The 72,089-nt window shown below is 47.1% G+C and overlaps 1 protein-coding gene across 1 annotated transcript; it reads left to right on the top strand.

Moving 5' to 3' along the window:
- Window positions 1–25,050: 25,050 nt before the first annotated feature.
- Window positions 25,051–43,482, top strand: LOC135006995 (keratin, type II cytoskeletal 8). The gene is made up of 9 exons (XM_063952077.1): window positions 25,051–25,496; window positions 30,975–31,183; window positions 35,985–36,045; window positions 36,137–36,232; window positions 39,901–40,065; window positions 41,087–41,212; window positions 41,840–42,060; window positions 42,484–42,539; window positions 42,695–43,482. Exons 1-9 carry the CDS (start codon window positions 25,131–25,133, stop codon window positions 42,925–42,927), a joined length of 1,533 nt encoding a protein of 510 aa, XP_063808147.1. The 5' UTR covers window positions 25,051–25,130; the 3' UTR covers window positions 42,928–43,482.
- The last annotated feature ends 28,607 nt before the right edge of the window (window positions 43,483–72,089 follow it).

Genomic DNA, 72,089 nt, shown 5'->3' with positions numbered 1-72,089 from the left:
GCTCTATAATGCTAATAAGCCTTTTTGCAGGAGATACCTGCAATATATTCTCATTAGGCTATTGTTTAACCAAAACTTAATATCATGTGGAATCTGCAATAGACTCCTGGGTAACAATCTGAATAACTCAAGACTTAAGCTTGAAAGACTCCAGAATCAAATTTCAAAATGACACAAACATTAGTGACGCACAGTATTTACCAACTCCATTTTTCCCCACTGGGAGAGTTCCCAAGGAAGGATGTGGGAGTCCTTGAGGGCGGGGCCTGGTGCATTGTGTTCTCTGAGAATTGTGTCATTGTGTACCCCCCCCCCCCCAACCCGCCACACATCCTACCCATTTCACTAGGGTGTGGTTGAGATGCAGGAGGTGGACTTTGTCTGTGGGAACTCCCCAAAACTGGGGAGTTCCAGGGTGTTAAAGGAGGGAGGGCAAGTATGATTTAGAATTCTAATTCTTCCACAATAACATGTAGCCTGAATACTCCTGGACACTAATTGTAACTGATCATTTATGTTGCTTATTAGAATTTTTATTCATAATCCGTTAGTAAAAGTGGCAGTGTGTATTCAAGATGCACATACTGTAGAAGTCAATGATTCCTTCCTATATTTACAACCGTTCTTGCGTTCTTCACTATACACTGAACAAATCCATACCTCCAGGCTTGGCAATGTGTATATGCCAAATCACCTCAGTGACTGCAAGACTCACAAATCAAGTTACAGTAAAAATAATAACAAAGACGAGTTCACAAAAGCTGGAGACAGCACCATATTATTTATAATCCTTACGTTAACTGATTGGAAATAGGTGGACTTATGCTGGTATAGTATGCACAGTTATTTCTGAATACTCAATGTACTGTATCCACCCAATGCCATGTTCCTGCATACCTGACGTGCCTCACCATTGTGTACAAGCAGGGTGACTCAATTACAGCAAGTCAGCAAATTTGGAGTGTGTACAATACATTCCTTAGGTTGCATTCTACAGACACACATTAGTAACATTTAGACAGTAAGATGTTTTTGAAAGGGATTTAATTTATTTTGAATCACTCAACACATACAGAGCAATATAACCTGTATGCATAGTTGCCTACCCTCCCGCTTTCTGCAGAAGACTCCCTGAAATAGTAGCAATCTCCCTGACTCCCTGAACAGACCAGCAATCTCTCTGAATGCACCTTACCCCCATTATGCAGCTGTTACATTCTTGGGGGGGGAAAGAAATCAGAGATATATACATTCAAATGGGCTCATCAGTGCCATTTCCCATCATTGGTTATAGCAACAAGAACAGGATGATAGCGTCTGTCATCTACCATCATGCCCGATATTATTCCAATGAATTGTGATTGCTTCACTGTCAGACATCTAGGTCGTTTTAGGACCACACACACTGTGATATTGCCTGCCAGCACTAAATGAGATTGCACATTTGGGCTTCAGTACTGTTCCCTCTTTCCTCCAAGGTGAGCTGCTGGTGGCTGTATGGATCATCTTACCTAATCTACAGTAACTGGGCATCACTAGCTGCCTGCCAGTGTCAAAGACTGCGGCATAGGCCCTGACCGCCACACTCCTTCTTCCACACTAATAAAGGGGGGTACACACGGAGAGATCCGTGCTTAAAATCTAAGCAATCTTGCTAGATTGCTTAGATTTTAAGCACGGATCTGCCGTGTGTATGCCCCCCAGCGATAGCGATGCGCGGCCCTGCGCATCGCTATCGCCGATGCTAGATTGAGCTGCATGCAGGCTCAATCTAGCGGGTCGCTCACTTCACCGTTGTGTGAAGTGAGCGGCCCCCCGTCGGCTTTCCCCCTCGCTCAGCACATCGCGCTGTGGTGAGCGGGGTGAGAGATGTGTGCTGAGCGGTCTGTGTTAAGATCGCTCAGCACACATCTCTCCCGTGAGTACCCCCCTTAAGACCTAACACTGCCTAACAGCACTAATCGAGGCTGCAGCTTTGGCTGTAATAAACTTCCTCCTCCCTGCTGATTTGGGCACTAATGCTTTTAAAGGTGACAATGGGGTCTATATACTAAGCCTTGGAGAGTAATATAGTGAAGAGAGATTAACTACCAATCAGCTCCTGTAATTTTTCAAACACAGCCTGCAACATGGTAATTAAAAGCTCATTGGCTGGTACTTTATCTCATTCCACTTTATCTCTTTCAAGGCTAAGTACTTTATCTCTTACTCTCTCTGCACATTACATCTGCCCCACCTGCAGTACAACATGGTATTGCCCTATTGCTAACTTTTTTGGTTTGCTAACAAAACTGAATAACCCCAATATTTATTAATATTATTAGGGTCTTATTCATACCTGGATGCAGCCGCGTGTCTGTACACAGCGGCTGCAACCAGAGAGTTTGTGCTCGTGCACAGGCTGTCATGATGCGATTGCATTCCGGAATATGTGACTGCATAATGATTGACATCAGGGGGCGGCGCTGCAGAGTTTTGTGGGCTTGGTCCAGACAACGCAGGCGTGTCCGGACTGTTTTCAGGGTGGCTGCGTGACGTCACACGCAGCTGCTCTGAGGAAAAATATGTCACCGGACCACCTGCCAGCGCAGTCAGGCTGCTCAGACAGGGGTCATCCTCTAATCGATGCGTTCGCAACTGAATTGCGAACGCATCACAGGGCGGCACAACACACATGCTGGGCGGCCTAGCCCTGTGCTGGGCGGCCCCCAACATGTGAGTAGATGACGCAGCTCTTGCTGCGGATGCAAGAACCTGCATCCATCTCTGAATAGCCCCTTGAGCCAGTTGCATAAATACACTGCTGCCACTGCAAGGTGTGTGGCCATCTACAGTTTTCAACTATATAAAGTGTTAGTTATTATGTAGGAGACCTGCATAGTGGTCAGTTATGAGCTTACAGTATTTGTGAAAATATCAACCATTTTATTAGATAGATAGATAGATAGATAGATAGATAGATAGATAGATAGATAGATAGATCCAACAAATAAATTATACAAATTAAGGTTACGCTCTATTAAAAGACTATCATAAATAACTATGGTCTTAAATTGGGTTTAATTTTTTAATTTTTTTTTATATGAATGGGATGAATTAGCTGTTCAGAGTATTAATAACTATGGGGATGGGGCCACACAGTAATAACTTGCATGTGGCCCCACAGTAATAATTGGAATGGGGACCACAGTAATAATTGGCATAGGGACCTGTGTTTCTCTAGCCATATCCTGGTTACAGTCATTTCTCTTTAGGTTGTGTCTATAATTCCCTTCGTGATCAGGACCAGGAAGTGACAGCACGAGAGGGCAGTAGATAACTTCCGCCCTTACAGCACCTAAAAGTTTTATCCTTTCTCCATTTGTCTGAGGTTATTTTGTTTTATCTCTGCACCATTGTCCCCTTGCGAGCTCGCTTCGTTCGCCACGCTTCGGGCTCGATGTCTCTCTCCGCTCCGCTTCGCTCACCACAGGTTATTATACGAAATAGTTTGTGACATGGACCCAGAGGCTTATGGGAAAGGTCCTTTCCACGAAGGGTAACTAGACGCTACCTTTCTTTATCAGGCTTAGAAACAGCAATGTGAGAGCTAATCTGCTTCATACTCTAAAACTGTCAATAACCCAATTGTATGCCACAAAGATTAATATACTAACAATTTTCTGCTGTGTAGCACAGGAGAGATAAATAACATACAGCACTGGCATTAAAATATAAATCAAGACATGAAAGGTTTATTTTTGGAGTAATTCACTCCCTACTGTAAATTATATTTATATGTCATATTAGAGGTTATTACGCCCACCTCCAAGACTTCTCCTGCACCAGTACTCACCTGCGCAATTTCCTGCCACACCTGACCACTCTTCAATCTATAAACGCTCTCTGAATCCCACCTTACTAGAGCCCACTTTACTCCCACCTATACAGCATTAGCAGTATATGCATTAGCATAACGGAGAAGCCACTACTCAGAATCGCCCCCGTAATGAGTCTGACTAGTAACAGCAAGTATACAGCATCCTTTATAATATTGTGACGGATAATTATTAGATAAGTTACAAAACAGAGAATTCTTGCTGTGATCAATAGATGTGTTAGCCACTATTGGCCAGTAGTAATTCTGGTCATCTGTTTATGATAATACTTTTTAAGAATTTCATATACTGTGTTTAATAGTCTTAAAATTCTGTGCCAGAAGTGACTATATCATCAGGCCCGGAAACAGGGGGGTACAAAAGGCACACCCATACTGTGCCTGGAGGTAAACGTACTGCCAGGCCGGCGCCACACAACTAGCCCCCTCCAAAACAAGCAATAAAGCTGACCAGGGTAACCCACCACCCCGGTGACCCCCTCCTCGACAACACGTCACCTGTTGCGTAAGGCACATGTATCATAGTAATGAGTTACGCCACGGTCATGGTGTCATTACATGCAACACTGTGCCAGCACCGGCTCTTCTGTCCTCCTTCCTGCCTACCTGCTGCCGCACCATCAAAGAGAAGAAGGTAGAACAACAAGCTTGCGGTGCAACCTGGCTGCAAGCAGAAGAAGCAAGCAAGCAAGCAGCAGCAGCAGCAATAATGTCTTTCTCTGCTTAGCTATATGTTTATACAATTTCTCTAACGTCCTAGTGGATGCTGGGGACTCCGTCAGGACCATGGGGAATAGCGGCTCCGCAGGAGACAGGGCACAAAAAGTAAGCTTTTAGGATCACATGGTGTGTACTGGCTCCTCCCCCTATGACCCTCCTCCAAGCCTCAGTTAGGTTTTTGTGCCCGTCCGAGCAGGGTGCAATCTAGGTGGCTCTCTTAAAGAGTTGCTTAGAAAAAGTTTTTAGGTTCTTTATTTTCAGTGAGTCCTGCTGGCAACAGGCTCACTGCATCGAGGGACTTAGGGGAGAGAAGTGAACTCACCTGCGTGCAGGATGGATTGGCTTCTTAGGCTACTGGACACCATTAGCTCCAGAGGGAGTCGGAACACAGGTCTCGCCCTGGGGTTCGTCCCGGAGCCGCGCCGCCGACCCCCCTTGCAGATGCTTAAGATTGAAGAGGTCCGGAACCAGGCGGCAGAAGACTTTCAGTCTTCATCAGGTAGCGCACAGCACTGCAGCTGTGCGCCATTGTTGTCAGCACACTTCACACAGCGGTCACGGAGGGTGCAGGGCGCGGGGGGGGGCGCCCTGGGCAGCAATGTATAATACCTGTATGGCGAAAAATACATCACATATAGCCCTTGAGGCTATATGGATGTATTTAACCCCTGCCAGATATCACAGACTCCGGAGAAGAAGCCCGCCGAAAAGGGGGCGGGGCCTATTCTCCTCAGCACACAGCGCCATTTTCCCTCACAGAAATGCTGGTGGGAAGGCTCACAGGCTCTCCCCTGCACTGCACTACAGAAACAGGGTTAAAACAGAGAGGGGGGGGCACTGATTTGGCGATATGAATATATATTAAAATGCTATAAGGGAGGAACACTTATATAAAGGTTGTCCCTGTATAATTATAGCGTTTTGGTGTGTGCTGGCAAACTCTCCCTCTGTCTCCCCAAAGGGCTAGTGGGTCCTGTCCTCTATCAGAGCATTCCCTATGTGTGTGCTGTATGTCGGTACGTGTGTGTCGACATGTATGAGGAAAATGTTGGTGAGGAGGCGGAGCAAATTGCCTGTAATGGTGATGTCACTCTCTAGGGAGTCGACACCGGAATGGATGGCTTATTTATGGAATTACGTGATAATGTCAACACGCTGCAAGCCGGTTGACGACATGAGACGGCCGGCGAACAAATTAGTACCTGTCCAGGCGTCTCAAACACCGTCAGGGGCTGTAAAACGCCCATTTACCTCAGTCGGTCGACACAGACCCAGACACGGACACTGATTTCAGTGTCGACGGTGAAGAAACAAACGTATTTTCCTTTAGGGCCACACGTTAAGGGCAATGAAGGAGGTGTTACATATTTCTGATACTACAAGTACCACAAAAAAGGGTATTATGTGGGATGTGAAAAAACTACCTGTAGTTTTTCCTGAATCAGATAAATTAAATGAAGTGTGTGATGATGCGTGGGTTTCCCCCGATAGAAAATTATTGGCGGTATACCCTTTCCCGCCAGAAGTTAGGGCGCGTTGGGAAACACCCCTTAGGGTGGATAAGGCAATCACATGCTTATCAGAACAAGTGGCGGTACCATCTACAGATAGGGCCGTACTTAAGGAGCCAGCTGATAGGAGGCTGGAAAATATCCTAAAAAGTATACACACACATGTTGGTGTTATACTGCGACCAGCGATCGCCTCAGCCTGGATGTGCAGAGCTGAGGTGGCTTGGTCGGATTCCCTGACTAAAAATATTGATACCCTTGACAGGGACAGTATTTTATTGACTATAGAGCATTTAAAGGATGCATTTCTATATATGCGAGATGCGCAGAGGGATATTTGCACTCTGGCATCAAGAGTAAATGCGATGTCCATATCTGCAAGAAGATGTTTATGGACACGACAGTGGTCAGGTGATGCAGATTCCAAACGGCACAAAGATGTATTGCCGTATAAAGGGGAGGAATTATTTGGGGTCGGTCCATGGGACCTGGTGGCCACGGCAACTGCTGGAAAATCCACCGTTTTTTACCCTAAGTCACATCTCTGCAGAAAAAGACACCGTCTTTTCAGCCTCAGTCCTTTCGTCCCTATAAGAGTCATATCTGCCCAGGGATAGAGGAAAGGGAAGAAGACTGCAGCAGGCAGCCCATTCCCAGGAACAGAAGCCCTCCACCGCTTCTACCAAGTTCTCAGCATGACGCTGGGACCGTACAGGACCCCTGGATCCTACAAGTAGTATCCAAGGGGTACAGATTGGAATGTCGAGACGTTTCCCCCTCGCAGGTTCCTGTAGTCTGCTGTACCAATGTCTCCCTCCGACAGGGAGGCAGTATTGAAAACAATTCACAAGCTGTATTCCCAGCAGGTGATAATAAAATTACCCCTCCTACAACAAGGAAAGGGGTATTATTCCACACTATATGGTGGTACTGAAGCCAGAAGGCTAGGTGAGACCTATTCTAAATCTGAAATATTTGAACACTTACAAAGGTTCAAATCCAGATGCAGTCACTCAGAGCAGTGATAGCGAATCGGGAAGAAGGGGACTATATGGTGTCCCGGGACATCAGGGATGCTTACCTCCATGTCCCAAAATTTGCCTTTCTCACCAAGGGTACCTCAGGTTCGTGGTACAGAACAGTCACTATCAGTTTCAGACGATGCCGTTGGATTGTCCAAGGCACCCCGGGTCCTTACCAAGGTAATGACCGAAATGAGGATTCGTCTTCAAAGAAAATGGACGACCTCCTGATAAGAACAAGGTCCAGAGAACAGTTGGAGGTCGGAGTAGCACTATCTCAAGTAGTTCTACGACAGCACGGGTGGATTCTAAATATTCCAAAACCGCAGTTGTTCCGACGACACGTCTGCTGGTCCTAGGGATGATTCTGGACATAGTCCAGAAAAAGGTGTTTCTCCCAGAGGAGAAAGCCAGGGAGTTATCCGAGCTAATCGGGATCCTCCTAAAACCAGGAAAAGTGTCAGTGTATCATTGCACAAGAGTCCTGGTAAAAATGGTGGCTTATTACGAAGCGATTCCATTCGGCAGATTTCACGCAAGAACTCTTCAGTGGGATCTGCTGGACAAATGGTCCGGATCGCATCTTCAGATGCATCAGCGGATAACCCTATATCCAAGGACAAGGGTGTCTCTCCTGTGGTGATTACAGAGTGCTCATCTTCTAGAGGGCCGCAGATTTGGCATTCAGGATTGGATGCTGGTGACCACGGAGGCCAGCCTGAGAGGCTGGGGAGCAGTCACACAGGGAAAAAATTTCCAGGGAGTGTGATCAAGTCTGGAGAATTCTCTCCACATAAATATACTGGAGCTAAGAGCAAATTTATAATGCTCTAAGCTTAGCAAGACCTCTGCTTCAAGGTCAGCCGGTATTGATCCAGTGGGATAACATCACGGCAGTCGCCCACGTAAACAGAAAGGGCGGCACAAGAAGCAGGAGGGCAGTGGCAAAACTGCAAGGATTTTTCGCTAGGCGGAAAATCATGTGATAGCACTGTCAGCAGTGTTCATTCCGGGAGTGGACGACTGGGAAGCAGACTTCCTCAGCAGGCACGACCTCCACCCGGGAGAGTGGGAACTTCATCGGGAAGTTTTCCGCATGATTGTGAACCGTTGGGAAAGACCAAAGGTGGACATAATGGCGTCCCGCCCGAACAAAAAACGGGACAGGTATTGCGCCAGGTCACGAGACCTTCAGGCGATAGCTGTGGACGTCCTGGTAACACCGTGGGTGTAACAGTCGGTGTATGTGTTCCCTCCTCTGCTTCTCATATCCAAGGTATTGAGAATTATAAGACGTAGAGGAGTAAGAACTATACTCGTGGCTCCGGATTGGCCAAGAGGGACTTGGTACCCGGAACTTCAAGAGATGCTCACAGAGGACTAATGGCCTCGGGAGCTAAGAAGGGACTTGCTTCAGCAAGTACCATGTCTGTTCCAAGACTTACCGCGGCTGCGTTTGACGGCATGGCGGTTGAACGCCGGATCCTAAGGGAAAAGGCATTTCGGAAGAGGTCATACCTACCCTGGTCAAAGCCAGGAAGGAGGTGACCGCACAACGTTATCACCACATGTGGTGAAAATATGTTGCGTGGGTGAGGCCAGGAAGGCCCCACGAAGAAATTTCAACTAGGTCGATTTCTGCACTTCCTGCAAACAGGAGTGTCTATGAGCCTCAAATTGGGGTCCATTAAGGTTCAAGTTTCGGCCCTGTAGATTTTCTTCCAGAAAGAATTGGCTTCGGTTCCTGAAGTCCAGACGTTTGTCAAGGGAGTATTGCATATACAGCCCCTTTTGTGCCTCCAGTGGCACCGTGGGATCTCAACGTAGTGTTGGGATTCCTCAAATCATATTGGTTTGAACCGCTCAAATCTGTGGATTTGAAATATCTCACATGGAAAGTGACCATGCTGTTGGCCCTGGCCTCGGCCAGGCGATTGTCAGAATTGGCGGCTTTGTCTTACAAAAGCCCATATTTAATTTTCCATTCGGACAGGGCAGAACTGCGGACTTGTCCCCAGTTTCTTCCTAAGGTGGTGTCAGCGTTTCACTTGAAACAACCTATTGTGGTGCCTGCGGCTACTAGGGACTTGGAGGACTCCAAGTTGCTAGACGTTGTCAGGGCCCTGGAAATATATATATATATATATATATATATATAATTCCAGGACGGCTGGAGTCAGAAAGTCTGACTTGCTGTTTATATTGTATGCACCCAAAAAGCTGGGTGCTCCTGCTTCTAAGCAGACTATTGCTCGTTGGATTTGTAGTACAATTCAGCTTGCACATTCTGTGGCAGGCCTGCCACAGCCAAAATCTGTAAATGCCCATTCCACAAGGAAGGTGGGCTCATCTTGGGCGGCTGCCCGAGGGGTCTCGGCTTTACAACTTTGCCGAGCAGCTACGTGGTCAGGGGGGAACACGTTTGTAAAATTCTACAAATTTGATACCCTGGCTGAGGAGGACCTGGAGTTTCTCTCATTCGGTGCTGCAGAGTCATCCGCACTCTTCCGCCCGTTTGGGAGCTTTGGTATAATCCCCATGGTCCTGACGGAGTCCCCAGCATCCACTAGGACGTTAGAGAAAATAAGATTTTACTTACCGATAAATCTATTTCTCGTAGTCCATAGTGGATGCTGGGCGCCCATCCCAAGTGCGGATTGTCTGCATTACTTGTACATAATTATTGTTACAAAAATCGGGTTGTTATTGTTGTGGGCCATCTTTTCAGAGGCTCCTTCGTTGTTATCATACTGTTAACTGGGTTCAAATCACAGGTTGTACGGTGTGATTGGTGTGGCTGGTATGAGTCTTACCCGGGATTCAAGATCCTTCCTTATTGTGTACGCTCGTCCGGGCACAGTACCTAACTGAGGCTTGGAGGAGGGTCATAGGGGGAGGAGCCAGTACACACCATGTGATCCTAAAAGCTTACTTTTTGTGCCCTGTCTCCTGCGGAGCCGCTATTCCCCATGGTCCTGACGGAGTCCCCAGCATCCACTACGGACTACGAGAAATAGATTTATCGGTAAGTAAAATCTTATTTTTCCTGGGATGAAGTTCAAGAGGAGGAGACCTAAGTGTATCAAGCCACAAGATTTCTGTTGCCGGACCTGTATACCCTAACCGCACCTCAAAGCAGAATCTATTGATCATCAACTTATTAATGCAGGTTGAGTATCCCATATCCAAAATGCTTGGGACCAGAAGTATTTTGGATATCAAATTTTTCCATATTTTGGAATAATTGCATCCCATAATGAAATATCATGGTGATGAGACCCAGGTCTAATCACAGAATGCATTTATGTTTCATATACACCTTATACACACAGCCTGAAGGTCATTTTAGCCAATATGTTTAATAACTTTGTGCATTAAACAAAGTTTGTGTACATACACAATTCATTTATGTTTCATATACACCTTATATCATAGTTGTCTACCCTCCCTCATTCTGCAGAAGACGCCCTGAAATAGTAGTAATCTCCCTGACTCCCTGAATAGTCCATCAATCTCCCTGATTGCACCTTACCCCCATTATGTAGCTGTTACATTCTTGGGGTGGAGGGGGGGGGGGGGGGGGGGGAGAATTAGAGATACATACATTCAAATGGGCTCATCAGTGCCATTTCCCTGCATTTGTTATAAGGCACAATAATCCCTATGGCTTCATGCATTTTAAATAAGGTTTCTCGTGGCCACTTACAGTATATGGAACCTCTTGTAAAACACAATACACAAACAAATTCTGCAAAATATCAGTGTTTTTTCCTCGACAAGTAGATCTTACAAACTTTGGGACTTATTCACATTTGGATGTAAGATTTTTATGACACGCCTCTCAGATGTAGCAGTACACGTCCGCACTAATAGGTTCGTCTTTCACAATCTTCCTGAAATGCTTTTTGAAAAATAGGCATGTATGCCTTATATACACAGCCTGAAGGTCATTTAATACAATATTTGGAATAATTTTGTGTATTAAACAAAGTTTGTGTACATTGAGCCATCAGAAAACAAAGGTTTCACTATTTCAGTCCCATTCCAAAAATTCTGTATTTCTGAATATTCCGTATTTCGGAATGTTTGGATATAGGATACTCAACCTGTATACCCAAAAATACCCATTAGCAATACAGCCAAATAATAAGTCTATGAGGTGTCAGTAAAGCTACTATTTCATGCAAAGGATCCTGGCAGAGTGACAAAGGGACTTCAGAAGGCTGAGAAAGACAGATCTAACTGAGCTTCAGTTTTGGTAATAAACAAGTAGTGGGTATGGGTAGCTGGGTCGACACAATTTAGGTCAACAGTCATTAGGTCGACCACTGAAGGTCGACATGGGCATTAGGTCGACATGTACTAGGTCGACAGGTAAAAAGGTCGACATGAGTTTTTGGACTTTTTTTGGTGTTGTTTTCTTCGTAAAGTGACGGGGAAACCCAATTAGTGCACTGTGTCCCCTCGCATGGCAAGCGAATTTCAGGCAAGGTGCCTCGCTCCGCTACCACTGCACTCAGCACAGGTTACCGTTCCCAATTGTAGTACACGTGGATCGTAAAGTATGAAAAAGGTCCAAAAAATAGAAAAATACATGTGAAAAACTCGTGTCAACCTTTTGACCTATCAACCTATCAATAGTACCTGTCGACCTACTGTCCATGTCGACCTAGTGCATGTCGTCCTAATGCCCATGTCGAGCATCAGTGGTTGACCTAATGACTGTCGACCTAAGTTGTGTCGGCCTAACGACCGTATCCCCAAGTAGTAGAGCCCAAGCTTCTAACACTCATGGACACTCTCATTGGTGTTATTTGACCCCTGAGGAAGTGTAGGCTACGATGACAGTCCAGGCACAGCCGCTATACAGGATGAGGTTACATAGAAGCACTAAGCTTCTCTTTGAAAGGGCTTCATTCAGCCCCCAGAAGCATTAAAAGTATACAATAATAAAATGATCGCAAAAGCGATCCCCTAAAAATTATACAATAATAATATGATCACAAAAGCGATCCCCTAACTCTCTGGGGGAGATGGAATTTGTGCCGATGACCGCAATGTGTCTTCTGGAATGTTACGTTGGGACTTACAACATCGCCGGATTTCCCACCACCTTAGAGCAATGTTGAGCTAACATAAAAAGTGCATTATGTGCACAGAACACTGCAGGTTGTCTGGCAGCACAGCACCTGGAACTGAGTTGCCACCTCTGTGTCCAGAGCAAGCCCATTGGACACTCATATGTCCCAACTGTATTTCCTCATAGGGTTCAATGAACCATATTTAAAATTACTTGTGTGACATTTTCCTTTACCCATGCAGTAAACTCTGATGTTAGGGCCACAGGTTTATTGAAACCCAACAGAAGGCTTCATAACATGAAGAGTCTTGGGGAGGAGGGGTTGCTCACACAGTTATCAGCTATGAGCACAGGTTATCCATGCCCTCTTATAAATCTTATTTTAGTAATGAATTAAAACTGGTCTTCATTACAGTACTGTATATAACACTTAGACATAAGAAATGAGGACCAAAGAAGCAGCAACCCTATCAGCTCCAGCCTAACCTAGTTCCAAGGGCGTAGCTACAGTAGCGGATCTTGCTACAGGCAAGCAAGATTTTGCCCGGGGCGCTGCCTTGTGGAGGGCACCACCGCCATCCGGAGTGTGCCACGGCCATGGAAAGATCCGCCACTGGTGCCGCCAGGTGTTGTATAGATGCCTGGTGCTATGCGGTGCGCGATGAAGTAATCGCGCACCGCACTGCATTGTGGGAGCGGCACATAGACGCTAGAGGTCATAATTGACCTCTAGTGTCTATGCGGTGCTATGGGAGAGACGTCATGACATCTCTCCCATAGATCCGAGGAGCGGCGCCGGCGGCCGGAGACGGAGGGCAGCAGCGGTCGGGAAGCAGGAGTGGGGATTGTGAATATTAATTTATTTGTATTTATTTATTTTTGCAAGCGGCGCAACTAGGGGGCACAACTCTACAGGGGGCACAGTACTGGGGGCAATACTACTGGGGGCACAACTCTACAGGGGGCACAACTCTACAGGGGGCACAACTCTACAGGGGGGCACAGTACTGGGGGCAATACTACTGTGGGCACAGCTACAGGGGACATAACTGACCACGCCCTATCTCCATGAAGCCACGCCCCTATTTTTTCGCCCTGGGCGCCACAAGGTCTAGATCCGGCCCTGCGTAGCTACCATAGGTTCAGGGAGTGCAGCAGTTATGGGGCCCAGAGCTGAGAGGACTCACCTTCCCTGTTACAGTTACATGTGTTATATACATTTTCACCATTGGGTGATACATAGGTGCCCTTGCATGCTTTTGCCTTGGGTCTGCAATATATCTTGGTATACCTTGGACCTGCTCATTGTAATGTGGTATAATATGAACTGGAGGGCAATATAATGTTGCATAATATGAACTGAGGCATTGCGATGTGGTACAATATTAAGTGGAGGCTCTATAGTGTGACATAATATGAACTGGGGCACTGTATGTTTTAATGTGAATTAGGGTTATTATGTGGCATAATGTGTACTGGCAGCCCTGCAATGTGACACAGTGGGAACAAGGGCACTACTATGGAGCATAACATTAACAACGGCTGTGGAGAAGTGTCTCTCTAAAAGCACTGGGACAGGGGCCCATTCAATATGTTGCTATGGGGTCCACAAAGTTCTGGCTACGCCCGTGCCTAGTACTGTCCACTTTTGTGTGAAACATCACCTCTGTGAACCTAGGCTGTGTCCCCACATGGGGACAGTTGGTAGGTATGCAGTAAGATGACTTCTACCTTAAATCATACTTGGCTACTCTCCCAGGACAGCTGGTAGGCTCACGAAAATTGGGTGACCCTCCCAGCTGTCTGGAAAAGTGGGCAAGTCTTCCGGAATCTGACTGCCTTCACCAGTCAGCAATATCAGCAATGACGCACTTTGCACTGAATTGCATCATCATAGCCACACTGTGTAATGTGTGTAATCTAAGCATTGCATAGCAAGGAAGGATGTGGCCACGATGACGCAATTGTGGAAACCACACCTCCGAGGTAGAGGCGTGTAATGCACATCCCTGGGTATGTGGCCACACCTTTCTGGATGTGACAATGCCCATTCTATAGATTGTAAGCTTGCGAGCAGGGCCTTCCTACCTCTGTCTGTCTGTTTTTACCCAGTTTTGTTCTATTACTGTTGTTCTAATTGTAAAGCGCAACGGAATATGCTGCGCTATATAAGAAACTGTTAATAAATAATAAATAAATAAATTTTCCTTATGGAACTGTGTCCCTGTTTAGTTATGTAGAATGTTGGGTGGTGTACTGTAGTTACAGTTTACATGATTAAATTGAAAATACACATAGGACAAACTAAGCAGATCAGATGGAAACTGTCTGCATCATACCTTCCAGCTGTCCATCTTTTCTGGTACTGTCCCGATGCCCCACCGGCGGACAGCAGCAGTGTCCCGCAGGGAAGAAAACTTGGGAGGGGAGCATTGTCACCAGCATCTGTCACTGACACTGGCATCTATACACAGTGAAGGGAGAGCCAGGAAGCAGCCCAGCATCTCGGAGAGTGTTGGGCATGTCCCCACAGTGACACAAATGGGGGTGTGCCACAAGGCCATGCCCTTTTCCAGCAGGGCTCCACCCCTTATCGGGTGTGCACAGGAACCCTGTTTCCGAGCCAGCTATGTTGGGAGGTATGCTGCAAGCATAGGTAGAACTGCAAGCATTCAAAATGTATCTACAGTTAATGAACTGTATCACATGCAGGTAGCATGCATCTTTCATAGACCTCCATTTTTTAATGGCTAATTTGACCATATTTCCTGCTACGAATGGTCAACTTTTTTTTATAGGCCTCTCAATGAAAAGCTTGCACAGCACTGACTGACCGCTGGCAGCAACAAATAGTTGGTAACTATGTAATGGTGTAAAGATACAGTATTCTTGCACTATTTCTCAGGGGAATCTGTAACATTTTCTAAAGTCTTTACTGGGAATAATTCCAGCTAAGGCCAAAAGCAAAAGACGCTTTGCCAGATCCCAGCATCCCACTGTGCATTGCAAAGTGAGCCAAGTTATTTAGGGGACTTCTTATTTCTTCATCCCAATGATGGCTTACTGTGTCCTGACCCAAGTGTTTTCCCTACCACTCCTCCAATGTTCCAACTGCCTGAGCACTTTGGGAAGACGACATTTCAAGCAGACAATAATAATGTGACATCATATTTCTAGCTAAACATTTGTACAGTTTTCTTTCCTCCAGAACAATTATATTGTTAACCAGAGCAGTGAAGCAAAGGGAATGTTAATGTTGTGTATTAAGCTTGAGCAACTTAGGACAAATGGATTTTGTACCACAAATGTCATTACATTCATTACCGTGTGTAAGGGGTTTGAGAGTTATTTGTGTGGAGGTCTTCACTATTTTTAAGCAAAGGTCACTCTAAAAAGCAAACAAAATTGTGAGCTCCAATAAAATCCATACATAGCCCATACACATTGTATACAGTCATACTGCACGCTCATGGGTGTAGCGAGGGTGGCTCCGGTGGAGCGCGAGCTCCAGGCGTCGGAAAAGTTAGAGCGAGCCTCTCTCTGTCTAGCCCAGCTGCTGCAGCACCTCTCTCTGCCCCAGTTGCTGCAGCACATCTATCTTTCTTGGAGGCAGCAGCACGTCTCTACTTCAGATGTTGCAGTACCTCTCTCTTCCCTAGCTGCTGCAGCACCTCTTTCTGCCCCAGCTGCTGCAGCACTTCTCTCTTTCCTGGAAGCTGCAGCACATGTCTCTACTTCAGATGCTGTATTACCTCTCTCTGCCCTGGCTGCTGCAGCACCACTCTCTGCCCTGGCTGCTGCAGCACTTCTCTTTACATTAATGCTGCAGCACTTCTCTCTGCCCCAGCTGCTTATGCAGCACCTTACTCTGACTCTCAGGCAGTTGCAGCATCTCTCAGGTTGCTGTGGCACAGTTCTCTCTGCTCCTCAGGCAATTCTGGGACATTATTTTCATTGAAGCATAGTGGGATTATCAGATCTGGGATGGAAGTTCCAAGGTATTATTTTCATTGAGGCATTGGGGGAATAACAAGTCAGGGAGGGGGGCAGTTTTGGTGCACTATTTTTATTGAGAGCTTTGGGGTAGGGTTCAGTTCTGTGTGTGTGTGTGTGGGGGTGGGGGGTTACATTTGGGGCATTATTTTCATTGAGAGATTGGGGGATTATCAGGTCTGTGGGAGGTTACATCTGGGGCATTATTTTCATTAAGAGATTGGGGATTTGTGAGGTCAGGTCAGTCGGGGCATACAAAGTGCTTTTAATTAATTGCCATGAATCCTATTGGAGATGGAGCACTATATAAATTATTATTATTATTATTAATAATAATAATAATAATTTATTTGAATTAAACAAGTAAATAGTTAAATACAGCTATTTCCATAGCAGCTCTACTGTGTTGTGTAACGTGTATAAGCTGCTCTACTGTGGCATAACGTGTATAAGCAGCTCTACTGTGTGGCGTAACGTGTATAAGCAGCTCTACTGTTGTGTAACATGTATAAGCAGCTCTACTGTGGTGTAACATGTATAAGCGGCTCTACTGTGGTGTAACATGTGTAAGCAGCTCTACTGTGGTGTAACATGCATAAGCAGCTCTACTGTGGTGTAACATGTATAAGCAGCTCTACTGTGGCATAACGTGTATAATCGGCTCTACTGTGTGGTGTAATGTGAATAACGGATACTACTATACGGTGTAATGGGAATTGGTACTATTCTGTGGCCACACCCCTTCCCCATGAGGTCAATCCCTATATTTTAGTTGTGTGCTCCATTGGCGCACAGTGTCTATAGTTTACACATGGCGGCACCCAAAGGAAACTTTTGCTTTGGCATCCACAAGGTCTAGAACTGGTCCTATCACCAATTTAGGATTTTTAAATATTGTTTATTTTCAAATGTGACATGCCTTCACATGTTAGCCAGGCTCCCAATTCAGTACAGGGAAGGGGGCGCCAAAACATACCCCTGCTCCGGGCACCATGGTGTCTAGCTACACCTCTGTGCACGCTCAACCAATCTTCATGAGAATGTAACCTATCAACAAGAAAGTAGTGACATCACAAAGGCAGGTTGTGCATAGCAATTGAGACATGACACACCATCGCATATGTGAATGGCAAATCCTGGGGAAATGTAAAAAACTTATTCATGGTGAGGGGGTGGGCTATGAGCAGGGGACATCTGAGAGGGCAGTGAGCTGGAATATGATCTGGAGGGGGCAATAGGAGCTGAGAGGGGAGTGCAGTGTGAAGGGGCAGTGGCTGTGAGTTGGGGCCGTGTGTGGGGGTCAATGTGGGCAGTGATGGGAGGCACTGAGATGTGAGTTGAGGTAGTGTGAGGGGGAAGTGAGTTGTGAGTGTGATCTGTGAGGATCGCAGTGTGAGCAGTGAAGGGGGCAGTGAGCTGTGAGTTGGGGCTGTGTGAATGTTGAGGGGACAGTGAAAGCTAGAATTGAGAAGTGGTATTCCCCAGGAGCACAAAAGCAGGCTGTACAGAAATGTGCTGTCACCCACACTAAACAATGAGAAAACGTAGAAAATACGCAAATCTATACTGACACTATACTGGGCGGACATCAGCTGAAATTTGGCATAGGCCAGCCAGCCCTGATCCAAAAATCTTAAATGACTAAACTGCGGTACAGCCATGTCTCCTCTGAAAGCGGGAATGGCCATGTCATATTAAGGACATGACCAGTAAGTGGGTCATACCGCACTTACGTATTTAAGTATTCCCTGTGGGAGGGAGCCTGGAGGGAAGATGCAGTTGGTTGAGGCCATGGTAGGCCGCATTACGTAATTAAGCCTTTAGAAAGAGGCGTGGCCAAGATTATCTGATTCTCAGAGACTCACATCATCTCAGTCCTCACACCTGCTCATTTCACTAGGAAGTGGGCTGGATGTGGGCGGATTGCCTACACCTCTAGAAGTCTGTGGGCACTTCTCGAAATGTGGAATTCCCATTGAGTGTAGATAAGTATGGGTCACACTTCCCAACTTCCAATGTGTCAGGACACAGTTTCAATTCAAGGCAGGGTGGGACTGTCCCCTCAGAAAGGGCCAAGGACACTGTAATCTAGAGATTTGGGAGGTGTGTATACTGCAGTATTTATTGCAGCATTTCTCAGTGCTCTAACTGTTGGCTGATATAGCTTCACTGATAACGCACTGAGTGCCTTATTCAGCTTCAGTTGCAGATTTGCTGTTTTAGTAGCACAGGATAAGCATGCTAAGTGCTGCCCAGCGCTGCGATCACAATCTAATCTAACCCTGTGTCGCCGCAATCAGGCAGAGGCATTCGTAACAGTGCAATGCGATCGCATTTCCTGGGCCGTGCCCGCGCAGAACGGGCCTTCGCATGTGCACTGGCCCAAACGTCGGAGAAATGCGATCGCATTAGCGATGTGTACTGAATAAGGCCCAGAAATATCCCTTATCCATTGTGGGCCCCAGTCCGTCTCTGACAATAAATGTGAAAATTCCCATAAATTGACACAACTTGAACTGTTTGCCATTGTGTTTGCATTGCTACTTAGCTGAGTACAAGCTATTGTTATTTTTGGTCATTTTCCACAAAAGACGGACAAACATTGGGCCTAATTCAGACCTGATCGTAGCTGTGCTAAATTTAGCACATCTATGATCAGTCACACAGACCTTCGGGGGGACGCCCAGCACAGGGCTAGTCCACCCCACATGTCAGGCACGACCCCCCTGGACAAGTACAAAAGCATTGCACAGCGGCGATGCTTTTGTACTTTAGGAGTAGATCCCTACCAGCGCAGCTCCTGCTCGTTGGCAGGGAGCTACTTGTCGCTGTGAGGGTCGCAGCGGCTGCGTGTGACGTCATGCAGCCGCCGCGACCCACCCCCTGCATGGTCCGGACACGCCTGCGTTGCCCGGACTGCACCCCCTAAACGGAGGCCAAACGCCACCGGCCCTCCTCCTCCCGCCCAGCGAACACCTCTGCCTGTCAATCAGGCAGAGGCGATCGCAGGGCTGAGACGGCCGTCGGCTGTCTGGCATGTGCGCCAGCGCATGCGCAGTTCAGACACGATCGGCTGCTGTGCAAAAACGCACACCACCGACTAGGTCTGAATTAGGCCCATAGGTGCTTGCAGTGTCCTTTAACACAAATAACTTTGCCTCTCATAAACTTTACTTATGTAGTGAATGTTATGATCTGCTTTTATATACAATACTGACTGGTGATTTTATTTGCGGTTCTTTAAAGTTGAACACATAGAACAGGCAATGCTAAGCTTTACAGTTTGAAGGGTGTTTTAAGAATTCTAGATAATTTGCACACTGGTTTTCCTGGGACATAAATGGACAAATATTGATAAAATATATCATAAACTATAGATAACTTCGGGTTATAAGATTGGTGTAAAGAATGAAATTACAGCTGAAGCTGAGGAGATAAGAAGAACTGTGTAGTAAACAGGTGTTTTACTCCCTTCTGCGTTACAGGTGTACTACTGCTTAAGGGCGTGTATACAGGACGTGTGCTTGTCACACCCTGTAACACCCAGGTATCCGCAGCTTCCACTCTACATATTTGACCTTTTACTAAAGAATTGCTGCCTACAGGCTTCTTTTCCCTCAGACAACACATTTTTTTACCTGTCAGATTATGAGGCATGCAACTCAGCATTTGTGCTGTCAGTAGCCAGAATTACATTCGTATTGTATTCGTTTTCAGAACAAATTTTAGTTCTAACCAAAATGTTAGTTCTAACCATCAATGTGCATTATAACCTGGTTAGTTTTTGGTGTAAATAAATAATTTATCAAAAAACCAATTGCCTCACACATAGGGAGGCCAATCCCGGGCCGTTTTTTCAATCCCGGGATTCGGGATTGAAAAACGCTCAATCCCGGGATTCCTGGGATTGCAGTAGGGATCAGTGAAGAAGGGTGTAGGGAGCAGCGCTGGAGGGTAGGTAGCGGTGCGGGAGGGTGTAGGTAGCGGCGGGGAAGGGAGGGAGGGTGTAGGTAGCAGTGCAGGAGGGTGTAGGTTGCTGGGCGGGAGGGTGTAGGTAGCTGGGCGGGAGGGTGTAGGTACCTGGGCGGGAGGGTGTAGGTAGCTGGGCGGGAGGGTGTAGGTAGCTGGGCGGGAGGATGTACAGTAGGTAGCGGGGAGGGTTGGTAGCGGCGCGGGAGGGAGGGTGGGTGTAAGTACCACTTACTATTAGGTGGGTGCCAGCCATGGACACACTGAATGCGGTGGCATTTCAAATGAAGCGCCGGCCGCCAGCCAACCAGAGCTGGCGGACCAGCAGCCAATCAGGGAAGCGGCCGCAGCAGTCGCTCCTGATTGGCTGCCGGTCCGCCAGCTCTGATTGGCTGGCGGCCGGCGCCACATTTGAAATGCCGCCGCGTTCAGCGTTCGTCTATGGCTGCCGCCCGCCTAATTGTAAGTAGTATTACTTACACACACTCCCTCCCGCACATGCGCAGTGTAATCCCGTGAATCCCGGGATTGGATGCTCTAATCCCGGGATTCAAATCCCGGCATTTTTGGGCCCAAATCCCGGGATCCCGCCGATCCCGATCCCGGGATTGGCCTCCCTACTCACACACATTACAATTTCTATCTGATAGAGCAGTCAGAGAGGTTTATTGTATGCGTAATGTAGGATAGTTGTATGATTATCAGACTTCAATCACATGCTAACACCAAATACTATCAAGTTATTATTCATCTATATTTGATTATGTGCCTGATTCCGAGTTGTACGTGACCCAATGGTTTGCATACAACTCTGATAGTGAGTTGACTGTACACGCGCAGGATTTGTTCTGTGCATGTTCACAACGGGTCGTGCCTCATTGCACACAGTGCTCCCTGGATAATGTCAACCAGGCTGCAGGCATTTGGGGGTGGTGGGGTCGGATTATAGGTGGGGCGGAAGCAGAGGCGGATTGGCCATAGGGTTTACAGGGAAGATTCCCGGTGGGCCGGCACACCAGCGGGGCCTGTTTTGTTTGAGGACATGTGGTCCTATTTATAGTCATAATGAATAAGATAATAAAAATAAATAATTTGCATATATGAAAATTTCTTTGCCACTTAGCCTGTGATTGCAGATGATCTAGTGTATGCTCTGTCTGCCTGCTTGGCTGACATATAAGATTGAGTGAATAGTGATTGGGATACTGTTGGTGTAATAAGCAAGAAAATATATCTTTCTAAAGAATGATATAATTTACTAAATTCTGAAGATGTATCATATAGGGCCAGATGTACTAACTTAAGCCTGAAAAGTTATAAATATCACAGTGATAAAGTACCAGCCAATCGGCTCCTAACTGTCATTTTTCAAACACAGCCTGTGACATGACAGTTAGGAGCCGATTGGCTGGTGCTTTACCACAGTGATGTTTATCACTTTTCAGGCTTAGTACATCTCCCCCATAATGTGCTCATAATATTTAATTTTATTTCTTTTTAACTTCCCCCTTGATGCTGGACATGCCCACTATCTGGATAGTCTTGGGGGGAGGGTGCTGCTGCCATGGCCCATGGCTAGACCTTACACCTCTGGTGCTGCCCATGTGGGGCCACTAGTACAAATTTTTCCAGGGCCGCTTTTTGTTCCCAATCCGCCCCTGGGCGGAAGGGGTGGTTGTCCAGGGCCTCCCACACATTAGAGGCCCAAACTCTGTTGCAAATATTGCCCAGGCCCGGCCCACTCTACACCTACCTGACTGGTTCCCGGCAGTAAAGCACTGCAGTGGCACGATTCAAAGGCAAGGCCTAATACCGTGAAGTGCCCATACCCATCAGAGACCTGTGCTGAAGCCTAGCCAGGCTGTAACATGTAGTGTCTCTCCCACTCGCTGCCTCTCCCTCCCTTTCTCTCTCTTTGGGCCAGATATACTAAGCCTTGAAAAGTAATAACATAGAGAGATAAAGCACCAGCCAATTAGCTCCTAACTGCCATGTTACAGGCTGTGTTTCAAAAATAACAAGGGCTGGTTGGTTTGTAGTAAATCAAACAGCAGACAGAGAAGGGGGTGCTTCCCCCCCTGGTATCCCCCCAGCACACTAAAAAATTACCTGTAACCATACATGAACCTATCTGGTAATAGAACTTCAGAGAATTGGTCTCACGTGTTTGCAAAGACATGTTTAGCTGCTGAGCTGCACCAAGGCTTCTCCGATATCAGCAGTCCTAACACTACATAATAGCAGTGCCCACATAGGGACATGTGATTTGTCTACAGTCAGGCCTCATGATAAAGGCTCATACTAAAACACATCCAGACAGAGAGCTAACTTACCCGGGAGCCACCCCCAGGATCTCCCATTAGCACTACAAGGAACAGCATGCCTTCCAAATACTGCTCCCAGAAAGGGGGAGGGGTCACAGACAAACAGCAGAGAGGGGATACGAAAAAAAAGTACCTGTAGTGCACTGGGGGGATACCCAGTTCTATTACCAGATAGGTTCAGGTATGATTACAGGTAATTTTTTAGTGTGCTGGGTGGCTACCAGGGGGGGAAGCACCCCCCTCTCTGTCTGCTGTTTGTCTGTGACCCCTTCCCCTTTTTAGCACCTGATATATAATTTATCTCCAGGAATGATAGATCAACTGCTACTGTTTGTCTGCATCCTATAGATTGTAAGCTTGCGAGCAGGGCCTTCCTACGTCTATGTCTGTCTGTTATTACCCAGTTTTGTTTATCATTGTGTCCAATTGCAAAGCGAAACGAAATCTGCTGCACTATACAAGAAACTGTTAATAAATAATGAGACCGCACTGCCCATATTCATATGCTTAGCTTCATAGCCATCATCATCTTCATCACGGAGCACTTACACCAGCCCTATACCTTGGTGAAAAAAAGATTAGTCCAAAAATTAGGCGTATTTGTACATATGCACAACTCTGCATAGCTCGCAATTCCATTGGTACGGTCGTAGCTACATTATGACTACATGTAGTATACACATTACCAGCTGCTCAGCCGCTACCGCTAGTGGAGATGCCACTCTGAAGCGTCTGTAGTGACTACAGATCATGCGCAATGGTAAAACATGCAAGATCTGTCAGCAGAGAGAAATGGGGACCTTGCCCATACATTAGAACGACCAGCATCCCATCCGATTGCTTATAAGATTTACCTTCAACTACCCCGGGGGCCCCTGGCTCACGATTTGGCGTTTAATGTGCATACGATGAAGCATACAATCTATCAGTCGATTGTGTGCCTCACAATAAGCAGTGATCACCTGGAAGGGAATGCCACTCAAAAATGATGCTGATCATATACAATGCATTGTATGTGCACAAAACAAGGTACGAGGGCCCTCATTCCGAGTTGTTCGCTCGTTCTTTTCCTTCGCATCGGTGCAATTTTCCGCTAACTGCGCATGCGCAATGTTCGCACTGCGGCTGCGCCAAGTAAATTTGCTAAGAAGTTTGGTATTTTACTCACGGCATTACGAGGTTTTTTCTTCGTTCTGGTGATCGTAGTGTGATTGACAGGAAGTGGGTGTTTCTGGGCGGAAACTGGGCGTTTTATGGGAGTGTGTGAAAAAACGCTGCCGTTTCTGGGAAAAACGCGGGAGTGGCTGGAGAAACAGGGGGAGTGTCTGGGCGAACGCTGGGTGTTTGTGACGTCAAACCAGGAACGACAAGCACTGAACTGATCGCACTGGAAGAGTAAGTCTGGAGCTACTCAGAAACTGCAAAGAAAAATCTTTTCGCAATATTGCGAATACTTCATTCGCAATTCTGCTAAGCTAAGATTCACTCCCAGAGGGCGGCGGCTTAGCGTGTGCACTGCTGCGAAAAGCGGCTAGCGAGCGAACAACTCGGAATGAGGGCCAATGTGCATACGATTACGACGGACAATATGGGCTGCACATATGATCTGAGGATGCGACATTCGAAGCACGGGGCCGCGCATTGCAATCATACGCAAAACACGTATGATGTGCACACAATGCATCATACTACGCTTCTAAATCGTACATTCGTATGCGATGTCGTGCTAGTGTATGGCCAGCATTAGTCTTGGATGCTACATGTTTGGAGCCCAATCAGAAGTTTGTTACTAAGAAGTTACAGAACACAAAGCATAATTTGATGGTTTGTACAGAGGAAGTGCATGGTACTGTAGGTGGCGCATATATGCCCAGTGTAGAGGGTCACTCCAGTGCACATAAAGTGAAGCATGGGGGTATAAGCACAGGAATAGGCACATCAAGTAAACTTATTAAACAATATAGAATAATAAAATGATCCAATGCAAATGCTTATCCTTACTCTAGAGACCTGTTGTACTATGAATAGTCCAAGACAAACATTGCTCCAGTAAGACAGCAGCCAGATACCATATGCTGAAATACTGTAGAACAGTTAAACGTCCACTCGTTATAGCCCAATAAAATAATAATGATGTGATCTAGGCCGCACAATTAATGCTCATTGCAATAAAGTACTATGAATGTGCTAACAATTGCCGCTCCCAGCTCTCCCTGCCTTCTCTCTCATACTCAGACGGGACAGTCTCATCCTGCATTGCACTGAGCTGTTATTATTTGGGGTTGGGCAGGGGGCGCATTCCTTGGCAGAGCAGCACTCCCCTCCTCTCCCTCATTGCACTAATTATTAACTCTGAAGGCGCTGCAGAAAGCCGCCGCCGCCGGAGACTCTGCCCCTCCCGGCCGCAGGTGCCCCCCCTAGTGTCGGACAGAGGCAACGTGCTGCTGGCTGCAGGTGGCAGTCCCGCCTCTCAGTGCCCAGCCACTCAGGTGCGTGGTGACTGCTGCCCCCCCTGCCCCTTCCCTTAGCATATAAAGGGAGCCGCTCCCTGTCCCGACCGCCCAGTCTGTCCTGCGCTCGTACAGTTCTCCTATTCATCCTCTTACTCCCAGTGCTCCGCCCGCAGCCGCCACCATGTCCATCAAGATGAGCAAAGTCACTTACCGCACCACTAGCTCCGCGGCCCCGCGCTCCGGCGGCTTCAGCAGCTACTCTTACAGCGGAGCCCCGGGTGTCAGCAGAGCCAGCTCCGCGTCCTTCAGCCTGGGCTCCAGCTATGGTGGAAGCGGTGGCTCCAGGTTCGGCAGTGGCTACAGGACCGGCTATGGTGGGCTGGGGTCAGCAGGTGTGGGCTCTGCAGGGATCACCTCCGTCAGCGTCAACCAGAGTCTGCTGGCCCCCCTGAACCTGGAGATCGACCCCAACATCCAGCAAGTCCGCACGCAGGAGAAGGAGCAGATCAAGACCCTCAATAACAAGTTCGCTACTTTCATTGACAAGGTGAGTCTTCAGCAAGTGGCAGGTACCCTCTCACCCCCTGGCACACACCCTATCAGGAATTGGCATGTACCCTCTTAACCCCTGACACACCCTATCAGCAAGTTGCAGGTACCCTCGTAACCCCTGGCACACACCCTAACAGCAACTGGCAGGTACTCTCTTACCCCCTGGCACACACCCTATCGGCAACTGGCAGGTACCCACTTACCCCCACACCCTATCAGCACCAGGCAGGTACACTCTTAGCCAATGGCACACACCCTATAACCCCCAGGGATATAATTCTGTACCAACCAACACCCACACTGCTTTTACCTTCCAGTGTTATACCTGCACAGCCGTTCCTAAGATATCCTACGTCCCCCATGTCCCCATCATTCCTAATTCAGTACCTCTTATGGAACCTCAGCAGTCAGCAGAATGTTAAACTGTTTCCATATGCTTTATCATTCATAATTTCCAAACTTTATAGTGAATCAGTGTAAGCTGTTCTGGATAAAATACTTTCCAGAGCCACAGACACACCCCTTCCACTCCTGGGCCACATTCCAGACTTCCTGGTGGCCATTGACCTCCCCACCAGACAGCATTAGACTCCCACCTCTCTCCAAGGAATCTTTTTAATCTGGCTGCCTGAGAAGTCTGCCTGCCAAAGCAATGGGCTGAATTTCAGCCCCCACTGGCAGTAAAAGGGTTAATGTACCATGAAACGCTTGTTTACTTTACTTATTAATACTAATAATACTCTTATTGCAGTGCAGTTGTTTGTCGCTGTACTTTATTTCTTACTTGTCATGAATATTTTATTGTTATAACATGGTAAATAATCTCCATTGGTGACCTGTGCGGGAGACAGGGTAACAGCTGCTTTACCTGCTGCTGGCTTTTAGTAACTTGCACAATGAGAAGCTGTACTGTACTTGTCAGTATTATAATGTAGCCATTTGCAAAGTTTCAGTTCTTTCTGAAATATCTAGAAATAATAAAATGTTTTGTTTAAAACACAGTACAGGGCTGTAGTGCATGTAACTTTATACAAGCCATGGCTGTTATACTGTTGTGACAAATTATTATATACTGTACATTAATATTCTGTTTTACATATGGCAAGTCATTCATCAGCACTGTATAATCAGGTAACATACCATAACTGTAATACACACCTGCTGTAAATTCATTTATCATACCACCTCCAGATATTTATTTCAGTTTTAAATCTCCGTACATTCTCTGATTATCCATTCCACCCACAAGATAATTAATTCATCACAGACTGACTGTCCCGGACAGGCAGGATCTGCCAGTCTAACCACTCCTTGCTCCAGGTCTCACTTACAATGTTAATACATTGCTAACTGTTTTTTTTCATGGTAATCACAGGTTAATTTCTGTATCATCACCATTGGTTTATAAAGAACCAAACAAGTGCTGTAGTACTATAGAGCAAATCAAGATTACACATTTAACAGGGTTACTTACTACTGTTCATGTTGGGGTCAGTTTAGCAGAGCAACCCCTACCCCTTCCTAATCCCTGTGTTAATAATAGTAATAATTATAGTCTGGTTGCATTGAAACACAGACCCCTCTATTTGTATAAGAATCAGACCCCAGATCCGATGGAGTAACCCATATAAAATACCTTTCTGCGGTTCCTCGCATTCTATTGACGCGCTGTACAGGCCATTGACAGGATCCTGCACTCTGATTGGCAGATAGTTCCAGTCTTTCACCAATCAGAGTGTGGAGCTCCTCCACTACTCTGTTAAAGGGGCAGCACCATTAACCAATAATTCTGCGCAGTCATACTCAGTAACTATGTGGCCGAATACTGCTCGGCTGCACGTGACGGAAAAGCAAGCAGAGGTTTTGATTGTATTTAAAATTGAAATGAAGCCACTGGGCAGAGTCCTCTTTCGGTCTATTCTGGATACATGTATGCTGTGTTCCCCTCTTTGTTATATCTGTGAACCAGACTTTACTGATTGTTTTCACTGCAGGCCTGTAGATGTTCTTGATATTTTAGGTATGAGACTAAAGGGTTAAAGTATGAAAACAAATGCATGTTAACACTATTCAGCCATTACACATAATCTTCCATAATTTATTTGCATTAACCGCTAACCGCTAACGTTTTAATATGTCATACATAATTTTCTCTGTCATATGGTTTCTTATGTTGATATAGGATTTGTACCATGGCAGAACTAATACTAAATTGAGTCTGGCAGCTGCCACATAATCCTTTGTTACTACACCCAGCTATCAGATCTTATCTGACTCTCGTGGACTCTCTCCCTATCTGTTCTAGAAGGGAGGGGCACGTCGGGTGAATACTTACCTGTAGACATTACCTTATAGGGCAATGAAAGCTGCCTGCACCTTTGCTTTGCCCAGCTCATTATCATGTGCACACAGAGTAGTCTGTCACAAAGTACACAAACCCATTCCAGAGCGAAATGTCACAAGTCAAACAAACCTGGCACTATGCCTTGCGGCTCCTACTTCAATATGATCATCTTTTGCATTTATAAAAGTCACAGGAGTAAAATGCAGTGACAATAGTGAACACATAAAGTACTGATGGTGCTACTTAAATACTGTAAAGGGGGGTACTCACGGGAGAGATGTGTGCTGAGCGATCTTAACACAGACCGCTCAGCACACATCTCTCACCCCGCTCAGCACAGCGCGATGTGCTGAGCGAGGGGGAAAGCCGACGGGGGGCCGCTCACTTCACACAACGGTGAAGTGAGCGACCCGCTAGATTGAGCCTGCATGCAGCTCAATCTAGCACCGGCGATAGCGATGCGCGGGACCGCGCATCGCTATCGCTGGAGGGCATACACACGGCAGATCCGTGCTTAAAATCTAAGCAATCTAGCAAGATTGCGTAAGGGCCCTACACACTGGCCGACCCGCCGCCGAGCTGCCCGACGGCGGATACGGGCCGACGAGCGACCCGGCGGCGGGGGGGGCAGTGACGGGGGGAGTGAAGTTTCTTCACTCCCCCCGTCACGCGGCTGCATTGAAGTGCAGGCAAATATGGACGAGATCGTCCATATTGGCCTGCATGCACAGCCGACGGGAGACCAGCGATGAACGAGCGCGGGGCCGCGCATCGTTCATCGCTGGAGTCTCCACACTGAAAGATATGAACGAGTTCTCGTTCATATCTTTCAAAAAATCGGCCAGTGTGTAGGGCCTATTAGATTTTAAGCACGGATCTCTCCGTGTGTACCCCCCTTTAAACAGAAAACACAAGTTGCATTGCACGATAAGACCAATAAAACAAATATGTGTAAAAGTTTCCATACCTGACAGAACATGAGACATCTGTACATTGTATTATCATTTGCTAATTGTGCAGCAGGGTGAAAGCTATTGTTCTCTGTTATCAGCTGTATCAGGCTGGCTGCAATGCCTTTTAATCGGGTTTCGGGACAGATAGTCTTGTGTATGTAGAAAGATAACTCAATCACAATCACACGTTTATCTTAAAGTGTATTGTGTGCGTGCGAATATTCATTGTACCTCTTTTATGTAGTTTGGGGTTAATGGTCCTTTAAGAACAGAACTGTGCATGTATTTCTGTGAATAAATGTCTTTCTCACAGAACAATCCATTGTTTATATTATGATTCTGCCAGGAAAGTCAGGGACACCTCATAATTACACCCTGGGCTGCCATCACTTACTCCATTGCCAGTGCTACCACTGAAAGCTAGAGCATTGAGAGATACAGAAGTACATCCATGTCTGTGAGTGATGTGCCCAAAAGATACTGCCTGGCAATGCCAATAAGGATTTCTAGCATATTCCATGATTATCTGACCACTAGGTGGGGCACTTTTCTGCTGCAGCTATGGAATAATATTTTTTTTGCTTTGACACTACAAGGAACATTTGTAGAACAATAAAGTGAATAAAAACAGGTGCTAATTTCCCTTTAATACAACAGGTTATTAATACAAAATAGGTTATTCTTCTTTGTGTTCCGCAAACCAGCTCAGAGATTACCTTAGTGCCAGTACGATACTGGGCACTGAAATCCAGTATGACAGGGCATTTAGTGGCTGTATATACAGCCTGTGATTAACAGCATCTATTGTTACGATTGTATAAAATTCTATTTAACCTGAAACTAGGTTTGGTACAGCCCACAAAAGGGTTTCTGCATACAATTCTTTACATGTAAAACTACGGTTTGTGTAACAGTGGAATTATTTAAGTCCCTAAACAAAGTCCTCTACTAATGCACTAATGTGAGATAATTGGGGTGGTTGTAAATGCAAACCCCCTCCAGTATGGTACATAACTCTGACTCCCCACTTTACAGGTGCATAACTCTGACTCCCCACTTTACAGGTGCATAACTCTGACTCCCCACTTTACAAAATTAACGGATCATACATGAAATAGGGGTCTATTTACTTGCCTTGGACAGTGATAAAGTGCAGAGAGATAAAGTACCAGTCAATCAGCTACTAACTGCTATGTTACAATCTGTGTTTGAAAAATTACAGTTAAGAGCTGGTTGGTTGGTACTTTATCTTTCTCCAAGGCTTAGTACATAGGGGTCTATTCATGAAGCAGGGAAGAATGGAGAAACGGACAAGTGGAGAAGTTACCCATGGCAACCAATCAGCATCTCCCTTATATTTTATAGAATGTACTTGATAAAGGCTTCCTTCAAAGCTGATTGGTACTTAAGTCGACACTGTCTAGGTCAACCACTATTGGTTGACAGTAAGTAGGTCGACATGGTTTCTAGGGCGACATGACAAAAGGCCGACATGAGTTTTTCAATCTTCTTCCCATTTTTTGAACTTTTTCATACTTTACGATCCACGTGGACTACAATTGGGAACGGTAACCTGCCCAAAACATGGCAAGCCACGCAAGGGGACACGGTGCACTAATTGGGGTTCCCAGTCATGCTACGAAGAAAACGACACCAACATTTTTTTTAAAACTCATGTCAACCTTTTTTCATGTCGACCTAAAGTCCCTGTCGACCTAGGAACCATGTTGACCTACTTACTATCAACCAATAGTGGTCAACCTAGACACTGTCGACCTAAGTCTATTCTATCTAACATACCACACCCTCTTTTCACTGCTTCATGAATACACCATAGTCCCCAAATTCCTTTAAGGTTTGGCTGTTTTATGTCAGCACTGAAATTACATATTTATGGGAATGAATGGTAAATGAGGTCAGATAGTGGCTGTATCTGACAATGTACACGGACCATGCTGATGGTGTCTTGTAAGAGGATGTTGGCAAAATACTGGATATTTCAGATTTGGCCATACAAGTGATCTTACTGGTGTGGCCAGATTTGGAGTATTGGAAATTAGCTCATGTTCTTAGTAGCTTTAATCTTGAGTATATGTCTCCATAACGAAGTAAGCTGAGATAATATGGAAATATTATAGCATCTGTTAATGTAAGCACTTCTTATCCCCTATTGTAGGTACGTTTCTTGGAACAACAGAACAAGATGTTGGAAACCAAGTGGAACCTCCTCCAGAACCAGAAGACCACTCGCAGCAACATGGATGGCATGTTTGAGGCATACATCCAGAACTTGCGTCGGCAGCTGGACACTCTGGGTCAAGAGAAAATGCGCCTGGAATCAGAGCTGGGAAACATGCAGGGTCTGGTAGAGGACTTCAAAAACAAGTGAGTCCACGCCAGGTTTACTTCATATTTACAGGTTAACTATTTACTGTGAAGGCAGCCATTTTGTAGCTACATCTGCTATGTGCATGCTGACTGATCATGGATTTCCACTCACGTGTAACTTCTTCCACTTCCTTATTCCTTAGATCAGGGTTGGGGAACCTTTTTTCTACCGAGGGCCATTTGGATATTTATAAAATCCTTCGGGGGCCATACAAAAATTCTCAACTTCAAAAATTACCCTGCCCCCCAGTAGGTCTGCCCCTTAGAGGTACTGTGTGTGCGCGCCGGAGGCACGCACGCGCCAAAAAAAATGGGTGTGGCCAGTTAAAATGGGACGTGCTACACATATGCCCCCAATAGTGCGGTGCCAGATCCACATAGTAAAAGACCAGCTACACCCCAGCCACAGCATGTTTAACTTGCTTCCTTCAGGCAGGCGTTACAGGGCTGTCCCCGCCAGATCCACCAGAAGCCTCAAGTTTCTTTCCCCAAGCTGTCCGCCTGCTGAACTCCTGAACATTGACTGACTAGACGTACATGTAACTAACTTGTGTCCCTACGGTATACCTATCTGTGTAACTTTACTTGCCTCCCCCCGCCCCCACACACACACCTGCTTACCTGTTACCTACTTGGCTGTTGTATAGCAAACCGAAGACAAATTCCTAGTATACGTAAGTATACCTGGCCAATAAAGCTGATTCTGATTCTGATAAAGCTGTTTCTGACAATTGCCCCCACAGTGCCAGGTATACAAATGCCCCCCACAGTGCCAGGTATACAGATGCCCCCCACAGTGCCAGGTATACAGATGCCCCCCACAGTGCCAGGTATACAGATGCCCCCCACAGTGCCAGGTATACAGATGCCCCCCACAGTGCCAGGTATACAGATGCCCCCCACAGTGCCAGGTATACAGATGCCCCTCACAGTGCCAGGTATACAAATGCCCCTCACAGTGCCAGGTATACAAATGCCCCCCACAGTGCCAGGTATACAGATGTCCCCACAGTGCCAGGTATACAAATGCCCTCCACAGTGCCAGGTATACAAATGCCCCCCACAGTGCCAGGTATACAAATGCCCCCCACAGTGCCAGGTATACAGATGCCCCCCACAGTGCCAGGTATACAGATGCCCCCCACAGTGCCAGGTATACAGATGCCCCCCACAGTGCCAGGTATACAGATGCCCCCCACAGTGCCAGGTATACAGATGCCCCCCACAGTGCCAGGTATACAGATGCCCCCCACAGTGCCAGGTGTACAAATGCCCCCCACAGTGCCAGGTATACAAATGCCCCTCACAGTGCCAGGTATACAGATGCCCTCCCCTCTCCCCTCCGTGCTCCTTTCGGCGGGACACGGAGGAGAGCGCGGATATGTTGGGCGGCGGCGTGTAGGACTTGAAACCAGCCGCCGGTTCGAGAGCCAATCAGAGCTCGCGGACCGGCAGCCGCGGCTCCTGATTGGCTGCCGGTCCGCGAGCTCTGATTGGCTCACGGACCGGCGGCTGGTTTGAAGTACTACACGCCGCCGCTCCCACCTGACAGCCGCGCTCTCCTCCCTGCTCTGACAGCTGAGACACGCTGCCGCCGGACTGAGCGGCAGCGTGTCTCACTGGCACAAGCTGGTGGGCCGGACCAGGCCCGCGGGCCGGAGGTTCCCCACCCCTGCCTTTGATATTACTATGAAACTTTCATTATCTACCTACTGGATGGCTCTCTATACTTCTTGTATTTTAATGCACTGTAGCTAGGACCCCAAACAGCAGATATTTTCCAGGTCATCCAGCAGCTGCACAGGTGTATTCATAAATTACTGATATATGTTCAAAGCTGCAAATGTGAAGCTAATTATTTCACTTGCAATTCTGTGAGAAGAACTGGAAAACCAGAACTGTTTGGGGTCTAAGGACCTAGTTTGAGAACCTATGCTCTAAGGCAGAGTTTTCTTAACTCTGCCACTACAGACTAGGGCCCTCATTCCGAGTTGTTCGCTCGCAAGGCGAATGTAGCAGAGTTACACACGCTAAGCCGCCGCCTACTGGGAGTGAATCTTAGCTTCTTAAAATTGCGACCGACGTACGCGCAATATTGCGATTACAAACGAGTTAGCAGTTTCTGAGTAGCTTCAGACTTACTCTGCCTGTGCGATCAGTTCAGTGCTTTTCGTTCCTGGCTGACGTCATAAACACACCCAGCGTTCGCCCAGGCACTCCCACCGTTTCTCCGGCCACTCCTGCGTTTTTTCCGGAAACGGTAGCGTTTCCAGCCACACGCCCCTAAAACGCCGTGCATCCGCCCAGTAACACCCATTTCCTGTCAATCACAATGCGAACGTCGGAGCGATGAAAATGCCGTGAGTAAACTTACTTTCATCATAGTAAAGTTACTTGGCGCAGTCGCAGTGCGAACATTGCGCATGCGCACTAAGAGAATTCTCACTGCGATGCGATGAAAATCTCCGAGCGAACAACTCGGAATGAGGGCCTAGGTTTTAAGGATATCCATGCTTAATTCCAGATGGTCAAATCAAATTCACTGAGGTTTTAAGTCAGCCTTGCTCAAGCATGTATATCCTTAAAACTTGGGCTGTAATGGCAGAGTTTGGGAATCTCTGCTCTAAGGTGATTATATTCTAAAGCAGTGTTTCCCAACTTCGGTCCTAAAGGCACTCTAACAGTTCAGGTTTAAGGCTAACCATGCTAGAGCACTAGTGACTTAGGGCCTAATTCAGCATGTCGCAGCTGATGGCGTGTGAAGTATGCGCAGAAGCCGCGCTGCGCGTGCGCACAATCATGTGCGAACGCCTCTGGCTGACAGGCAGAGGTGTTTGCAGGGTGGGAGGGGGCATCACAGTGGCATTTAAGGGGTGCGGCGGTGGCGTTGGGGGTCGCAGTCCAGACAACGCAGGCGTGTTTGGACTGTTTACGGGGCAGGAAAGTTACATGCAGCCGCTGCGAACTGAAACATGGCGGCTAGCTGCCTGCCTTCGCAGCTAGGCTTCGTAGGCAGAAGGCTACTTTAAACATGAGAAAGCATTGTCGGCCTGCAATGCTTTGCATGTGTGTGGGGGGGTCTGGATTCGGCATGCAGGGCGGACTTGCCCTGTGCTGGGCATCCCGCCCGCATGTCATAGTACTGGATCATAGATATGCAATTTTTTTGCACAACTAGGATCCATGCTGAATTAGGCCCTTAATTAGTACCTGTTATTTTGATTTAACCATCGTGGATATCACTAAAACATGGACTGTTGGTGTGCCTTGAGGACTGAGGTTGGGAAACACTGTTCTAAGGAATGGTGAAAAAATTCTGTAGTTGGGGAAAAAAGGCCTCATGATGCAGGGCTGCCCTACACAGCATGTTTTTGACAGTACTTCAAGGGTGGAATTCCCAGTAGATGATACTGCTTTTCACAGGGTATCCGGACTCTAGGTCGACACCCATTGGTCGACTGTGGATAGGTTGACACTAGAAATAGGTTGACACGGCCATTAGGTCGACATCAACAAGGTCAACACGAAAAAAGGTAGACATGAGTTTTTCACGTTTATTTTTTTTGTGTGGACTTTTTCATACTTTACGATCCACGTGGACTACGATTGGGAACGGTAACCTGTGCCGAGCGAAGCGAGCCATCCAAGGGGACGCGGTGCACTAATTGGTATTCCCGGTCACTTGACGGAGAAAATGACACCCAAAAAACATAAAATACTCATCTCGACCTTTTTTCATGTTGACCTTGTTGATGTTGCCCTAATGGCCATGTCGACCTATTTCTTGTGTTGACCTACCCACTGTTGACCTTGAGTCCCATACCCGTTTCACAGATAAGAGGAGACATTCATATAAGGCATGAACAAGGTTCTACTGTGATTTAAAAAATGTTATTGTAGAAATGTCATTAGTAATTAGTTTTGCAACAGCTTATCTCATTATGGGCATTTTACTTAAGAGACTGGGAATGACATCATACTTCTGTATCTCCATTTACGGTGATGCGTTTGAGTAGGGCGTAGAGGGTACTAAGGGTAATTGCATATGCCTCTTATAAATGTATGCTTAGTGTTGAGTATAATGTAGAATTGACAGTATAAATCACTAATGATGAGAGTTTGTCTGTATTATAAGGAACCAGAGACAAAGGGCTAAATGTAATAGCCTGCGAGAAGCAGGAATTGCGGCATTTCCTGCAGGTCTGGCTGGATTTTTAAAGCGGCAATCATTTACATGGCATAACCAGGTTGGTTTTGCCTTATAAATGATTGCCACTTTAAAATTTTGGTCAGATTAGCACAATATCCTGCTTCTCACAGGTTATTACATTTAGCCCAAACAGTCTGCAAGTTGCGCTCTGCATATAGGGTCTGTTTATAGTTTACACTTTATGTTTTATTATTTATCAGTGGGTGGCCACAATCACAACACCACTTTGATTTTTTTCCCCTGGGGGCCAATTTGTCTAAAATTTGCCCTAAGTATATAACTTCTTAATATTACCAAATCCTCCTGTCTGCATTTGCGCATATTGTGCTTGGAACTAACAAGTCAATAAGACCAGGCAACTCTTGACGAAATTAGAAAAGTTATATCACCATAAATGGACATTAAGAAGCTGGTGTAGAGAGCAGCATATCTGGAAACCTCATATTAGAGAAAGTTCTGCCAACTTTTATGCAGCGGAACATTTTCATCTTAAAGTGAGAGCTTCCCTTTCTCTTCCCCTGTACTCTGCCTACAGTACTTATACTTTATGTCACTCTACAGATTCTAAAGCTTTCATGTTTTCTGTAGATACGAAGATGAAATCAACAGGCGGACTGAAATGGAGAATGAATTTGTTCTGCTTAAGAAGGTGGGAACTTTTCTTCACTTGTTTTTTTTTTTTTGTATTGACCATAAAAGTATATGTGCCATCATACTAACACTGGGCACTTTGTCTGTAGGATGTGGATGAGGCATACATGAACAAGGTGCAGCTGGAGGCAAAACTGGAGGGACTGACAGATGAAATTAACTTCCTTCGCCATCTTTATGAGGAGGTAAGCAATAGTTGTCCGATAAATAATACACAATTTAAAAAGAGGCAAATTATGCACTGATGTGTTTGTATGTTTTCCTGTAGAGTTTACCATTTAGCTTTTTGGCATATTTCCCTTGTCTGTAAATTTTCTCTATCAACCTACAGATGGAGCCATGATCATCTTGGCTTCTATCCTGCGCCTAGGCACACCATGGTTTATTAGCCTGGCTCAGTTAATACTATTAAAGGCCAAGATAAAGATGGCTCTATCTGTACCTATCTAGTAAAAAAAGAACGCAATGAGTAGCATTGGTATCAGGATCCCGGCACTTGGGATGCCGGCTGTCAAAATTCCGAAAGCAGCATCCCGATGATTAAAATACAGACACTGGGTATTTTAGTCGGCTAACCCTGATGCCTAATCCTCCTAACCCATCTTTCCCGCAGCCTAAACCTAACCCTTCCTCCCCCCCTACAGCCTAACCTTAACCTTCCCCAGTGGTGCCTAACCTTAACCACATTACCCCCAAAGCCTAAACCTAACCCTTCCTCCCCCACAGGCCAACTCTCCCCGGGGATGCCTAACCTCTCTCCCTGCAGCCTAACCCTATTCCCCCTTCCCCCGCAGCTTAACCACAACCCCCCCAGACAGCCTAAACCTTTCCCCACCCTCTGTGGCTTACCTCTCGATTGGGCCATGGAATCATTGTTTGGGATCCCGGCACTGGGATAGTGAGGAATGCTGGGTAGTGTTGGGATTCCGGCGTCTGTAATTCGACTGCCAGGATCCTGACCGAATCCCAATGAGAAGTGTAATGAGAGTTTTAAATTATTCCCTAGAGACAATGGGGTATATGCAATTGCGGTCGAATTCCCGAAAATGTCGAAAAACGGGACATTTTCACCAAAAAAAAATAATTCGACAATGCAATTCAGTACTTTTCGTCAAAAAAACGGAGTTTCCAAATTCGACTTTTTGAAATTCGACATTTGTCAAATTCGACATTTCTGCAATGGTACAAATGCGGCAATTCGACAAAAGTATATTCGATTGAAGATTGTAAATTCGACAACAGTGCTTTTAGACAGTAAATTCGTCATTTTCAATCCGCCACACTTTGCTGGCGGAATCTAATAAAAAAAATTTAAAACATGTTTTTTTTATTGGTAATAGCATATCTATTTATATTAGAAGGGATTAGGTACATGGTTTTTCTATTTTAGGAGGCACAAGTATTATTAATATATTTAAAAAAAATAAAAATGTGTGTGTATATTATATATATATATATATATATATATATATATATATATATATATATATATATATATATATATATATATATATATATATATATATATATAATTTTTTTTAATGGAATGGGGTAAAAAAATGAAAAAAAAAAAAAAATGTGTGGGGTCCCCCTCCAAAGCATAACCAGCCTTGGGCTCTTCGAGCCGGTCCTGGTTGTAAAAATCCGGGGTAAAAACTGACAGGGGATCCCCCGTATTTTTAAAACCAGCACCGGGCTCTGCGCCTGGTGCAAAAAATACTGGGGACAAAAAGCGTAGGGGTCCCCCGTATTTTTTACACCAGCACCGGGCTCCACTAGCTGGACAGATAATGCCACAGCCGGCGGTCACTTTTATACAGCGCCCTGCGGCCGTGGCATTAAATACCCAACTAGTCACCCCTGGCCGGGGTACCCTGGAGGAGTGGGGACCCCTTCAATCAAGGGGTCCCCCCCCCAGCCACCCAAGGGCCAGGGGTGAAGCCCGAGGCTGTGCCCCCCCATCCAAGGGCTGCGGATGGGGGGCTGATAGCCTTTTGAAAAATTAAAGAATATTGTTTTTTCCAGTAGTACTACAAGTCCCAGCAAGCCTCCCCCGCAAGCTGGTACTTGGAGAACCACAAGTACCAGCATGCGGGAGAAAAGCGGGCCCGCTGGTACCTGTAGTTCTACTGGGAAAAAAATACCCAAATAAAAACAGGACACGCACACCGTGAGAGTAAAACTTTATTTCACACCTGCCGACACACATACTTACCTATGTTGACACTCCGACACTGGCCACGACCCCCTCGTCAGTGAAGAATCCGGGGTACCTGCAAAAAAAATTATACTCGCCAAAAACCAGAGTCCGGATCTTTTTTTATAATCCACGTACTTGTCAAAATAAAAAAACGAACACCCGGACCGAATGCAGAGACCCCCCGGGACTCCTGTCACAGAAGGTCCCTTCAGCCAATCAGGAAGCGACACTTCGTGTGACCTCACCGCTGACCGCAAAGTTCCCACCATTGAAAGTAATGGAGGGGGCTGTGCAATGCGCGTCTGAGTTCAGACGCGCAGAGCCAATCAGGTGAGTGCCACGAAGTGGCGCTTCCTGATTGGCTGAAGGGACCTTTCTGTGACAGGAGTCACGGGGGGTCTCTGCCTTTCAGTCCGCCTGGTTCGGGTTAATGCTGTTTGTTTTTTTGCCAAGTACGTGGATTATAATAAAAGACCAGGACACTGGATCAGGTGAGTATAATTTTATTCACAGGTACCCCGGATCGTCGGCGGGTCAACATAGGTAAGTATGTATGTGTCGGCATGTATGAAATAAACTTTTACTTTCACGGTGTGTCTCCTGTTTTTATTTGGGTATTTTTTTTCCAGTAGAACTACAGGTACCAGCGGGCCCGTTTTTCCACCCGCATGCTGGTACTTGTGGTTCTCCAAGTACCAGCTTGCGGGGGAGGCTTGCTGGGAATTGTAGTTCTTCTGGAAAAAACAATATTCTTTCATTTTACTCAAGGCTATCAGCCCCCCATCCGCAGCCCTTGGATGGGGGGGACAGCCTCGGGCTTCACCCCTGGCCCTTGGGTGGCTGGGGGGGGGGGGCCCTTGATTGAAGGGGTCCCCACTCCTCCAGGGTACCCCGGCCAGGGGTGACTAGTTGGGTATTTAATGCCACGGCCGCAGGGCGCTGTATAAAAGTGACCCCCGGCTGTGGCATTATCTGTCCAGCTAGGGGAGCCCGGTGCTGGTACAAAAAATACGGGGGACCCCTACGCTTTTTGTCCCCCGTATTTTTTGCACCAGCACCAGGCGCAGAGCCCGGTGCTGGTTTTAAAAATACGGGGGATCCCCTGTCAGTTTCCCCCCCGAATTTTTAGAACCAGGACCGGCTCGAAGAGCCCGAGGCTGGTTATGCTTAGGAGGGGGGACCCCACACAAAATTTTTTCGGGTTTTTACCTGTTTTTTAAACATTTTTAAAACTAATCAAAATCCGTCAAATCGGCCGTTTTTCGACAGCGGGACTGTCTAATCCGTTTTTTATTGAATGTGTTGAATTCCGGCACCCACCTGCCGGAATTCGACGGTCGAATTGTGTTGAATTAAAAAACGGGCGAAAAATTGCCGCGATTCGCCGACAATTGCATATACCCCAATATGTACATAAGTAACTCTTATTATGGAAAATGCTTCTTGGAAAGTGCATTTAAATTTCAGCTTCAGGCAGGACTTTATCCTGTAAACTGTAAATTGCTTTTCCTAAAAGTTACTTGCAATCTGACACTAGGAAATAATGAGTTTCTAAAATATATTGAATGGTTTCAGTATGTAATGTAAGTGTTCAGTAGTCATGGTTTTCCAACCATATTTATGTTCTCTCTCATTATGTCTTGGTCTATACAGGAGCTCCGTGAGCTGCAATCTCAGATCTCAGACACTTCCGTTGTGTTATCTATGGACAACAACCGAAACCTTGATCTGGATGGCATCATTGCTGAAGTCAAGGCTCAGTATGAAGATATTGCCAACAAGAGCAGAGTTGAAGTAGAGAGCATGTACCAAATGAAGGTGAGTTTGAGGTGCAAATGTGATGTGTTCACAAAACCAATGATGTATATAGCTATGGCAAGGTACCATTTAGGTAGAATATTCCAAAAACCCATAGGATGACTTACAGATACAGGGGGAGATGTACGATGCTTGTACAGTTGTAAAGTGGAGAGATAAAATACCAACCAATCCGCTCCTAACTGCGTGTCACAGGCTGTGTTTGAAACATGACAGTTAAGAGCTGATTGATTGGTAGTTGTCTTAAGCTTGTGTACTCCAGCTGATGTTATCATTAGATGTATTGGCTATTGTAGCCTATGGGCTCTTTTCTGAAGTATCAGCGGAGAGGGGACTCTTCTGAAACTCGGAAGTGACTACTGTACATTGCTTGGACAGCTCTATATTGGAAGAGCTGTCCAGGCCAGAAGATGTGATACGTTACAGCTCAGGGGGCGGGATGTACTAATGTACATCGCCGCCCTGCGCCACGATGCTGATCGCATATGTACTAACATATGCGATCAGCATTGCGGAGGACAGCTCTTCCGATAAGAGCTGACCTCCGCGATGCGCAGCGGCAGCCTGACTTCTGGGATTCGGCCCGGGAGTCAGTCTACACATGCGCGGGGTGACGGGGGCGGCCGCAGGGCATGCTGGGAGGGATCCGATCGGATCCCTCACACAGCGCCGCGGAGAGAAGCCAATAGGCTTCTATGGACTGTTGCCAGCTAAAGCTGGCGTACCCCGCCGCGGCGCTGACCTGCCGGCCGGGTGTTAGTACATCAGGAAAATGCGGTAAACAGGGAGTTTACCGCATTTTCCGCTTAGTACATCCGGCTCAGTGGGAGACAAATTATACATCTCCTCCTAAGTGAGTAATATGGGACATGGCAGTGTTATGAGGAGGCAAATGGAACAAAATAGGAAGACACAGACAGATTATATGATGGTGGAAGCAGCAGAGTAGTAATGTCAAATGCACTGCTATATAAATACTAGCTAATGCATTAAACTGGTTTGTTTTATTTTGAATTTACAGTACCAGGAACTTCAGGCTTCCGCTGGGCGCCATGGTGATGACCTCAAAAGCACCAAAACTGAGATCAGTGAGCTGAACCGATACATCACGCGGCTGCAGTCTGAGATTGATGCTCTGAAAGCACAGGTAGGTACTACGACACTACGATGAGTACAAACTGTCCACCAGCATCCATAGGCTGGACAAGCTGTGCATGATCAATATTTATACATTAGTTCATGACAGAGAATATTTTTTTCATATCAGTCCATGCCTCTGGATCCTACTGTACAGTCTATAGTCTCTACCTCACAGACACACTCTAGGGTTCATTTTTTGTGAGGCGAATTATACTACCAGTATAGGTTTTTTGGAGGAAAGCGGAGCACATGGAGGAACAAACATACAAACACTCGGGGAACATACAAAGTCTAAACAGATAATGCACTAGTGGGATCAAATCAATGACCACAATGCTGTAAGACAACAATGGTAATCACTGTGCCACTGTGTGGCCCATCAAGAGCAGCAGACTTTGTAACACTTAAAATTTTACTAAACACCTTCCAAATGTATTAAATGTTATTTATATTGCACACACATTATGCAGCGATTTACAGAGAATATGTATACTACTGATATTTCTTGTTGTAGGGTTATTATAGGCTTTAACAGGAGGCTTTTGTTTCAACTCTTGTTTTAAGAGGATTTTGAAAGAACATGAATGGCTGTATATGGGGACTGTCTATGTAATTTTCTTATCAATTGTTGCAGCGTGCAAACCTTGAAGCACAGATCGCAGAAGCGGAAGAACGTGGGGAATTAGCATTGAAAGATGCCAGGTCCAAATTGGCAGATCTGGAGGCAGCTCTACAGAAGGCCAAGCAGGACATGGCGCGTCAGCTCAGAGAATACCAGGAACTGATGAATGTCAAATTGGCTCTGGATATTGAGATCGCCACCTACAGGAAACTGTTGGAAGGAGAGGAAAGCAGGTAAGGGATTGTGACACATATAAATATATATATATATATAATGAATAAAGTATTGCAGTGATGCAGTTCTGTATTACAACATAGGAGCCCTGTATGTTTAGGCTATGGGTAGGGGTGTTTCTAGAGAGGAGGTGGCCTGTGTGCAGGCTCCCGTCTGGGCCCCCTCTGTAGCCGGCATCGCTGTATTTTTGGGCATGCGCAGATCACCGGGAAAATGGAGCTGCATCGATTTTCCCAGTTTTCCTACTGCGCATGCGCGAAACACCGGGAAAATGGCGCCGCACAATTTCCCAGTTATTCTGCTGCGCTGCTACTGCGCCGCTGGACTCTGGAGGGTAAGTATTAAAAATAATGGGTGCACCCATTATAAATAAGCAAGCGGTTAGGTATGTACCTTATAGTAATCTTGTGTTTGTTTTTCAGGCTGGAATCAGGCATCCAGAACGTTAGCATTCAGACCAAGACAACTGGTTACTCAGGTAATTTTTTTATTTAAATTGAGAAAGTGACCTAGAACACAGCCTTGTGTCTGTAGCTTCACGTCGGAGGTTTCTTAGTGAGACTGCACTATTGCTTTTTATCAGAATTTTAAAGACCTTTTCATTGATCTCATATTTTTACCTCTTTGCTGCAGGAGTTAGCAGCAACTACAGCGGTGGACTGTCAAGCGGATTTAGTGGCGGATACGGTAGTGGATTTGGCAGCGGATTGAGCAGTGGATACGGTGGCGGATACAATGTCTACTCCAGCAACGTAAGCTCCTCCCCCCTGGAAACTTCCAGAACCAAACGCAGCGTTGTAGTGAAGACAGTTGAGACCAAAGACGGAAGAGTGCTGTCCGAGTCCTCAGATGTGTTCACAAAGTAATGAGCGTCTTCTCTGCTGATGCACAGCGCTGTCCCACAGCCAGGATTCTTTTACGGATGAGCCTCCAAGGCAGAAATCAGGACTATTGGGGTAGATGACTAAAATCTTTTCCAAAATTTACCTTGGACATTTTTGTAAACCTGGAACAAGCTGCCTAGCTTGTGCCTCTAACATGGCACCTGCGCTAGTGACAGTAAACGGTGCTATCCCAAATCATAGAATAATATTGTTTACCTGTTTCTGAAAGTGAGGTGATGGAAGGAACTGACCCTGTAACACTGCGGTACCCATGACCCCAGCATCTTGTACTGATTCCCTCCCAGCAGGCTCAACTTAAGGCAGGCTTGGCTTTCTGTGGGCTCAGCTGTGCTGTCTCCACCTCCTTTCTCTCTTTGCTTTCTGTGCAATTCTCACAACAAACATCGCAAATCAGAGCTAAGTAAAACCTCTTGCAATGTGCCTTATCACCCATCTCGCTGGGTGGATACTGGAAGTGCTCGTCTTGTCTTTCAGCTTCCATAAATCTACTAATAAACAGTTATTTGTTTAAGAAAAGGGAACCTGTCTGTTTTGTTTCAATGCATTGCTGATACATTGCTCTGTACATGAAATTATTGATATATAGTGGGAGATGTATGAAACCTTGGAGTTGGTACTTTGGGGTCCATGTACAAGCCTTGGAGAGAGATTAAGTACCAGCCAACCAGTACCTAGCTGCCATTTTTCAAGCACAACCTGTAATATGGCAGTTAGCTAATTGGCTGGTACTTTATCTTTCCCCACTTTAACTCTCTCCAGTGCTTAGTAAATAGGCCCCTCTATCGCTCAACTTTTACTGTAGCTCTAAAAGGCAGCCTTGAAAGTTTTCCACTTTCCTCCTCTCAGCCGATCCCTGATACCATAAAGAAGGCAACCACTTAACTTGTCATATGGGGCACTGCCGGTGTCGGCTTCTGCTTCTTTTCCAAATGCAAATGAGAAGTAAAGGGTCGAAGAGGAGACATCCACAGCAGCTTTACCCAAGGGAAGCATAAGGGAGAGACTCCAGTTAAGAGTAGTTGTCCTACAAAATATTGGGTGTAATGCCTAATTTGAAGAGAAGCTAAATCTGACAGACAAGAATCACTAGTGGATGTGGTCAAGGAGCGGCCATTAATGTACGCTGTGGGAGAGAGTCATTAGAGCTGAGGAGAAGGGAGGGTGAGGGAATCACCCATGCCAGACTGTAGGTGCCATACAGGTTGGTGAAAGAGGGGGAGAGTCTCCATGTACAATAGCCTCCAGCAGCCAATGAAGGGAGGTCACTGTTGGGACAGCTGAGTGAGATGTAGAGAAGAGTTAATGGTAAAAACATGGGCCCTCATTCCGAGTTGTTCGCTCGGTAATTTTCTTCGCATCGCAGCGATTTTCCGCTAATTGCGCATGCGCAATGTTCGCACTGCGCCAAGTAAATTTGCTAAGAAGTTTGGTATTTTACTCACGGCATTACGAGGTTTTTTCTTCGTTCTGGTGATCGGAGTGATTGACAGGAAGTGGGTGTTTCTGGGCGGAAACTGGACGTTTTATGGGAGTGTGTGAAAAAACGCTGCAGTTTCTGGGAAAAACGCGGGAGTGGCTGAAGAAACGGGGGAGTGTCTGGGCGAACGCTGGGTGTGTTTGTGATGTCAAACCAGGAACGACAAGCACTGAACTGATCGCACTGGAAGAGTAAGTCTCGAGCTACTCAGAAACTGCACAGAAAAATCTTTTCGCAATATTGCGAATACTTCGTTCGCAATTCTGCTAAGCTAAGATACACTCCCAGAGGGCGGCGGCTTAGCGTGTGTACTGCTGCGAAAAGCGGCTAGCGAGCGAACAACTCGGAATGAGGGCTATGAGTGTTTGTTTCTTTGCAATTTCTACCTAGACCAGTGCAGGAGGAGTGAGGAGATAATTATTTACTCACTGCAACCTAAGCCATGTGCTGGAGTGGAAGTATAGGAGTGAGGATAATGTTCAAATGGTTGTAATTAAGCAGTAGTTTGATGTCCAACTTATTCCAACAACTCTTGGTGCTGCACAGCATTAATCACATACATGTACCAACACTACATCTTGTGACTTTAAGCCTAATTCAGGGTTGATCGCAATAGCAAAATCTTTCTCTAATGGGCAAAACCAGGTGCACTGCAGGTGGGGCAGATGTAACATGTGCAGAGTTAGATTTGGGTGGGGTGTGTTCATACTGAAATCTAAATTGTGTAAAAATAAATCAGCCAGTACTTACCTAGGCTGACCATATTATCCCTTTAACCTGGGACACTCCTGAATTACACAGGTTCTGTGGCTGGCTGACTACAAGCCTGCATTTCACCTGGTTTTAAGCAGCCACAGAACCTGTGTAATTCAGGAGTGTCCCAGGTTAAAGGGATAATATGGTCAGCCTAATTTACCCTGCACAGAAACAATAGAACCCATCCAAATCTAACTCTCTGCACATGTTACATCTGCCCCACCTGCAGTGCACATGGTTTTGCCCATTAGAATTTTTTTGCTTTTGCGATCAACCCTGAATTAGGCCCCTTTCTTGTAAATCTGCATTGCAGAGACCTCTTATACACATAGGGCAGGGATGGGGAACCTTCGGCCCTCCAGCTGTTGTTGAACTACGCATCCCAGCATGCCCTGCAACAGTTTTAGCATGGCCAAATTGCAAAACTGTAGCAAGGTATGCTGGTATGTGTAGTTCAACAACAGCTGGAGGGCCGAAGGTTCCCCATCCCTGACATAGGGGGTCATTCAGAGTTGATCGTAGCTGTGCTAAATTTAGCACAGCTACGATCTTCCATGACATGGGGGGGGACGCCCAGCACAGGGCTAGCCCGCCCCGCATGTCAGTCCAGCCCCCCTTGCAGAAGTGCAAAGGCATCGCACAGCGGCGATGCCTTTGCACTTCAAGAGTAGCTCCCGGCCAGAGCAGCTTTAGCGTGCTGGCCGGGAGCTACTCATCACTGCCCGGCCAGCAGCGGCTGCGTATGACGTCACGCAGCCACTGTGGCCCGCCCCCCCGTTCGGTCCGGCCAACGCAGGCCTGCGTTGGCCGGACTAAACCCACGAAACGCCGTGCAAAAGCTGCCGTTCCGCCTAGCGATCGCCTCTGCCTGTCAATCAGGCAGAGGCGATCGCATCCCTGCTGCGGCCTTCTGCCGTCTGGCATGCGTCGACGCACTACGGCGCATGTGCAGCAGGGACCTGTTCGCTCTGCTGCGTTAAAACGCAGCGAGCGAACGGGTCAGAATGACCCCCATAGTGCCCACACCCATGAGAAAAGTGACAGAGTACTACCTATACAAGTACCTCACGACACATGTCAGTGAAAGGGGATTACATATATGAGAGTAGCGTTCATTTAATATCCATCCTGTGTGTGTGATTTTTACCTTGAGTTGGATACTCTGATTCCAAGATAAAGATGTAATCATTTTGACTGCACCTGTGTAATTATCCTGTGGTATTAAAGCTGCACTATTACCAGCAAAACATTTATTCTCCCTTTAGCAAAAGCCTGGGGCTCCTCTGTGCAGCCATTTTAGCTGGTACCCAGTCATAACTGGATCACAACTTTCTGTATTTTTATTTTTAACAGCTCAAGAACTATAAAAAATTGTACTCTATATGTAAGTGCAGAAAACAATACCCCTTTTCCGCTGCCACTATAACCCAGGGTATTGCTGGGTTAACATGGGTTGCGGCTCAGTGGAAAAGGGTTAACTCGGGTTCAGTGACCGGGAATACAACCCTGGCTAGCTTGCAGGGTTGGTGCCCGGGTTAAGGAGCATCTGACCTGGCTCCCGTTTACAGCATTTGGAGGTCCTCATACCTGCACACAGTGACAGGACGCTGCTGAGCTTCCTGGTTCCCATTGTGCGGACACTGAATGGGTGGTGGGACCAGAGACGTCAGGGGACAGATCTGAAATCTTTGCTGGTGCTGCTCAGACTCCCGGCGCTACTGTACCTGTGTGCAGTGTAAACGGATCCAACCCGGGAAAAAACAGGGTTGGAGCCACGGTGTGAAAGGGGGTTTTCTGCGTCACCTCTGAGGTAACTCTCACTCCTTACTACCTTTAAAATTGGATTATGAAAATTATGGCAGATTTTTTCTTCTGTATAGAATCTTTGTATTCCAATGTATCTGTTGCGTATTATTGTGATACGTTTAATTAAAACTTTTCTAAAAAAAAAAGGTGTTCTGGGTCTGACCTGCTGCGGAAGTGTGTTCAAATTCCAGGTCAGAAAAGTGGAATAAGTGTTGTCTACGGCAACAAACCAGATCCTACCTTGTTTTTCTAGGATAGTTTAGAAAATGAAAGCAAATGTGTGATTAGTTGCTGTGGGCTACTTTACTTTTTATGCAGTTAGATGTATCAATGGCTAAGTGCTGCCAAAACTCAGAAAACTGCCATTTTTGGAGGTTTGACTGAGTTCCCTATATGTTTGAAGCTACAGAAAGTGAATCGTTCCTGATAGTTAACACCATCTATAGATGGCTTTGCATAATAGAAGCAAGACTATGGGCTTCTTTCTGCATTATTCCCTGGGAGGGATACAATATGATCCCTCCCAGTGTTCCCTTGCTGAAGGCTGGGCATATGTGGAAAGTTCCTTGGTCATAAACCTGGAAGTCCTGTCTTCACAGAGGACAGCCCTTATCAAAAGAGCTGTCCTTTGCAATTTGAGTTGGGCACTACTAAATGCAGCTTTGCATGCGATCAGTAGTGGGATCTATCACATTCAAAACAAGATTTGTGATACATTCATCCCTATGGTTGGAGGAGCATTCATTAGTTAGAAACATTGGTGGTCATTCCGAGTTCGCTCGTTGACGTTTTTTGCAACGCAGGGATTAGGTGGAAAATGCGCATGGTACGCAGCGCGCATGCGTTAAGTACTTTCACACAAAACTTAGTAGATTTACACAAGCTCGCAACGTTTTTCCATCGCTCGAGTGATCGTAGTGTGATTGACAGGAAGTGGGTGTTTCTGGGTGGAAACTGGCCGTTTTCAGGGAGTGTGCTAAAAAACGCAGGCGTGCCAGGTAAAAACGCAGGAGTGGCTGGTGAAACGGGGGAGTGGCTGGCCGAACGCAGGGCGTGTTTGTGACGTCAAACTAGGAACTAAACGGACTGAGGTGATCGCAATCTAGGAGTAGGTCTGGAGCTACTCAGAAACTGCAAGTAATTATTTAGTAGCAATTCTGCTAATCTTTCGTTCGCAATTCTGCTAAGCTAAGATACACTCCCAGAGGGCGGCGGCCTAGCGTTTGCATTTCTGCTAAAAGTAGCTAGCGAGCGAACAACTCGGAATGAGGGCCATAGAAACATAGAATTTGACGGCAGATAAGAACCACTATAAGATAAGACCATCTAGTCTGCCCCTTTTTTTTTCATCCTTTAGGTAATCTCAACCCTTTTTGAACCTTAATTTTTTGTAAGGATATTCATATGCCTATCCCAAGCATGCTTAAATTGCTCTACAGTCTTAGCCTCTACCACCTCTGATGGGAGGCTATTTCACTTATGCACTACCCTTTCTGTGAAATAATTTTTCCTTAAATTTCCCCTGAACCTGCCTCCCTCCAGTTTCAGTGTTTGTCCTCGAGTTCTAATACTTCTCTTCCTTTGAAGAATGTTTCCCTCCTGAACTTTGTTAAAACCTTTGGTATATTTGAAAGTTTCTATCATGTCTCCCCTTTCCCTTCTCTCCTCCATACTATACATGTTAAGATCTTTTAGCCTTTCCGGGTAAGTTTTGTGATGTAGGCCATGCACCATTTTAGTTGCCCTTCTTTGTACACTCTCTAATGTATTTATATCCTTCTGGAGATATGGTCTCCAGAACTGGACACAGTATTCGAGATGAGGCCGCACCTATGACCTATACAGTGGCTTTATTACTCTTTTCCTGCTGATTCCTCTCCCTATGCAACCAAGCATCTGACTTGCCTTTCTCATTGCTTTGTTGCATTGCTTTCCTGCCTTTAAGTCACTTGAAATAGTGACTCCTAAATCCCTTTCCTCCTCAGTAGTTTCCATTATAGTACCCTCGATACTATATTTAGCCTTTGGGTTTTTGAGACCCAAGTGCATGATTTTGCATTTTTTTAGCATTAAACTGTAGTTGCCATGTTCTTGACCATTTTCAAGCCTAGCTAGGTCATCAATCATTTGTCTTACCCCTCCTGTGTGTCTACCCTGTTGCATATCTTTGTATCATCTGCAAAAAATAAGAATTTACTTACCGGTAATTCTATTTCTCGTAGTCCGTAGTGGATGCTGGGTACTCCGTAAGGACCATGGAGAATAGACGGGCTCCGCAGGAGACTGGGCACTCTTAAAAGAAAGATTAGGTACTACATCTGGTGTGCACTGGCTCCTCCCTCTATGCCCCTCCTACAGACCTCAGTTAGGGAAACTGTGCCCGGAAGAGCTGACATTACTAGGAAAGGATTTGGAATCCAGGGTAAGACTCATACCAGCCACACCAATCACACTGTACAACTTGTGATAACTATACCCAGTTAACAGTATGAACAACAACTGAGCCTCATTCAACAGATGGCTCAGAACAATAACCCTATAGTTAAGCAATAACTATACACAAGTATTGCAGAAAGTCCGCACTTGGGACGGGCTCCCAGCATCCACTACGGACTACGAGAAATAGAATTACCGGTGAGTAAATTCTTATTTTCTCTGACGTCCTAGTGGATGCTGGGTACTCCGTAAGGACCATGGGGATAATACCAAAGCTCCCAAACGGGCGGGAGAGTGCGGATGACTCTGCAGCACCGAATGAGCAAACTCAAGGTCCTCCTCAGCCAGGGTATCAAACTTGTAGAATTTTGCAACCATGTTTGACCCCGACCAGGTAGCAGCTCGGCAAAGTTGTAAAGCCGAGACCCCTCGGGCTGCTGCCCAAGAAGAGCCCACCTTCCTCGTGGAATGGGCTTTATCTAATTTAGGATGCGGCAGTCCAGCCGCAGAATGTGCAAGTTGAATCATGCTACAGATCCAGCGAGCAATAGTCTGCTTAGAAGCAGGAGCACCCAGCTTGTTGGGTGCATGCAGGATAAACAGCGAGTCAGTTTTTCTGACTCTAGCCGTCCTGGAAACATAGATTTTCAGGGCCTGGACTACGTCCAGCAACTTGGAATCCTCCAAGTCCTGAGTAGCCGCAGGCACCACAATAGGTTGGTTCAAATGAAACGCTGATACCACCTTAGGGAGAAACTGGGGACGAGTCCTCAATTCTGCCCTGTCCATATGGAAGATCAGATAAGGGCTTTTACATGACAAAGCCGCCAATTCTGACACACGCCTAGCCGAAGCCAAGGCCCAAAAGCATGACCACTTTCCACGTGAGATACTTCAACTCCACGGTCTGAAGTGGCTCAAAACAATGTGATTTTAGGAAATCCAACACTACGTTGAGATCCCAAGGTGCCACTGGAGGCACAAAAAGGGGCTGAATATGCAGCACTCCCTTAACAACGTCTGAACTTCAGGCAGCGTCTTTCCTAGCCTTTAACAGCGTAGGAATCACTTCATCTGGAACGCCCTTTTCCGCTAGGATCCGGCATTCAACCGCCAAGCCTTCAAACGCAGCCGCGGTAAGTCTTGGAACAGACAGGGCCCCTGCAGTAACAGGTCCTGTCTGAGAGACAGAGTCCATGGGTCCTCCGAGATCAATTCTTGTAGTTCTGGGTACCAAGTTCTTCTTGGCCAATCCGGAACTACGAGTATAGTTCTTACTCCTCTCTTTCTTACTATCCTCAGTACCTTGGGTATGAGAGGAAGAGGAGGGAACACATAAACCGACTGGTACACCCACGGTGTCACTAGTGCGTCCACAGCTATCGCCTGAGGGTCTCTTGACCTGGCAAAACAATTTTTTAGCTTTTTGTTGAGGCGGGACGCCACCATGTCCACCTGTGGCCGTTCCCAACGGTTTACAATCTGCGTGAAGACTTCTGGATGAAGTCCCCACTCCCCCGGGTGGAGGTCATGCCTGCTGAGGAAGTCTGCTTCCCAGTTTTCCACACCCGGAATGAACACTGCTGACAGTGTGGCTTCTGCCAACGCCATCCTGCTTCTTGTGCCGCCTTGTCGGTTTACATGGGCGACAGCGTGATGTTGTCTGACTGAATCAGCACCGGCTGGTTTTGAAGCAGGGGTTCTGCTTGACTTAGGGCATTGTAAATGGCCCTTAGGTCCAGAATATTTATGTGTAGGGAAGTCTCCTGACTCGACCATTGTCCTTGGAAGTTTCTTCCCTGAGTGACTGCTCCCCAACTTCGGAGGCTTGCATCCGTGGTCACCAGGACCCAGTCCTGAATGCCGAATCTGCGGCCCTCGAGAAGATGAGCATTCTGCAGCCACCACAGCAGAGACACCCTGGCCCCGGGGACAGGGTGATCAGCCGATGCATCTGAAGATGCGATCCTCACTTGTCTAACAGATCCCACTAAAAATTCCTTGCATGGAACCTGCCGAAGGGAATTGCTTCGTAAGAAGCTACCATCTTTCCCAGGACTCACGTGCAGTGATGCACCGACACCTGTTTTGGTTTCAGGAGGTCTCTGACCAGAGATGACAACTCCTTGGCCTTCTCCTCCGGGAGAAACACCTTCTTCTGTTCTGTGTCCAGAAACATGCCCAATATCAGCAGACGCGTCGTAGGAACCAGCTGTGACTTTAGGATATTCAGAATCCAGCCGTGCTGTTGTAGTACTTCCTGAGATAGTGCTACTCCGACCAACAACTGCTCCTTGGACCTCGCCTTTATAAGGAGATCGTCCAAGTACGGGATAATTATAACTCCCTTCTTTCGAAGGAGTATCATCATTTCGGCCATTACCTTGGTACATACCCTCGGTGCCCTGGACAGACCGAACGGCAACGTCTGGAATTGGTAATGGCAGTCCTGTACCACAAACCTGAGGTACTCCTGGTGAGGTGGGTAAATAGGGACATGTAGGTAAGCATCCTTGATGTCCAGTGACACCAAAAAATCCCCCTCTTCCAGGCTTGCAATAACCGCCCTGAGCGATTCCATTTTGAACTTGAACTTCCTTATATAAGTGTTCAAGGATTTCAATTTTACAATGGGTCTCACCGAACCGTCTGGTTTCGGTACCACAAACATTGTGGAAAAGTAACCTCGTCCATGTTGCAGAAGAGGAACTTTGATTATCACCTGCTGGAGGTACAGCTTGTGAATTGCCGCCAGTACTACCTCCCTTTCCTTGGGAGTAGCTGTCAAGGCTGATTTGAGGTAACGGCGAGGGGGAGACGTCTCGAACTCCAGCATGTATCCCTGAGATACCTTGTAGAACCCAGAGATCCACCTGTGAGCGAACCCACTGGTCGCTGAAGTACCGGAGACGGGCCCCCACCGCACCTGGCTCCACCTGTGGAGCCCCAGCGTCATGCGGTGGACTTAGTGGAAGCAGGGGAGGATATTTGTTCCTGGGAACTGGCTGTCTGGTGCAGCTTTTTCCCTCTACCCCTGCCTCTGGGCAGAAAGGACGCGCCTCTGACCCGCTTGCTTTTCTGAGGCCGAAAGGAATGTACTTGATAATACGGTGCTTTCTTAGGCTGTGAGGGAACCTGAGGCAAAAAAGTTGACTTCCCAGCTGTTGCTGTGGATACGAGGTCCGAGAGACCGTCCCCAAACAATTCCTCACTCTTATAAGGCAAAACTTCCATGTGCCTTTTAGAATCAGCATCACCTGTCCACTACAGAGTCCATAATACTCTTCTGGCAGAAATGGACATTGCATTAATTCTAGATGCCAGCTGGCAAATGTCCCTCTGTGCATCTCTCATATATAAGACTACGTCTTTAATATGCTCTATAGTTAACATTGATTCCCTTGACAGGGATACTATTTTGCTATCTGACAGGGAATCAGACCATGCTGCTGCAGCACTACACATCCATGCTGAAGCAATAGCAGGTCTCAGTATAGTACCTGAGTGTGTATACACAGACTTCAGGATAGCCTCCTGCTTTCTATCTGCAGGCTCATTTAAGGCGGCCGTATCCTGAGACGGCAGTGCCACCTTTTTTGATAAGCGTGTGAGCGCCTTGTACACCCTAGGGGATGTCTCCCAGCGTAACCTATCCGTTGGCGGGAAAGGGTACGCCATTAGTAACCGCTTAGAAATCACTAGTTTCTTATCTGGGGAACACCACGCTTCTTCACACAATTCATTTAACTCATCAGATGGGGGGAAAGTCACTGGCTACTTTTTCTCCCCAAACATAATACCCTTTTTTGTGGTAACCGGGTTAATGTCAGAAATGTGCAACACATTTTTCATTGCCGTAATCATACATCGGATGGCCCTTGTGGATTGTACATTTGTCTCATCCTCGTCGACACTGAAGTCAGACTCCGTGTCGACATCTGTGTCTGCCATCTGAGGTAGCGGGCGTTTTTGAGCCCATGATGACCTCTGAGACGTTTGGGCAGGCGCGGGCTGAGATGCCGGGTGTCCCAAAGCTGTTACGTCATCGAACCTTTTATGCAAGGAGTTGACACTGTCGGTTAATACCTTCCACATATCCATCCACTCTGGTGTCGGCCCCGCAGGGGGCGACATCACACTTATCACACTCATCAAACATGTCGACACAGCCGTACCGACACACCGCACACACACACACACACACACACGGAATGCTCTGAGGACAGGACCCCACAAAGTCCTTTGGGGAGACAGAGAGAGAGTATGCCAGCACACACCACAGCGCTATATAACCAGGGATTTACACTAAAGTGAGTGATTTTTCCCTATAGCAGCTTATTATACACAGTTTGCGCCTAAATTTAGTGCCCCCCCTCTCTTTCTTACCCTTGAAGCCTGGAAACTGCAGGGGAGAGCCTGGGGAGCTGCCTCCCAGCGGAGCTGTGAAGAGAAAATGGCGCCCGTGTGCTGAGGAAGATAGCCCCGCCCCTTTCTCAGCGGACTTCTCCCGCTTTTTTATATGCTTTATGGCGGGGGATTATGCACATATACAGTTTATTAGCTGTATTATGTGCTATTTAGCCATGTAAGGTATTCTAATTGCTGCCCAGGGCGCCCCCCCCCCAGTGCCCTGCACCCATCAGTGACCGGAGTGTGTGGTGTGCAGAGGGAGCAATGGCGCACAGCTGCAGTGCTGTGCGCTACCTTAATGAAGACCGGAGTCTTCAGCCGCCGATTTTCAACTTCTCTTCGGTTCTTCTGGCTCTGCAAGGGGGACGGCGGCGCGGCTCCGGGACCGGACGACCGAGGACTGGGCCTGTGTTCGATCCCTCTGGAGCTAATGGTGTCCAGTAGCCTAAGAAGCCCAAGCTAGCTGCAAGCAGGTAGGTTCGCTTCTCTCCCCTCAGTCCCACGTAGCAGTGAGTCTGTTGCCAGCAGATCTCACTGAAAATAAAAAACCTAACAAATACTTTCTTTCTAGGAAGCTCAGGAGAGCCCCTAGAGTGCATCCAGCTCTGGCCGGGCACAGATTCTAACTGAGGTCTGGAGGAGGGGCATAGAGGGAGGAGCCAGTGCACACCAGATGTAGTACCTAATCTTTCTTTTAAGAGTGCCCAGTCTCCTGCGGAGCCCGTCTATTCTCCATGGTCCTTACGGAGTACCCAGCATCCACTAGGACGTCAGAGAAAGGCATAATTTCCCTTCAATACCATTTGCAATGTCACCAACAAAGATATTAAAGAGAACTGGTCGGAGTACAGATCCCTGGGGTACTCCACTGGTAACATTTCCCTCCATAGATTACACTTAATTCCTGTTTCCTATCCTGCATCCAGGTTCTTATCCATTTGACTATTTTATAATCCACCCCCACACTTTCAAGTTTATTTAGCAGTCTGCGATGTGGTACAGTGTCAAATGCCTTACTAAAGTCTAGATATGCTACATCTACAGCTCCCCCTTGATCTATTATTTTCATCACAGAGTCAAAAAAGTCAATAAGATTTGTTTGGCATGATCTCCCACCAGTAAATACATGCTGTTTTGGATCCTGTAAGTTGTTTGCTTTAAGATATTCCACAACTCTTTCTTTTAATAGTTTTTCCATTACTTTCCCTACTACTGATGTAAGGCTTACTGATCTGTAGTTACTTGCTTCTTCCTTGCTTCCACTTTTGTACAGTGGAACTACATTTGCTCTTTTCCAGTCCTCTGGAATGGCACCTGTATTTAATGACTGGTTAAATAATTCTGTTAATGGTGCCACCAGCACATCTTTTAGCTCTTTTAGTATCCTTGGGTGTATCCCATCTTGCCCCATTGATTTATCCACTTTTAGTTTTGAAAGTACAGTTAGGACCTTCTCCTCTGTAAATGTACTTTCATCTACCTTATTTTTATGAATGTCCTTGTAACTTAACTGTGGCCCATTCCCTTCTCCTTCTGTAGTAAATACTGAGCAAAAATATTTAGGTGATCTGCTATTGCCTTGTCTCCCTCCACCAAATTCTCATTCTCTGTCATAAGTCTTATTATTCCTCCATTTGATTTTCTCCTTTCATTTATATACTTAAAAAAAGTTTTGCCCCCTTTATCTACTGACTGGGCCATTTTCTCCTCAGCTTTTGCCTTTGCACGTCTGATCACTTTCTTAGCATCCTTCCGTCTGTCAAGATACACCTCTTATTTTGAGTCTGTTTGTATTTCCTAAAAAGCCATCTTTTTTGCTTTCACACTAGTTGATACTTTCTAGTTGAAAGTTGGCCCTTTGTTTACAAGATTTGAACCTAATAGAACACATTTGAGGTGTAGTTTAATGTGCTCTAAATAGCAGGTTTAGGGGTTATTAGGGAATTGTGGAGCATTATTCAGGATGCATGGTGTATACTGTTCGCACAGTACTCCAGAGAGCTTGTGGAGTCCATGCCCTGTTGTAATCCGATTGAAAGGAGGATCTATGAATTACTAGAGAGGTGTCAGTTTTCCTGGGTGTATACCAGAAACAAACAATGAGGATGAGATAACTAGGTTAAACATATATAATTCAGTCAAGTAAGATCTAATGAGATTAATTATTAATTGGAATACATATTTGGGCTGATGGATATACTGTAGCAATACTAAAAGCTATGTGAGAATGGTACGAAGACATGGGAATGATATGGAATGGGGCTATAGGGCGGGATGCAGGGACGTGTAGTCAGGGGAGGCAGGGGAGGCAGTGCCTCCCCTGTCATAATGATTAAAATAATAAAAAGAAGATATTTATAACACAGTCTGTTATAAATATCTTTTTTTATTATTTGAATAATCCCCCCCTCCCCTGTGGCTGCGTGTGAGGCAGCGGGAGAGGTGCCTCCCGCTGCTAATACTAAAAGTCCGGGCAGCGGGGGGCGGGCAGGGGGCGGGGCGCAGCAATGGGCTGTGAAAGCCCATTGAAAATGAATGGGTAAGCGGCACCTATACTGGTGCCGCAATGACAGGGGCGTGCGATGAATGCACGCCCCTGTCAGTGCCCCAGATGTGATTGGCCCAGCGGATCCAGTGCTGGATCCGCTGTCCAATCACCCCCTTCCCGGCTGCAGCAGGCGCCGTGGGCTGTGTGGGCGCCCGCTGCAGCCAGCACCGCTACTATGGGAGAGACGTCATGAGTCATGACGTCTCTCCCATAGTACAGCAGAGACGAGCCGGCGGACAGAGACGGAGTTCAGCGCCGCAGGAGCGGTAAGTATGTGTGTGTGGTTTTTTAATTTTTTTTTATGTGTTTGTGTTGGGGGCAGCAACAGGGGCACAACAACAAGGGGCACAGCAACAGGGGCACCGCAACTGGGGGGCACAGCAACTGGGGGGCACAACAAGGGGCACAGCAACAGGAGCACAGCAACTGGGGGGCACAGCAACTGGGGGGCACAGCATCAAGGGGCACAACAACAAGGGGCACAACAACAGGGGCACAGCAACTGGGGGGCACAACAACAAGGGGCACAGCAACAGGGGCACAATTATAAGTGGCACAACTATAAGGGGCACAACTATAAGGGGCACAGCAACTGGGGGGCACAACTACAAGGGGCACAGCAACTGGGGGCACAACTACAAGGGGCACAGCAACTGGGGGCACAACTACAAGGGGCACAACTACAAGGGGCACAGCAACTGGGGGGCTCAACTACAAGGGGCACAGCAACTGGGGGGCTCAACTACAAGGGGCACAGCAACTGGGGGGCACAACTACAAGGGGCACAGCAACTGGGGGCACAATTACAGGGGTCACAGCTACTGGGGGCAAAGCTACAGGGGGCACAGCGACTGGGGCACAGCGACTGGGAGCACAGCTAGGGGGCACAGCTATTGGGGGCAAAGCTACAAGGGGCACAGCGACTGGGGTCACAACTACTGGGGGCACAGCAACTGGGGGCACAGCTACAGGGGCCACAGCGACTGGGGGCACTGCTACAAGGGGCACAGCTACAATGGGCACAGCTACAGGGGTCACAACTACTGGGGGCACAGCCACAAGGGGCAAAGCTACAGGGGGCACAGCTACAAGGGGCACAGCGACTGGGGGCACAACAACAGGGGTCACAACTACTCGGGGCACTGCTACTGGGGGCACTGCTACAGGGGGCAAAGCTACTAGGGGTACAGCTACTAGGCTCACAACTATTGGTGGAGCCTGCTCCATCATCCCAGTTAGCAGCAGCACTCTCCCCTGTCTGTGCTAACGTCCTCCCGCGTCAGCGAGTGTATAATATAAATTAATTTCTCTCTCTCCTCCTGTGGATTACTTTGTTTGTAAGTATAATTTTCATTTTTACAGGTACCGGCCCTATTGGATTCTACTGGACAAGTGGACGTGATCGGCGTGGGATGTAGGTAAGTAATCTCTCTCTCATTTTTACAGGAACCACCTATTGGATCCTACATGGACAAGTGGACGTGATCGGCGTGGGATGTAGGTAAGTATGTGTGAGTGTGTGTGTTTTAATAAATTTTTACTTTCACGGTGTGTGTGTTGTGTTTTTATTTGGGTATTTTTGTTGTTGTAGAACTACAGGTACCAGCGGGCCCGTTATTTCCCTGCATGCTGGCACTTGAGGTTCTCCAAGTACCAGCAAGCGGGGGAGGCTTGCTGGGCCTTGTAGTTCCACAACAAAAAACAATATTCTTTTTTATACACACTTATGGCTATCAGACCGGCACCCACCACCCAGGGGTGCTGGGGACAGCCTCGGGCTTCACACCTGGCCCTTGGGTGCCTGGAGGGGGGGGACCTCTTGATTTAAGGGGTCCCCAGTCCTCCAGGGAACCCTGGCCAGGGGTGACTAGTTGGGGGGGTAATGCCACGGCCGCAGGGACCTACATAAATGTGTCCCCCGGCTGTGGCATTATGTCCCTGGCTAGTGGAGCCCGGTGCTGGTTTTAAAAATACGGGGGACCCCTACATCTTTTGTCCCCCGTATTTTTGGAACCAGGACCGGTCTAAGAGCCCGGTGCTGGTTGTCTAAATACGGGGAACCCCTGTCCAATTTTTCCCCAGTATTTAAACAACCAGGACCGGCTCAAAGAGCCCGAGGCTGGTTATACTTAGGAAGGGGGACCTCACACATTTTTTTTTTTTTTACATTTTTTAACCCATTCAGACCCTTCTCCATTAAGTTAATGGAAGCCCTGGACAACAAAATTGCATTCATGTCCTCCTCCCACTCCCTTCCCAAACACTAATTTTAATTTTTTTTCTATAAAAATGTACAATATATCACAAGTATGATGAGCAGGCAGGCAGCGGGCATTGGCGGCATCGGACTGAGGTGCAAATTAGTGGCGGAGGGCTGGGTCAGTTGATGGTGGGCGAGTTTGTAAGCCATTGGCGGTGGCAGCAGGCATCGGCTCAGTGGCAGTAGCGGGCATTGGCTTGGCGGCGGTAGGGGTCATCGGCAGGATTCGGCGGACATTATGGCTGTAGTGCCTCACCAGCCTCTGACCTCACCGCACGCCACTGGCGGGATGTACTAATACTTACCACCACAGTAAGCATTAGTAACGTTTACTGCAGAAGCCAGTTACCGAAGAGGCATATGTATTAAACCTGGGGCACTGAGATGCCCTTCTCACCATCCAGCTGGGTGACCGAATCAGGGGACAGCCAGCAGCAGGAGCAGCATGCTGGATATCAGCAGCCGAGGGTGCGGGCTGTACATACCTGAGGCAGCTGGATATCAAACAGTGCTGAGAGCCGTCGGAGCCCGCACCCCCGGAGCTGCAGTACACCGGCAGAGTACACTCATCCCCCGAACCCTGCTTAGCCCAAAGGTTGTGTCTAATTCCTAGTGGGCTAAGGGACATTTGACCCACGTGACACGCAAGAGAAGGGGAGGAGCAAGTTCGACAAAGGGCCCAGAAATGGACCCTCGCGGGCTCGCTTCGCTTGCCACACTTCGGGCACGGTTACTGATTACTAAAGGTAATAGTAGGTGGCGTGGATACTGAAAGTAGTATCCTGCTGTCCTTGCTCCGCCCCCTGATGTCACAGGTCCCTTAGCCCACTAGGATTTAACATCTACCTTCGGGGGATGAGTGTCCTATGCCGCAAGGGGCTTCATTGCACTCGGGTCCCCCACGCATCTGGCGGCCGGCAGTCGGGATACTGACTGCCGGTATCCCAGCCTCCAGCAAAGCATACCCAACCTATACCCAACCTGGGGAAACATAAGGGTTGGAATACTTACACATGCACATGACTGTGTCTGGCTAGTTCACCGTGGACTTGCTTCTGGTTCATTTATGCCAGGACAATGTTTAGAGGCACCGGTTCTCTGCACTCACACCTGCATTCACCTGCAATGCAGGTAGCAGGTAGTAAAGAGCCAGTCCGATGTAAAATGCCAAAATAAAGATCAGTATGTGTGTGTGTGTGTGTGTGTGTGTGTGTATATATATATTACAGAAAATTCAGCACTCACCATAGCAAGCTCACTTATCCTCACAACATAAATAAAAATAAGTGATGGGGGTTTAGTTAGTGAATTGGCCAATGCACGGAAGCCTGCAAACCGCTCGCCAAAGTACCCCACCTTCTTGCAGGTCCTACACTATCACAGAGTCTCAAAAACTAAAACCTGGCAACTGTATCACACATAATATAACTGCAAATATGCCCACTAGGTTTAATGTGTACCTGCCATATACCTTATGGTTTTTAAAGGTACACTAGTCACCTGACACTAACTGATAAATTACTAAAGAACAGCTGACACAGGTTTAGAACAATTACCAGACTCAGTTTAGAAAATGTGCCCGGAGTAGCCGGTCACAGCTAGGGGAGCTCCATGTTCTTTTAGTTTTATTATTTTTAATAGAGTTTAGGCACAGGGAGGCTGCTTCAAGGGACTAAGGGGGGGAGTAGTGTCCGCCCTGCGGGGTCTGAGCCACTATCTCCGCTGACAGGACACTGAGCTCCTGAGGGGATCGAACGTTCCCCGCCACAGGGGATCGCTCACCCCGGCAGCATGCCGCCACCCCCTTACAGAACCAGAAGATCTGTGGCGAGTTAGTCACCGGCACCCCTGGCAAGCGGGGAGCCGGTGTGAAGGTGGCGGCAACAGGGTATGGGCTCCGAGGCTCAGTCAGCGGTACATGGTGTGGCGCTGTGAGGGACGCCCTGAGCCAGCGCCTACACCCTACACTGACCTCCAAGCCTGTCAGGGTCTCAGGATCGCTGCCAGCACAATTCCTCAGGCCAGTATAATCTTCAGAAAGCGGGAAGACAGCGCCATGAAAGGGGGTGGAGCTTCTCAAAGCGTACCCAGCAGCGTTCAGCGCCTTTTTCCTGCCTGCAGAAGTGCTGTCAGTGAGAGCTGTCCCTCCAAATCAACTCCAGCTATCTTATACGGTAACGTGGGTTGTAGAAGGGGGGGGGGGGGGGGGGGAGCGAAGCTGTATATCTGTACTGTGCAACCTATTATGGTGCACAGTAAGCGCTGGATAAGGGTTGCCCTATATCCTGAAGCGCTGTTTGTGGGTTGGCTCCGGTCTCTGTGTCTCTCTTGCCATTCTTAGAGGGGAAACTCTGTCGGCCCCTTCCGTGTGTGTGTGTGTGTGTGTGTGTGTGTGTGTGTGGAGTGTTTGTGGTCTCTATTACGCTATGTCCAGGGACTCTGTGTCATATGCTGCAGAGGATATGTCCTCTCAGGATGATCCCATTCCATGTAATCAGGATTGCACTGTGTTAGCGCAGGTCCCAGCAAGGGAGCCTGAGTGGTTAGCCCCTATTAAAAGTATGACTTCTCAGTTTTCTACTAGAGATGCACACAATGAATCTGCAACTCAGGTTTTACAGAACTCTATGGCAGTTTGGTTCGGTTCTGTTACCTCAGGGCCCCCTGCTGTATGCTCCCAACAACGTGCTCTTGCCCAGATTATGCAAGATGACACGGATACCGATTCTGATGCGGCAGACGGTGACAGGGATGTGCTGCGGGGGGCGGCATCTCTTGCAAAAGGGGTGCAGTTGATGATAGAGGCCATTAGATATGTGTTGAATATTGCTGATACAACACCTGAGCAGGTTGAGGAGGCTTACTTCACTGACAATAAGAAAGCCTCGCTAACCTTCCCTGTGTCTAAGGAATTAAATGCTATATTTGAAAAAGCCTGGGAAAACCCGGAGAAAAAATTCCAGATCCCTAGAACGGTCCTGGTTGCTTTTCCTTTCCCTGAGGAGGATAGGAAAAAATGGGAAAACCCACCCATAGTTATTATTATTATTATTATCCTTTATTTATATGGCGCCACAAGGGATCCGCAGCACCCATTACACAGTACATAATAAAATGAGCAAACAAGAAAACTGCACTTACAGTACAGGACAAAATAGGACAGGTATAGAAAACCCGGGGTTAGGTGCCATCAAAGGGAGTATGGAGCATAAGATAGTGTAAGTAAGAAAATGCACATGAGGAAAGAAGTCCCTGCTCTTGCGAGCTTACAATCTAAAAAAAGTCGACGCGTCTGTATCCAGACTCTCAAAAAAGGTGGTTTTACCTGTCCCCAAATCTACCGCGTTAAAAGAACCGGCAAGGTTGACACAACTCTCAAATCCATATGCACAGCTTCAGGGGCGATACTACGTCCTTCTATTGCCTGTGCATGGATTTCCAAAGGTATAGTAAAGTGGTCAGGCACATTACTTGAGGATTTGCATACAATGGATAAAAGTGACAATGAATTGTTTTTACGTAACATTCATGATTCTGCAGGATTTATCATGGAATCCATGAAAGACCTGGGTTCAATGGCTGCAGGGATATCTTCCATGTCTATCTCAGCTCGTACAGGACTTTGGCTGCGCCAGTGGTCTGCCGATGCGGAATCCAGGAGAGGTGTGGAGACCCTACCCTACACAGGTCAGGCTCTCTTTGGGGAAGCGTTGGATGCGTGGATTTCCACGGCTACAGCGGGTAAGTCACCTTTTCTTCCCTCAGCTGCACCTGCTATGAAGAAACCTTTATCTTCAGCTGCCTCACAGTACTTTCGGGCTGCTAAAACAAGAAAGGCCAAGCCATCCAACACCTTCTTTAGAGGAGGTCGGCCAAAATCCAAGAACCTGCTGCGGCGGGTTCCCAGGAATAGAAGCCTGCTTTAGGTACGCCAAAGTCCTCAGCATGACGGTGGACAGCGCGGCATGGAGGTGGGGCCGGTGGGGGTGAGACTCGGGCATTTCAGCCACGTCTGGGTGTCGTCCGGCCTGGATCCCTGGGTGCAAGATATTGTGTCCCAGGGATACAGACTGGAGTTTCAAGATCTCCCTCCTCACCGATTCTTCAAATCAGGCTTGCTGGCAGACAGTGCTATCCTACAGGAAGCCATCCAGAAGTTGGTGGAGTCACAGGTCATTGTACCAGTTCCATCCCATTTAGAAAACAAAGGTTACTATTCGAACCTTTTCGTGGTACCAAAACCGGATGGTTCGGTCAGGCCCATTTTGAACTTAAAATCGCTAAACCCTTTCTGAGGGAGTTCAAATTCAAAATGAAGTCTCTGAGGGCGGTGATATCAGCTCTGGAGGAGGGGGAATTCCTGGTATCCCTGGATACCAAGGATGCGTACCTCCACATTCCGATTTGGCCGCCGCATCAAGCTTTTCTCCAATTCGCACTGTTAGACAGTCATTTTCAGTTCCAGGCCCTGCCATTCGGCCTCTCCACAGTACCGAGGGTCTTCACCAAGGTGATGGCAGAGATTATGTTCACCCCCTGTCTCCTCCGCAGACAGGGGGTGAACACAATTCCGTATCTGGATGATCTGCTGATAAAGGCATCATCCAAGGAGAAGCTGTTACAGTCCATTGTTCTCACGACCCACCTACTCAGGGAACACGGTTGGATCCTGAATCTTCCAAAATCACATTTGGAGCCGACCAGGAGGTTGTCCTTTCTGGGAATGATCCTCGACACGGAAGTGCAGAGGGAGTTTCTACCGGAAGAAAAAGCATTGGTGATACAAGCAATGGTCCGGGATATCCTGAAGCGAGCCCGGGTGTCTGTTCATCAGTGCATTCGACTTCTGGGGAAGATGGTGGCCTCTTACGAGACTCTGCAGTACGGGAGGTTTCATGCTCGACCCTTCCAACTGGATCTCCTGGACAAGTGGTCGGGATCTCATCTGCACATGCACCAGAGAATACGTCGCCAAAGGCCAGGATTTCACTCCTCTGGTGGCTACAATTACCTCACCTTCTGGAGGGCCGTAGGTTCGGGATTCAGGGCTGGATCCATCTAACCACAGATGCAAGTCTCCGGGGCTGGGGCGCAGTCCCTCAAGGGGAGACCTTCCAAGGAAGGTGGTCAAGTCTGGAAGCCGGCCTACCAATAAACATTCTGGAACTAAGAGCCGTCTACAACAGTCTTCTCCAAGCGGCTCATCTTCTGCGAGATCGAGCCATTCAAGTGCAGTCGGACAATGTAACGACAGTAGCTTACATAAACCGACAGGGCGGAACGAAGAGCAAAGCTGAAATGTCAGAGGTAACAAGAATCATCCTTTGGGCAGAAAAACACGCGTTAGGGCTGTCAGCATTCTTCATTCTGGGAGTAGACAACTGGGAAGCGGACTTCCTCAGCAGGCACGATCTCCATCCAGGAGAGTGGGGACTCCATTCGGAGTTGTTCACGGAGGTAAAAGATCTTTGGGGTGTACCTCAAATAGACATGATGGCCTCTCATCTCAACAAGAAACTTTGGTGGTATTGTTCCAGGTCGAGGGACCCGCAAGCCGTGGCGGTGGATGCCCTAGTGACTCCGTGGGTGTTCCAGTCAGTATATGTGTTTCCTTCACTTCCACTCATTCCAAGAGTTCTAAAACTCATAAGGAGAACAAGAGTTCAGGAGATCCTCATTGCTCCGGACTGGCCAAGAAGGGCTTGGTATGCAGATCTTCTGGATCTACTGCTAGAAGAGCGAGGCCCCTTCCTCTTTGGGAGGACCTGCTGCAGCAGGGGCCGTTTGCTTATTAAGACTTACCGCGGCTACGTTTGACGGCATGGAGGTTGAACGCCAGAAATTAGCTCGGAAGGGCATTTCGAACAAAGTTATATCTACACTGATACAGTCTAAACATTACCATCGTATTTGGAAAAAAGTATGTATCTTGGTGTGAGTCCAAGAAGTTTCCTTCTGTGATGGTTTCTCCTATTCCTGCAAGCAGGTGTGGATATGGGCCTGAGGTTGGGATCCGTAAAGGTCCAGATTTCGGCCCTATTTTCTTCCAGAAACAGTTGGCTTCCCTCCCGGAGGTTCAGACCTTTTTGAAAGGGGTTTTGCACATCCAGCCTCCTTTTGTGCCGCCTACGGCACCATGGGATCTTAACGTGGTGCTGCAGTTTCTCCAATTGGATTGGTTCGAGCCTCTACATGAGGTTGAGGTCAAGTTTCTCACATGGAAGGCTGTCACTTAATTGGCCGTAGCTTCTGCTAGACGTGAGTCGGAGCTGGGGGCTTTGTCTTGTAAGGGCCCCTACTTTATCTTCCATGAAGATAGTGCTGAGCTCCGGACACGTCAGCTTTTCCTTCCGAAGGTTGTGTCGCCATTTCATATCAACCAACCTATTGTGGTGCCAGTGCTACTGACTCCTCAATTTCATCAAAGTGGATGTGGTAAGGGCTCTGAAGATCTATGTGAAGAGGACAGCTCGTCAAAGAAAATCGGACTCTGTTTGTCCTGTATGATTCCAAGAAACTTGGGTGTCCTGCTTCTAAGCAGACAATATCTCGCTGGATCAGGTTCACTATCCAGCATGCGTATTCTACGACAGGATTGCCGTGTCCTACGTCTGTTAAGGCCCACTCTACTCGTAAGATGGGTTCTTCAAGGGCGGATACCCGGGGTGTCTCGGCTTTACAGCTTTGCAGAGCGGCTACTTGGTCTGGGTCGAACACGTTTGCAAAGTTCTACAAGTTCGATACTTTGGCCTCTGAGGACCTGAAGTTTGGTCAATCAGTTCTGCAGGAGCTTCCGCGCTCTCCATCCCGTTCTGGGAGCTTTGGTACATCCCCATGGTACTAAAATGGACCCCAGCATCCTCTAGGACGTAAGATTTTAATTACCTACCGGTAAATCCTTTTCTCATAGTCCGTAGAGGATGCTGGGCGCCCGCCCAGCGCTTCGTGATCCTGCAGTGGTTACTTAGTTCAGTACTGCTTAGTTCTTTGTTAAGTACTGTTTTGTTACTTGGTAAGTAATCTTCTTCAGCCGTTGCTGATGTTTCAAGCTAGTTAGCTTGGTTTGCCTTGTGTGTGAGCTGTGTAAAATCCTTCTCTCGAAGTTGTCCGTCTCCTCAGGCACAGTTTCTAGACTGAGTCTGGTAGGAGGGGCATAGAGGGAGGAGCCAGCCCACACTCTCAAACTCTTACAGTGACAGTGGCTCCTAGTGGACCCGTCTATACCCCATGGTACTAATGTGGACCCCAGCATCCTCTACGGACTATGAGAAAAGGATTTAATGGTAGGTAAATAAAATCCTATTCTCTCTCTCTCTCTCTCTCTATATATATATATATATAATATAGACAGTAGTGATGAGCGGGTTCGGTACCTCGGGATCCGAACCCCCCCTGAACTTCACCTTTTTTTTGCACGGTTCTGAGCAGACTCGATCCTCCCGCCTTGCTCGGTTAACCCGAGTGCGCCCGAACGGCATCATCCCGCGGTCGGATTCTCGCGAGATTCGTTTTCTATATAAGGAGCCGCGCATCGCTGCCATTTTTCACTTGTGCATTGGAGATGATCGTGAGAGGACGTGGCTGGCGTTCTCTCAGTTTCTGTGTTCAGTGTGCTGCAAATATCTGTGCTCAGTGTGCTGCAAATATCTGTGCTCAGTGTGCTGCAAATATCTACGTTCTCTGCCTGAAAAACGCTCCATATCTGTGCTCAGTGTGCTGCAAATATCTGTGCTCAGTGTGCTAATTGCTTTATTGTGGGGACTGGGGACCACCAGTATTATATACAGTAGTAGGAGGACAGTGCAGAGTTTTGCTGACCAGTGACCACCAGTATTATACGTTCTCTGACTGAAAAACGCTCCATATCTGTGCTGCATTGTAGTATATAGTAGGAGGACAGTGCAGAATTTTGCTGACCACCAGTATATATATAGCAGTACGGTTCAGTAGTCCACTGCTCTACCTCTGTGTCGTCAAGTATACTATCCCATCCATACCTGTGGTGCATTTAAGTTTTGCGCAGTATATATATAGTAGTAGGACAGTGCATAATTTTGCTGACCACCAGTATATAATATATAGCAGTACGGTACAGTAGGCCATTGCTCTATCTACCTCTGTGTCGTCAAGTATACTATCCCATCCATACCTGTGGTGCATTTAAGTTTTTGTGCGCAGTATATATATATAGTAGTAGGACAGTGCATAATTTTGCTGACCACCAGTATATAATATATAGCAGTACGGTACAGTAGGCCACTGCTCTACCTACCTCTGTGTCGTCAAGTATACTATCCATCCATACCTTTGGTGCATTTAAGTTTTTGTGCGCAGTATATATATATAGTAGGACAGTGCATAATTTTGCAGACCACCAGTATATAATATATAGCAGTACGGTACAGTAGTCCACTGCTCTACCTCTGTGTCATCAAGTATACTACAAAAGTTCAGTAAAATGACCCAAAAATCAAAATTAAAAGCGTCTGATGAGAAGCGTAAACTTGCCAATATGCCATTTACGACACGGAGTGGCAAGGAACGGCTGAGGCCCTGGCCTATGTTCATGGCTAGTGGATCAGATTCACATGAGGATGGAAGCACTCATCCTCTCGCTAGAAAACTGCAGTGCCACTCCTAGATGGGCCAGGTGTTTGTGTCGGCCACTTGGGTCGCTTAGCTTAGTCACACAGCTACCTCATTGCACCTCTTTTTTTCTTTGCATCATGTGCTGTTTGGGGACAATTTTTTTAATCTGCCATCCTGTCTGACACTGCAGTGCCACTCCTAGATGGGCCAGGTGTTTGTGTCGGCCACTTGGGTCGCTTAGCTTAGCCATCCAGCGACCTTGGTGCACCTCTTTTTTTCTTTGCAACATGTGCTGTTTGGGGACTATTTTTTTAATCTGCCATCCTGTCTGACACTGCAGTGCCACTCCTAGATGGGCCAGGTGTTTGTGTCGGCCACTTGGGTCGCTTAGCTTAGTCACACAGCTACCTCATTGCACCTCTTTTTTTCTTTGCATCATGTGCTGTTTGGGGACAGTTTTTTAAATCTGCTATCCTGTCTGACACTGCAGTGCCACTCCTAGATGGGCCAGGTGTTTGTGTCGGCCACTTGGGTCACCTAGCTTAGCCATCCAGCAACCTTGGTGCACCTCTTTTTTCTTTGAATCATGTGCTGTTTGGGGACTATTTTTTAGATCTGCCATCCTGTCTGACACTGCAGTGCCACTCCTAGATGTGCCAGGTGTTTGTGTCGGCCACTTGGGTCGCTTAGCTTAGTCACACAGCTACCTCATTGCGCCTCTTTTTTTTTTTTTTGCATCATGTGTTGTTTGGGGACAATTTTTTTAATCTGCCATCCTGTCTGACACTGCAGTGCCACTCCTAGATGGGTGTTATGCACACCAGTGCCTGCAGGAAAGTACTGGTGTCAGGACTGTTATGCACTCCAGTGCCTGCAGGAATGTACTGGTGTTTGAACTGTTATGCAAAACAAATGGACTCACAGACAGACTAGTGAATATGACATAACGTACACAGAAGGTGGTAGGGTAACAAAATACACACAACGTGAACAGAGAAGCCCAGAGGCTAAGGAACTGGGTATCTCCCTTGTATTAGAACTGCTCAGATGTGAAAAGCAAGATGTTGTGTTTTAATACATAGAAAACCCGAAATGCTGTTGCTAAGGGCAACAGCAAAACCCTAAAGGGTTACCAACGGGTGTGGCAGTAAACTCCTTGGTCAGAGATGGAATGATAGACACAAGGAGATTCTCCACAATCCTAATTCTCACTTACAGTGCACAGGTTCGGTTTACTGCCACTAAACTGACCCCTGACACCTAGCACAGTGAGACAGGATTAGACAGGCAAGTCTTAGAATACAGCCGCAAACTTGCTAAGTTCACAGAGTAGTAACAGAACCCCAGCAAGCTAAACGACTGACTCCAGTCTTACTGCTAGGTCTGGATTGGCAGAGTGTAATACCAAATCCCCAGGCCTATTTGCAGTAAGCAACAAACAAATACAAAGCTACACAGTACTGGCTAACTTTCAGAAACTGACTAACCAACAAAGATTCAGCAGCATCTGCTTACCCTGAAAAGAGGCCTTATAAAGCAGGTGCTGTCCACGCCCCACTCAGACCTCACAGACTGTGAGCACAAAAACCAGCACCGGATCCCCTGCCATGCACAGAGCCTATAACCACTGCACAGCAAAAGACCCGAACCGGAGTATCAGCTGCGCTCAGGTTACTCCGCTAGCACTTGTCTCCCGGTTGCCATGACGACGTGGCAGCACAGGGCAGGAGACCCTAACAATGGGCCAGGTGTTTGTGTCGGCCACTTGGGTCGCTTAGCTTAGCCATCCAGCGACCTTGGTGTACCTCTTTTTTTCTTTGCATCATGTGCTGTTTGGGGATTATTTTTTAAATCTGCCATCCTGTCTGACACTGCAGTGCCACTCCTAGATGGGCCAGGTGTTTGTGTCGGCCACTTGGGTCGCTTAGCTTAGTCATCCAGCGACCTCGGTGCAAATTTTAGGACTAAAAATAATATTGTGAGGTGTGAGGTGTTCAGAATAGACTGGAAATGAGTGGAAATTATGGTTATTGAGGTTAATAATACTATGGGATCAAAATGACCCCCAAATTCTATGATTTAAGCTGTTTTTGAGGGTTTGTTTTTTTAAAAACACCCGAATCCAAAACACACCCGAATCCGACAAAAAATTTTCAGGGAAGTTTTGCCAAAACGCGTCCGAATCCAAAACACGGCCGCGGAACCGAATCCAAAACCAAAACACAAAACCCGAAAAATTTCTGGTGCACATCACTAATAGACAGGCACAGAAATCAGAGCAATGACTGTTGGAAACTAGATTTTCAAAGTGTTTTATTGGTATTTTATCATATACTGTATGTTCAATTCAGATTTGTATTATGTGGATTATGTTAATGAGGAAACATTGTAGCGTTTTAGTGTAACATATAATAAGATTTTAAACCTACCGGTAAATCTTTTTCTCCTAGTCCGTAGAGGATGCTGGGGACTCCGTAAGGACCATGGGGTACAGACGGCTCCACAGGAGACATGAGCACTGCAAGACTCTAGAATGGGTGTGCACTGGCTCCTCCCTCCATGCCCCAGGACTGTGCCCAGAGGAGACGGACAGTACGAGGAAAGGATTTTTGTTAATCTAAGGGTGAGATACATACCAGCCCACACCATACATACCGTACAACATGGTATATAATAAACCAGTTAACAGCATGAACAAAACAGTATCAGCCAGAGACTGACCATAACTGTAACATACCCTTATGTATGCAATAACTATATACAAGCCTTGCAGAATTTTTCCGCACTGGGACGGGCGCCCAGCATCCTCTACGGACTAGGAGAAAAAGATTTACCGGTAGGTTTAAAATCTTATTTTCTCTTACGTCCTAAAGGATGCTGGGGACTCCGTAAGGACCATGGGGATTATACCAAAGCTCCAGACCGGACGAGAGAGTGCGGATGACTCTGCAGCACCGAAAGAGCAAACATGAGGTCCTCATCAGCCAGGGTATCAAACTTGTAGAATTTTGCAAAAGTGTTTGAACCCGACCAAGTAGCTGCTCGGCAAAGCATCCGAAGCTTTCTGTTGAGGCGTGACGCCATCATGTCTATTTGAGGAAGTCCCCAACGACTTGTCACCTCTGCAAAGACTTCTTGATGAAGTCCCCACTCTCCTGGATGGAGATCATGTCTGCTGAGGAAGTCTGCTTCCCAGTTGTCTACTCCCGGAATGAAGACCGCTGACAGAGCGCTTACATGATTTTCCGCCCAGCAAAGAATCCAGGTGGCTGCTGCCATTGCTGCTCTACTTCTTGTCCCGCCCTGGCGGTTTACATGCGCCACAGCTGTGATGTTGTCTGACTGTATCAGAACAGGTAGGTTGCGAAGAAGATTCTCCGCCTGTCGCAGGCCGTTGTATAAGGCTCTTAATTTCAGCACATTGATGTGTAGACAAGCCTCCTGGCTTGACCATATTCCCTGAAAAATGTTTCCTTGTGTGACTGCTCCCCATCCTCGGAGGCTCGCGTCCGTGGTCACAAGAACCCAATCTTGAATGCCGAACCAGCGACCCCCTAGAAGGCGAGTACACTGGAGCCACCACAGGAGAGAGACCCTGGCCCTGGGGGATAGGGTTATCCTCCAAAGCATCTGAGATGGGACCCTGACCACTTGTCCAGAAGGTCCCACTGAAAAGTCCTTGCATGGAACCTGCCAAACGGAATGGCCTTGTAGGCCGCCACCATCTTTCCCAATACTCGAGTGCAGTGATGAACTGACACTCTTTTTGGATTTAACAGGTCCTTGACCATGTTCTGGAGTTCCTGGGCTTTTTCCATTGGGAGAAAAAACCCCTGTTCTTCCGTGTCTGGAATCATGCCCAAAAATGACAGTCGAGTTGTCGGAACCAACTGCGACTTTGGTAGATTTAGAATCCAGCCGTGCTGTCGTAGTACTCTCAGGGAGAGAGACACGCTCTTTAATAACTGTTCCCTTGAACTCGCTTTTATCAGGAGATCGTCCAAGTATGGGATAATTGTGACGCCTTGCTTGCGCAGGAGCAGCATCATTTCCGCCATTACCTTGGTGAAAATCTTCGGGCCGTGAAAAGCCCAAACGGCAACTTCTGAAACTGGTAATGACAATCCTGTACAGCGAATCTCAGGTACGCCTGATGAGGAGGATATATGGGAACATGAAAGTATGCATCCTTTATGTCTAGTGACACCCTAAAATCCCCCCCTTCCAGGCTGGAGATCACTGCCCTGAGAGATTCCATCTTAAATTTGAACCTCCTCAATATAGGTTTAGGGATTTTAGATTCAGAATTGGTCTAACCGAGCCATCCGGCTTCGGGACCACAATTAGGGTTGAATCAAACCCTTTTCCCCTATTGCACTAGGGGAACCTTGATAATCACTTGCTGTTGACACAACTTCAGTATGGCAGCCGAAACTATTTCCTTCTCTGGGGAAGAAGTTGGCAAGGCCGATTTGAAAAATCGGTGTGGAGGCACATCTTCGAACTCCAGATTGTAGCCTTGGGATACAATTTTGACCACCCAAGGATCCAAATCTGACTGAACCCAGACTTGGCTGAAGAGTCGAAGACGCGCCCCTACCGGTGCTGACTCCCGTAGCAGAGCCCCAGCGTCATGCGGTGGATTTGGTAGAGGCCGGGATGATTTTTGTTCCTGTGAACTAGCCGTAGCCAGTGTTCTTTTCCCTCTACCTCTACCTTAGGGGAGGAAAGAATAGCTACGCCCCCTTCTGAACTTATGCGACCGAAAGGACTGCATCTGGTAATGAGGTGTTTTCTTTTGCTGTGGGGGAACGTAAGGCAAGAAAAGAAGACTTACCCGC

This window comes from Pseudophryne corroboree, chromosome 2 (genome assembly GCF_028390025.1).
Source record: "Pseudophryne corroboree isolate aPseCor3 chromosome 2, aPseCor3.hap2, whole genome shotgun sequence".
Taxonomy (NCBI): domain Eukaryota; kingdom Metazoa; phylum Chordata; class Amphibia; order Anura; family Myobatrachidae; genus Pseudophryne; species Pseudophryne corroboree.
Note: the sequence above shows the minus strand (reverse complement) of the source record. Positions and strands in the feature narration are given on the sequence as shown.

Coding starts and splice junctions, on each gene's coding strand:
- LOC135006995 (XM_063952077.1), top strand. CDS start 25,131: ATGTCCATCAAGATGAGCAAAGTCACTTACCGCACCACTAGCTCCGCG. Junction 31,184..35,984: donor GTAGAGGACTTCAAAAACAA/GTGAGTCCACGC, acceptor TGTTTTCTGTAG/ATACGAAGATGAAATCAACA. Junction 40,066..41,086: donor AGAGCATGTACCAAATGAAG/GTGAGTTTGAGG, acceptor TTGAATTTACAG/TACCAGGAACTTCAGGCTTC.